We start from the raw sequence: 72,089 nt of genomic DNA, 5'->3' as shown, positions 1-72,089 counted from the left end.
CGCTTCAATGAAGCAATGGGAAATGTGGTCGTTTGTCTGTGGGAAGCTTTGCTTTATAGCAACGGCACCCTGCTGAGGGGGGCAGTTTCTGGTGCCTGTAAAAGTCTGAATTTCCTTTGCTTACTACCCATTGGGATTTTTCTGCATTGCTTGATGGCACAACACCCTCCAACTGTTCAACTGATGAACTTCAAGTAACTGATTATTTCCTCTTTTCATTTAACATCTCCCTCTGAATATTAACGACATAAACATCTATACTGTCTCTTGTCCCCCAACCCCCCCGCCCCCCCAGAATTTTCTTTCCAGATTGTTCTTCCACCCTGGATGAGTTTGCTTGTAAATGTAATGACTGTTTCAAAGACATTCCAAATCATCTTGCTCCAGTGAAATCTCAGTCCGTCACCTCACCCACACTGCCCCCTGGGTTACCCCTGAACTCTGGTCTATGTAGGGCTGGACAATAATTCAATAACGATATATATCGATCGATAGACATACATCGATGATAGAAAAAAAGGTAAATAAAGTTCAATAGAATAAAAGTTTTCCTTCTTTATGCATTTTAGCCATGTAGGTTAATGCTACAGTCATGAATTCTCCAAACCAATCACAAACTTAGACCCAGGAAACACGCCGTCACCAACCTTTGCCCCCTTCAAAGAGTTCAGTGAGCACATGTTCTTTTTTGAAAACTTGTGGTTTTGGTAAAAAGTTGGTTGAATAAAGGGTTGAGTTTGAATTCAGTCTTTGTGAGCTCTATATCTAAAAGAGATTGCTAAGCAACAGCATAAAATGCCCAGGTCTGCGCTTAAAATGTGTTTTGAATTTGTTGATAATTATCGATATCGTTCCAATCGTCCAGCCCTGGGTCTATGAACAGGGCCGGCCTGTGGCTTAGGCAATATAGGCAAACGCTAAGGACGCAGACCACCAGGGGGCGCTGGCCTGTACCTATACCTTAATTAAAAAAAAAAAAGTCTGATTTCTTTTACCTGCAACTTGGTTTTCGGTCTTTGTTGCATTTAAAATCTTATAATGTCAAAGTGTCCTAAACTGTCTGGTGCCCCGGGGAGGAAAAAAAGCAAAGAAGAGGAGGAAAAACGTGACAAAGACAGAAGTAATGTTACAGTAAAGATGATGATAATTATATTATTTTGCTGTTGCAGAACCATGATCGATAATAGCATTAGCCTTTAGCATGACATAGTTGGCTAATCAATACATAGTGAGCGCTATCTGTTAGTTTTACCATAAGTTAATGTTATGGAAGGGCCCAGTTGTTGGGAAAGAGTGATTTAAATGTCCCCCTCCCCCTCCCTCTTGCCATCCTGAGGCAAATGTGTATATATTAGATTTATTCAGCAGATATACTGTTAATTGCATTGACATGGTTATTTTACCTTTTCCCAGGTGGTAATAGTCATTCAAAATACTATTAATTTTCCATAGTTATAAGCCTAGCTATTAGCTGTGTTATAGCTCATATTATCTAAAGTATGTTCATCATGTTAAACTATGTTGGTGTTAAAGTGTACATCATTAATGTTACAGCAAAGTTAGCATTCCCACATGTTATAGTACATTATACTGCAGTTTAAAGATCCATTGCATTCTTCTAATATGCATTTCGTGGTAATAACAATAAATTACAGTAATAATTATTACTAAACCAAAAATTATATTGTATATTATAAACGATAGTGTACATAATGCATGCATCTCTTTTTTGTTTATAATATTTCATTTAATTGTACTTAATTCCTGAAATCATGTGTTTATTATTAGACTGGTGTCACATATTCATCTTATGTTTTCAGATGCGCTGCTGAGGTTTCTCAGTCCTACCCCTGCAAATCCTCCTGCCACTTCCACCTCAGCAGCACAACCCAGCAGTGATGAAACAGCATCAAGCAGTCCTCCTGTTGCTCCAGTAGACCCGGTTGACTGGCCACATCCTTTAACGGATAAGGTACGAACAGAGTTGGTTCACAGAGGTCAATTTCAAATAGAAAACTGCTTCACATTCCCTAAAACAAAAGACGGACGAAGGCATCAGCATGACTATTTTAACAGACTCCTAATCAATGGAGAAAAAGTCAGAAGAAGCTGGCTTATGTACTCTAAAAAAGATGATAGCTTGCACTGCTTCTGTTGCAAACCTTTTTCTAAAAGAGAGTACAAACTTAACAGGGAAGTACTAAAGGACTGGAAAAATGCAAGTCACTTGCCCAAGGTCCATGAGGATAGTCAGGAACATAATGCTCACATGGCAACATGGAAGGACTTGGAGGTCCGGTTTGCAAAGGGTATTACGATAGATAAACAAGAGATGGCACTTGTTGAGGCTGAGAGAAAAAGGTGGTGTGACGTTCTACACCAACTGGTGGCAATAGTTTAGTCCTTAGCTGAAAGAAACATGGGTTTCAGGGGTTCCACAGACACATTAAATAAACCAGACAATGGAACATTTTTGAAAGAGGTGGAGCTCATGGCAAGATTTGATCCAGTGATGAAGCAGCATGTCAGTAGGGTGGAAAGTGGAGCTGGCCGTCATGTACATTATCTTAGCAAAACGATTAAAAATTAACTGATTGACTCCAGGAGTTCTAAGATAATACAGCACATTGTGACAGACATCAAAATTTCCAAATATTTCTCCATCATTTTAGACTGCACCCCTGATCTAAGTCATAGGAACAGCTCTCTGTCATAGTAAGGATAGTGTCACAAGAAGACATTCCTCAAGTAAAAGAGCATTTCTTAGGCTTTCTGGTGGCAGAGCAGTCAACTGGAGAACATTTGTCATCTCTAATCCTAAAAAGACTAGAGGAACTTAATATCCCATTTGAGGACTGCAGAGGCCAGTCCTATGACAACGGCGCCAATATGAAGGGAAAAAATAAAGGTGTTCAAGTTGCTTTAGCTGAACTCAAGAGCTTTTTATGTCCCATGTAGGTGCCCACACTTTAAATCTGGTAGTAGCTGATGCTGCAAGAAGCTCACCAGATGCCCTTAGCTACTTTGGGCATTAGACAAAATTATTCAAGCTCTTCTCAGCCTCCACCCAAAGGTGGGATGTCCTCTTAAAATATGTGAAAATCCCTCTGAAATCATGGACTGAGACCAGATCGGAAAGCAGGATGAAAAGCATTGAGACAGTAAGGTATCAGGCTGGGCAAATCCTGTGGTGAGAGTTGAAGCCTAGTCTTTAACTGAGGAGATTGGATCATTTCACTTTTGCATTTGTACGGCCATATGGTATGACGTTCTCTGCAAAATCCAGCATGTCAGTAAACTGATGCAGTCACCCTCCATGCAGCTTGTAATGCAGTAATTAATAATAGCAATTTCAATGTTAAACAACAATTTCTAACCTCTGCATGTACCCCCCCCCCCCCCCCACACACACCTCATCCCATACAAGAATCAGAATCAGATTCAAGTTTAATCGGCAAGTAGGTTTGCACTTATCAGGAATTTGATTTGGTATTGATGGTGCAGACAAAAAATAAGAATACAGTAAAATAAGAAGTAAAAAGGATATATACAAGCTGTATACACTCAGTAAACTGTGCGTCAATGTAACGCAGAAGCTTGTAGAGGAGAGAGACAGTGTCCAGTGTCACAGGCGGCTCTTGGCCTTGTTCATAAGGCTGGTAGCAGATGGGAAAAAACTGTTCTTGTGGCGTGAGGTTGTGGTCCTGATGGACCGCAGCCTCCTGCCAGAGGGAAGTGACTGAAATAGTCTGTGACGGGGGTGAAGGGATCAGCCACAATCTTCCCCACACACCTCAGAGTCCTGGAGGCGTACAGGTCCAGGAGAGGAAGATTGCAACCAATAACCTTCTCTGCAGACCTGATGACACGCTGCAGTCTGCCCTTGTCCTTAGCGGTGGCACCAGCGTACCAGATGGTGATGGAGGAGGTGAGGATGGACTCAATGATGGAGGAGTAGAACTGCACAATCATTGTCCCTGGCAGGTTGAATTTCTTCAGCTGCCACAGGAAGTACATCCTTTAAGTAAGTCCTTTCTTGGTGAAGGAGTTGATGTTCAGCTCCCACTTTAGGTCCTGGGAAATGATAGTTCCCAGGAAGCGGAAAAACTCCACAGTGTCAATGGTGGAGTCACAGAGGCTGAGTTCTTCCTGAAGTCCACAACCATCTCCACAGTTTTTACAGCGTTGAGCTCCAAGTTGTTCTCCCTGCACCAGGTCACCAGATGGTCAGCCTCCCACCTGTAGGCGGACTCGTCACCATCAAAGATGAGTCCGATGAGAGTGGTGTCGTTGTTATGGGAGTTTTGGGTGGAATATTAAACAATAGTTACTGAGTTCCCATCTTTACTAAATGACGAGACGGCGGTAATGACGTTCCAGCACTTTTATTGAGAAACAGAGCAGAGATCACATAGATGGAAAGTAATCACACCCCACGGTTCCGCTGCAGTCTGCGTCTGCCCTGTCTCTCCCTGCCTCGCTTTTTGGGCTTCCCCTAATACTGCACCGTGGCCTTGGTTTGAGACATAACAAAGACAGTCTATCATAGAGAATAATCATTCTACGCAGCATTCAGCCTTGCACTCAGCAAACAGTGGATCTTATACACAGCCATCATGTCTCCAGGCCTCCTCTGTCCGAGTGGTGTGAGGCCATAGTGACTTCAGAATAATAATTCTTATAACATTCCTCTCTTTTTTTTTGATGATGGCATCGTCAGCATCAAGACAAAACAAGATGACCCATCATATGAAAATGTGAACAAAACACAGAGGAACCAATTCTGTAAACTCATAAAGTGGGACCCAAAGGGTTCCCGTGTTGGAACCGGGCAGTGCTGGAACTTTTAGTACAGATCAACATGAATGCTTCATAGAGCTTTAACTCACACGATCAAAGGTTTAGCTTTTATCTACAATTTAGGATTCATCTAATTAGGTAAGGCCTGTTTTAGGTCCCTATGCGTACATTATTTTGAAATTACATTAGACTAGATAAGCTAAAACCTGTTCAGTAACCAAGGTCAAATCTGTCTACTCTTCCCCACCCTGAATACCTTCCAACTCCTTTCTCCACTCACCCCTACGATGGACAATAATCCACCACTCCAAACTTACAACACCAGAAGCAAAGGCAGGAGAGGTTCAGTGCGGGCAGGGGAACTCCGGAAAAAGCTACCCCCCCAGGGGGTAGTAAAAACCGCAAGGCCCCCCTCCCAGGGAGATCTGCTCTCGGCCAATCTGAGCCTGAAAACCCTGTATTGAATCTAAGTGTTATCATTACCAGCTAATATTAAAGGATCTTTAGAGCCAATCCGATCCTGGTTCTTCCTATATCAAATCAAAAAAGGTGCATAAACAGATTCTTGTGTGTCTGAAGCAAACAGTTTCCATTTTTTACCATAAAACCATATTGATCAACATGATGTAACATTAAAGTGTAGATGTTGTGATTATATTTATTATTGGCCTAATCCTGCTTCGCTACTAAAGGCCCATTTTTACCCCGGTTTAAGATTTGACAATAAAATAAGGAATCATTGATCAGAGGTAGAACGGTTCAAATACATATTTAATTCTTAGAAATTAAATATGGAGACAGAGTACATACCATTACAAGATGTTGTTCTCACCGCGGTGGATAAATCTGTCTGTCTGTCTGTCTGTCTAAAGTAAGTTTTACCAAGACATTCCTTTTTATCAACTTTTAAACTCCTCCTGCATGGCTCAGAGGGAGGATGACTGACCCCCTCTCCTGCTGACCACCCCCTCAGGACAATAAAACTCCATGTTTATCTTACGCTGGAGCAGGAAAGGACAGACCCAACTCTGCTTTCCTCAGTAACCCCAACTAAGATATATTTTTAATTCTCAACAACGTCTTAACACAAAAAAAATCAAACATGTGAGTCAGCGAAACAGAGTAGTTAAACGAACAGCAACACAATATGAGAAGAGTCTGAAACGTCAAGAACGCAAAGTTAAGAAAGCCTTGAGGCCATTCAGGCACAAGGCAGAAAATAATCTAATCGCGCTTAGGGTTCTTCAAGCAACTCCTCCCATTGAAGAATAAGGAATCAGAGTTCTCTGGCTTCTTCATCCCCAGTCCTCTTCTTGGTTCCTCCTCGCAGGCTGGATGATTGAGCTGGATGGTAATGAATGTTCAGTTCTTAATTGGGCAATTAACCTTTTATTTTGCATTTCTCTCTAATAAAACACTTTGTGAAGATGGTCTGCAGACACGAGTCCTTTTTTCCACTAGGGAACAGAAACAAGGTGTAATTAGTGTTCTTATCAAAATCCCCATTCATGTGTCATTTATTAAAACATCCTCCAAGCACTTTCACATTCAAGATATTTCTGTCCACAATAATTTAGCTCCCAGTGCTCTGCAATTTAATTATTAGTTAAAAGAGTAATCTTTAAGTTCAAATGTATCTGCAGTAAATTCATAATAATTCTTAACAGAATGCTTTCAATGTGTGTCTTAAATGTTGTTGTCTGACAGTTGAAGTTCTCTGCAACATAATTTTATCAACATATTCGTTTCATGTCATTTCCCATTTTATTTTGAAAACCCAACTGAGAAAAAGAAAGCCTTTCCATGTGAAAGCCTTTTCCCTCTCTCCCTCTTTTTTTTAAGAAGAAAGTGAGGTGCTGTTCTGCACAGAAAAGACAAAATATTTATACCATGCTGTTACTGTTCAAGGATGCCAAGGTTCTACAAAACAAAGCAGTGAGCAGGAGAGCTTTTTGAAAACGTTCTAACATTGTTGAACAACCAAAGCTACTTAAGCAAATTAGAATTAGTTCCCTTTTAATCCTAAAATAAAGTAAACCTTACATTGTGTACTTTGTGATTATTTATTTTCTTAAACTGAGGATTAAGGACTTTGATTAAGAAGTTCTTGGATGAACGCATCTCTGCGTTCCTATTTGTCTAGGCCTCGGTAATCTGATCTATATTCTTAGTGCCTGGTCAGGAAGGGTTAAGGTTCTCTGAAGCTTTCTGTTTTCAGCAACCCTGAAAACCCAGAACCCCTTACAGTCAGCGTTAGGTATCAGGTGACCTGTGGGACCACCTCGTCGTCTCTCTGGTTCCACCAGCTGTGTCAAGTCCACAGCAGCTCGTCCTGTGTGCCATGCCCCAGGGGTCTCCACACCCCCCTGTGTGGAACGTCTCTCGTTGTAAGGATCTCACCTTATGTCCCATTCAAGATGTTCTTTGCACAACAGGAGATTCAATGTGGTGTGTCTTTGCTGCTTTGATGTTCCTCAGAGAAAACCTTCATTCATTGATATCACCTTCAAGCTGTTACCCTTTTATCATCACAGCCCCCAGCAATCCTGACCAGATCCAAAAATGTCCACATAATTTAATCTAATTAAATTAATCTTACTTATTTTCTGTATGTAAGACGATAACCATTAAATTATCCTGATCTAAAAGCCCTCAGGTTAACAGTTAGCTAAAACTCAGTGTTATGTGTTTTTTCCCTTAGGATGTTTAACTGGTTAAAAAGACTTTTGAGTTATTTGTGTTCCAGTTGAAAGATATTAAATCTCCATAAATATTGTAACCATTGTACCCTGATGCTTTAATCTTAAATTTACCCATGTTAGTTAGTAGGATGTGTCATTATGCTAGTTTTATTGCAACCTTATCCATTTTAGCCGGTAACCTTTTCTTTGCGTTTTATTGATGCCTGCCAGAGTAGCAGAAATCAGCTTACTCTAAGATGTTTATTAAATGAAATGCTATTTAAAAGTTCAGATTACTCTACGTATATAGTGAAAACTAATTTATTTATTTATTTAACTGTTGATATAATACCCACTTTATTAGGTTGCTCTATGATTCCCATCAAGTTACTTCTTTAAAAGTTTTCACCTTTACATAATCCTAATGTGTTTCGTAATGTGTGTTTTGTTTTAATTGTGTACGGAAAAATCTGAAGTGAAATGCATGAAGTCGTGTCTGCCGAACTCATCTGTGTTTGTTGTCGAAGGTTGTCCGATGCCTCAGTCATAGTCCTTCATTGTCCATTTTCAGTCCAATGTCTGAGATCAACAGCCAAACATTCTCCTTCCCTTCAACAGTCCATCCTCCAGTCCTCACGCCTGAAGCTGGGGCAAACAGAATGAATTCTGCCAGCATTTTTTGCCAAAGAAAACGCTCTATAAGTTGAAAAGAAATTACAGCAAAACAGTCACAAACATTTTAACTACAGTGTTCCCTCTAACATGACAAACATAAAAGAAACAAAAGGATAGAAAACAAATCAAACTTTGTCTCTGACAAAATAAAACTCAAAACTGGATCAGGCTGAAGTCAATGACATCACCTTTAGTCCTTGTCCCAAGGATCAGCCCCCATGGCACTGCGGCACTGTTTCTACATTCTCTCGCATCTGAGAATGTCTAAAATGAGACCAAATCTCTATGTTAGCACATTCCTATCATATTGACCAGGTTTCTTTGCAAAGAAAAAGAAGCAGAAAGATAGAGCTGTTAAAAGCAGAAAGCAACAAACATCTTCAAGACACCACCTTTCCCGCTGGAAGATCTCCTGGCATAAATGGTTAAAACTAAGTATAATTTAGTGTCCAGATCTGATTATAACTCCTTACCGCACTGCTAGCACTGTCCTCTCATAGTCTTCTGTTGGCAGAAAGGTGGCGTCTCCTTTAATCTGAAAGCAATAACTCAGAGAAAAACAAGAGTGTTAATAGCATGCAGTTAAAACCCTGGTCCCCTTAGTGTCACTTTAACGTGATGTTGTTCTGCTTTTTCTTGCTGATCCTGGGAAGGTATCTATTCTATTCAAAACACCTCCAAAAGAAAGAAAACAAAAAACGAAAGAAATTAACCAAAAAAAACGAAAACAAAATTGTTTTCCAAGGAGCACAATTATGTCGTTTCCAATATGTCATACATTATTTACTTATTACAACTTTTGATTTCTTTCTGGTCCTTTGACCATGTGTATTTGCTGTTAATAATACTTTTATTCATATATACCTTTTCAATCTAAATTGGTTAAGTGTGAAACTTTAAAGCAATGATTTTTCCCTTTTAGTGTTTTTTTTGCTACCAGTGTTTCTCTATAAATGATAAGAGTTTTCCCGTAATTTAGCACATTAAGAAGACTACCCAAAACAACCCAAGATTAGAATTAGAATTTAACCCTTCAGAAGCTGGCTTTATTTTATTTTTTTCCTTTGACATAGTTTTCGTGCCCCCAGGCCAGAACACACAGACCCAGCCTTGCCATAACATTCAGATGTTTACATCATGGTCAGATTTGTTTATCATATCTATTGTCCTTCTCAGGTTATACTGTCCCTCTGAGGATCGCCTCAGCTCAGCATAACTAATAACATCAGATGATTTTGTAACTGATGACGCGTGTAACGTGGCCTTCTGATATTTTGACGCTTTTCAAAATTTCTCATTAGTTGCATTCAAATCCCAAGTAAAAAATAAATAAAATAAATGAATAGAAAACCCTTAGAAAAGCAACCACATTTAGTTCCATACAGTTCCGTACAGTCAAAGCACAGTTTTTACCATCTATTTAAATCAAAAATCATGTATTTCTAAACTTCTTTCAACTGGACTGGTTTGTGATGAATCATTATTATTATAAGCAATGAGATCTCAGTAATTTTAATTACTTTAGGGCTAAAAAAACAAGTTATAGGATCTAATTTCATACAGTAAACTCAAGAAGCTTTATGTAAAGCTTATTACCAGTTCCAATTTTCTAACAAAGATGAAATATTTTCGTTCTAGCCATGTTAATCTCTCCGTGTATCAATTTAATTTGGTCCAGATATTTAATGTGAAAAAACAAACGTTATTATTGAAGTATCTCTTTTCCTTTACCTTTTTGTTAACATAGTCCATGTTTAAAATGTCATTTGAATTACGGAGCTGCAGTTCTCCCAAAACAAATGAACATTCTGAAACCATGAACATTAATTTTAACCCCGAATTAATTCACACAGATGAACGTTTAGTTACATACGATACATACATACGTACGGTTACATACAAACGATGACATTCAGACAGACAAACACGTGCAGGCCTGCTTTTTCACAATCTTAAATAGTTCTATGTTTTTCATAATTTTTAAACGTCAACGCCGAAAGATGTATTTTCAACGCGTTAAGTTCCCGCTTAGTTTAAAAAGTGGAGAGCGTGCGCTGGTTACGACCCACGAATGTTTCGACTTTTTTTTTTTTATATATATATTTTTAAAAAAAAAATTATTTATTTTTTGTTTTTTTGATAAGTCCTACCTCTCTGTCACCCATTCGCTTGTTTTCTTTTTTCCCCAAAGTATTTCTGACATCTGTGAAATTATTTGTTAATCTAAATCCTCTTACTGCAGTCTTGATCCTATTCCTACAACCTCCTTCAAATCTTGCCTTCAGGCAGTTCTCATTCACTCGTCACTTACCACTGGAATTGTTCCCTCTCTCTTTAAAACTTGTCATGGTTTAAGTTTTGTCTGGCTTCTTTGTTATTTTGTAGTTCACTTAGCTCTCCCTCGCTCAGCTTTAGTCACATCTCTGGACACTAATTAGTTTTCATTCCCGTCACCTGTCAGGCTGCAATTACCCCTGATCTGTTGCCACCTGTGTTCACCTCTTTATAAGACTCACCTCATTCTGTTCTCGTCGCCGGTCCGTAGCGTTCACTCCCGCGCCGTCTCTGCCAGAATCCTTGTCAGCTCAGTTTTTGTTACAGTCAGCCAGAACACTTACTTCAACTTTGTTTTTTGTTCCAGTCAGTCATTAGAGTTTCCGTCAGCTTTATTTTTGTTCCAGTCTCTGCCTAGATCCAGCTCAGCTCTGTTCCCACTCCAGTTCTCAACTCCTGGTGAGCTGTTCCGGTCTCAAGTCCACGGCTCAGATGTTCTGGTCTCAAGTCCACGGCTCAGATGTTCTGGTCTCAAGTCCACGGCTCAGATGTTCTGGTCTCAAGTCCACGGCTCAGATGTTCTGGTCTCAAGTCCTCGGCTCTGATGTTCTGGTCTCCAAGTCCTCAGCTCAGATGCTCCGTCCTGGTCGCTAGTCTTCGGCTCCAGAGTTCCTCCCGGTCAGTCTCTCCACACGCCTCCTGCCGGCCAGCTTCTGCACCCTACACCTCCATCTGTTGAAAGACTCTGGGTTCATCATCATCCATCTTCCACACCCTGTTCAATAAACTCTCTAAGAACTAGCTCTGTGTGTGCGTGCTGTGTCCGGGTTCATCCTAGAAAAATATCATGACAAAACTGCTCTGATCACTCTGTTGCTAAAGAAACCTGCCTTGGATCCAAACAACTTCAATAACGACTACCCCATTTCTAATGTACCTTTTATCGACAAAATACTAGAAAAAATGGTCACCTCTCAACGTCACTCTTATTTAACCCATAATGACCTCAATGAGCTATTCCAATTTTGTTTCTGTCCCCACCACAGTACTGAAACTGCTCTCATGAAAAATCACCACCTGATAGTAGCTGATTCTGGTTTACTTTCTTTACTCATTCTTCTGGATCTGAGTACAGCCGTTGATATAATTTCTCCTACCATCCTTCTCCACAGATTATATTGACCTGGCATCACTGACAACCCCCTTGACTGGTTTCATTCACACCTTACTAGCCACACTCAGTTCATTCAACTAAAATCTTTTAGTTCCCATCCATCCCCCATCACAACTGGTGTATGTCAAGGCTCTGACCCAATACCCCTACTTATTATTTAGCTCCATCCTCATTATTTACCTTCTTCCCCTTGGCAATATCTAATAGTCTTTGTTACTCCCTTTGCCTGTACTCTGCGTGAGTTCTCATCCATAGCCTTGTATCCTCCCGCATCGACTACTGTAACGCTCTTCTCCTTCAAAAATTGCTCCATAAGCTTCAAATGGTTCAGAATTTAGGTGCTCACCTTATTACCAAAACCACCCTCATTTCATCACCCGAGTCCTACAGCAGCTCCACTGGCCCCTGATTAGATTCAGAACATAACTCAAAATCCTTAAACCAGGCGGGCAGCTTCCTGTGAATAATCACCTTCTTTTTCTTGGGGGCTTACATTGCCTAATGCAAAATGCAACGAGGAAGTGACACTGTCAACAAGAACATCAAATAATGAAGGGGAAGAAAATAGATAAAAGGGGAAGATTCTAGTTTCTTTGTTGTTTTGGTTGATTCTCTAAACTACATCATGTAACATAACCATTTATCAAAGTTGTCCAACAGGCTGTGTAGCTTTTATTGTTCTTTTTTTATCAGGTTGTATCGGGTTTCTACTAACTCATTTGAAAAATATGCTGTTCTTCCTCTTGGCTCTGTCTCAGTTTCTCTTGACTGCCCTTTTGAAAAAAAAGCTGCATAACTTTAACTCTAGCTTTCCCTTACAATAACTACTTTCCATTTGAAGTTCAACTACTGTTTATTAACACATTGCATTGAAATATTTATTGCTATACAATAATGTGAACAATTACATTTTTACAAATACTTTCCATTTTGAACTGCATTATATTTTCGCTGTTTTACTTTCTTTCTAAACTTTTTTGGATTCAATTTATCTGAGCATGTCTTTCAATACTTAGTAGCTGTAGTCAGGCAGGGGTATGCAATAAAATCAGTTTTTCACCAAGCCGTGTGATCAGGTCAAACCAAAGTTCTGAAGCCTATTTTGTTTGTTCTACAGCACCTATTATACAATTATTCTCTTCTTCTCTCTCCCAACTCATCAATATTTTACCACAGCCTATCTTTCACATGCTGACAGGCACATTTTACATTAATCAACAGTGTTCCAAACTCTCAAACTCTCTCAGTCCCCTAGCAAATAGCTTAGCTCAGTCTTGGTGCAGTTTGGAGGCGTGCACACTTCGTTCCAGATAGGGTTCTCATTTCTGAGGGGAGTCGGGTGTATTCCCAGTTTTTAAGTGCAATAGTGTTTTAGTCATGCATGTCATCAAGTTTTATGGTGGCCATTTAATGAACCAGTCATCTGATTTGGGTGTGTTGAAGCAAGAAAATATCTAAAATGGGCAGCACACTGGTCCTTGAGTCCTGAACTTGGACACCTCTGGTGTAGTACACCTAAACAAATCTGATCTTTAGCATTATTGTTTGTTTATGTATCCTCAAAATTTTTTGTGGTTAATATGAATGATTGCACAGGCAGATGTTAGACCTAGATGACTTATTAGGAAAGGGGAAGAAGCCATATATGCTTGAACTAAATAGTTTTCTCCTCACATTTTCCACTTAAACAGAAAAAACTTAAAGAAAGGTCTTTAGAACATTTCATGTCACATATTGTCTGTCCTAGGCTGCCCTCTGCTGTACAACTGAAGAAAGTAAGAAGTCCTTTATTCCTTTATTGTCCCACAATGGGGAAATTTGGGTAGTAGTAGTAGTAGAAGATAATAAAATTGACAATAAAAATGGAGACTAATCACAAAATGGTTAAAAGTGAGGTCATCTATAAGTTACTATTGCAGGGCACTAAAGTGAATTAATAATACCAATAGAATATGGGATAAAAGTGTAATATTTGGGTTAATCCCTTTTAGTCTGCAAAGAACAACTGAGAAAGGTTTACCTGTACAGATTTATTGCTCAATTAAGAATGATAGCAGATCTTTTGATGGCAATCTGCAGAAATACAAGGGGGGACAGAGTATTAATGAGGTCATTATCAAGCTGAATTATGATTGGTGGATTATTTCAGGTGGCTACAATGGCTGGAACAAAATAATACTTTGGACTTGTAACAGATAATGCACTCAAATGGCAGCAAATGAGCATTTCTCTAAAATCATTTATACTGATTGCCTGATGAACTGATGAGCAAAGGGTGAACACCAGCGAGTTAAAAATAAATAGAACAGCACCAACCAGCAGAGAACCAGGAAAATAAGAATTTTTTAACCAGAAGAACCCTGGACTGGAGGCCTGGGCTTTTATGGTAGTTCTAGCTCAGTGTAGCCAGGGAATAGACCCCTTGCATCTGACATGACAGTCACGTGATCGGGGGTGCGCGCCTCCATCTTGGTGGGCACGCTAGCCTGACAGCCCGTCTACTACATGACAAAACGGGTGATTTAGAGCGTACTTTTACTTCGTTTATCTTTGGAATCTAAACAATGCCTACGACTTGATGTGCTCCCGGTTGCACACAAAGGCATTCCAAATCATTGGATGTACGTTTCTGTCGTTTACCGAAGGAGGAAGGACGAAGAAAGAAATGGATATTTTCAATGAAAAGAGCACAGGCAGACACTCCCAATGGACTGGGGGAGCCATCATATTACGACAGAATTTGCAGTCTACACTTCATCTCCGGTAAATACAACTTAATTCTGCTCTAGTCATTGTTCTACTTAAATAGCGGCGGAGGGGAGGTGGCGATCGCTACACAGGCTGGAGAAGCGGCCCGTGTAGCGATCGCTACAGCCGCCGCAGCCGCCGCTGTCTAAAGCGGCAGATAGCGGGCGCTGCTCCAGACAGCGGCGGCTACAGCAGCAACAGCGGCTTCTCCGGCCCGTGTAGCGATAGCTACCTCCCCTCCGCCGCTGTCTGAAGCAGCACCCGCTTCCTGCTGCTCCAGACAGCGGCGGCTCTCGGGCCTGTGTAGCGATCGCCACCTCCCCTCCGCCCGTTCACGGGTGCTAGTACTTCTGTGTTTACGCTGCAATGTCGCCGACACCCCCACCCATTTTAACAAGACAAAAACACCAAAATAATCCATAGTGAGTGATGTTTTTTTTAACCTACTGGGCGGGTCTTCCTCTCTGCTTTGTGCTGTTGCACAAACATGTCTGAACATCCATCCATCCATTTTCTGACCGCTTAATCCCTCATGGCGTCGCGGGCGTTTGCTGGAGCTTTTTTCCTGATATAAAATAATTGCAGCCGTCCAGTAGTTTCAGGGGCTTTCGTGCTCTCTTGTCCGTACTGGCCTGCGTGTTTATAAAGCAGCTGTGTCGCGGTATGAAACCCTTGGCCAGCATTTCACAGACTCGCTCCGTCCCTTCAGGCTTTTGCTGTGTGGATCTGGCAATCTGATACCATCAACCATCAACTTACTCTTAAAACGATCTTGTGATACGTTATCTAAAGAAGAAAAATACCTGGAGAACTCGTCATTTCGTCAAATGGCGTGCCAACCAATATGGCCGCCACGCAAGGGGTTCTGGGTAACGGAGTCACGTGGTTGCAAGGGGTCTATTCTGTCCCAGAAGCATAGTGCTGCACACCCTCCCTCCTGCCATATATGGAGGACGCTGGGGTCGCGCGCAGTTGGGGGTTAACGAGAGGCAATCAGCCTTTCCAGTTAAAAGGGGGCAAATGGGTAAGGAAAGCACATTCGAGGCAGAGGATTCCTGTAAAGGTATGGCTATCATTGAGCGTGAGATTGCTGCAGAATGATTTGGTTAAATCCCTCTTTTTGATTATTTTAGGCAACCCATTTGTAGGCAAGCACAAATAACCGTGGACTGTTTTTTCACACTAGAGGTAAATTGACAGTTGCAGGTTATCTGGGTGTTTAAGCAGCTGTTTTTAACATGACTTCTGTAGTGTGCAGGCTGACCTGCTACTGTTTCAGTTGGGATTTTAGTTCTGTTTTGCTACTGTTTCTTTTGTTGTTTGGTTCCATCTTAATTATTGTTCCATGATGGTTCCAGATTGTTTTGTTGTTTTCTTCCTCTTTTAGTGTTAGTAAAAGCAGGGGAGGATTTGTATTCTTCGGCTGCTGTCTGGGTTCGACCCACCTGGCGCCCTATGCTGTCCCTGGATCCTGCGCTGGTTTTATTCAGATTGAGTTAAGGGGACTAGTGGGAGGAGAGTTTGTTTTCTTTTGTATTATATGCACTAGGGTTTTGGAGTGAGTGTGTTTTTGTTGGGGAACACTAAGGTGTATTCAGTTTGCGTTTTGTAGTTGTTCTGCCCCCTTCCCAAGGGATCTAATTAATTCAACTAGGTTTTTAAACTTTTCTTCATAGCTAGCAGGATTCCAGACCAGCATAGGTGCTCACTTTTAAACTAGTTAGTTTTTGTGTACAATAAAATACATTGGTTTCTGTTCCTTCATACCTGTATATTTAATAAATTATATATTTAATTGGAAACCATGCCTCTGTTATTCCTTGCAACCTCCTTGACCTGGTACAAAGAGGATCTAACGTCTAGAAACTGTACCTGAGGTCACATCAGTATAGCAGTGATGGGAATCACACAGCTCTATCTTAATGCAGTGACTTTGATTTTATTGCCCCAACGGTTACAAGGCGCAACCACCAGAGGATGCTGCATGAACACTACTGATGAGGTCACTACCAGAGTATATGGGGGACTGTTTTTAAAATCCTGCTGCTACTGAATATCTGACCATTACTGCCTGCTCTTGCTGTCTGCCAACAGTATTTAATCGATGCACTAAGATTCAATGAATTTTATCTCCTAAATGCTTTATTGCCGTCGATCAAGAACTGAAAAATAAATGTATAGGCTACAACAAAAATCTCTGCTCCCCTATCGCAGATGAACTGTAAACTGCATCCTGTTAGTGGTATTTTCTGACCCCTTACCCTGAGCCTGGGCAGCAGGGCCAGCAGGGGACAAGACACAGTTGAGATTGGGATGCTGAAGGCCCAGTTTCAGCGCCTTTGTAGACCCAGGGTTGGCCCAGAAGGGGAATGTGATATGATACTTACATACAGTATGTGTCTCTACACAGCAAAGTCGCTATTAGAGGAGAAAACTGTCCTGGCTGTTTTTTAACAAGTTGTTCCAGACGACGTGAACCAGACGACAGACAACAACAGATGGCGGAGCAGTTTGAGGTGCAATATGTTATATCAATTTCTGATTTACCAGTCACTTCCCAGCTAAAAACGAGAGTAATTTAATTATATTAAACGTGCTTTAATATTTTATTCAAATAAAATCATGCACCTCTGTGGACACCTGACCCACAGATGCTCTAGCAGTTTAATTTCAAGTTGTGTTTTCAGGTACTCCTTTTTTGATAACATGTTTCTGTGTTTTCTTGTAAGCACACATTGTACTGCTGTTTCAAAAGAAAATTTAAAAAGCTATTTTAGTTTCAGTTGCATGTCAGCTGTTTTTAATGTTAAGTCAGGAGATTTAACCTCTAACAGAGGCAAGAGGTGGACGGACTCTCTTCACATAGATGTCCAGCAGTAAAGAGAAACAGAAATGGAGCCAAGACAAACAATGGTTTTAATAGGTAAGTAACAGTGTAAAATACAAAAAACATAGACAACAAATGTCCCATGGGCTATATGACTTGTTCAGCAAAATGTTCTGTGCTACGTCATATGAAGGGGGGTAATCAACTCACAGGAAACAGAGCCTTAATTACATGACAGAGATGGTAAAATATGTGGGCAGTAATTAGATAAAGAGTTTCTCATGCTTATTTCAACAGACTCTTGACAAAGGAAAAGTTTTAAGATGTTTGTTTTGTAAACAGAGAAATAAGATAATTCTCTTCGGTCTCCTGTGAAGAACTTGTGAAGGAAAGAGGAGGATTAATTGGTTGATCAGGGCTTTTCAGAAGAACAAATAAAATATAAAGGACTGAACTTGTGTAAAATGTGTGGGTAATTGCATTGGAGGCCAGTGTGTTGTGATTCCAGTTTTGGCAGAGGTGTGCAGAGCAAAATGGTGGCATTGTGTGACATTTAATAGTTTCATTTCTAGTTTTTTGTCAGGCAGAGAGAGCAGAGAAGGGTGGTCAGATAAGTATAATCCAGGTAAGCAGTTGTGTTGTGGGGAAAAAAAGAGTAGTAAGCCTCTGTGTTTGGAATACAGTAACTTGCACAGATATTCAACCCACTTGGTTTTTTACATATTTATTACATTCATCAAGCCATACTTAGACTATTTTTAATTCTGTGATCAAAAATAAGAATAAAAGCTACATGTTTATAGTCTGTTGTTTGTCGTGTGTACTCTAAGCCAACTGATGTCCTGAAAGGAATTTCACCACAGTAACACGCAGTGACAATAAAGAATCTTGAAAGGCATAATATTACCACAATTAAAGAGGGGATGAAATGAGAGTAAAGGTGTGATACTACCAGAAAAAAGCCTTTATATTGAGAAGAAAGCTTCGATAGTTATCGAGATCTAACGTGGTGTGGTCAGCTCAAACAAACTGCACCCACAGGCTGAGCCAAGCATTTTAACACAAGGGAAAGACTGCTCATGCTCTTCAGGCAGAGATTTATTTGAGTGCAAAGACGGTTTATTGAAAAAAATATTATATTAACATCCCGCTTTGTAGACCAGGGCAGGATCAGCGGCAGCAGCTTTGCACATATGATTCAATTGAAATGTGGACATTCAACAGTGGGACGATTCTCCTCCGCCTCCTTGTGCCTTCAGCAGGCGGGCTGCAGGCAGCAGCTAGGATGAAGAACTCACTTGAGTGCTTGGAACTACCGGTACTGTCCAAATGCAGTATAGTACTGTTTTAAATGCTGTAGTACTCCGGGAGAAGTTGCTATCAGGAGGACATTCTGGTACCATTCTTTATTCATGGCCGTGTTTTTAGGTAAGACTGTGAGAGAGCCGACACCCTCTTGCTGGTCTTTCTTGGGCACCCTGGAACCTCTCTCCTTGAAGTTCTTGATGATGCGATAGATTGTTGACTGAGGTGCAATCTTTCTAGCTGTAATTCTCTTTCCTGTTAGGCCATTTTTGTGCAGTGCAATGATGACTGCACGTGTTTCTTTAGAGATAACCATGGTTCACAGAAGAGAAACAATGATGCCAAGCGCCAGCCTCTTTTTAAAGTGTCCAGTGGTGTCATTCTTACTTAATCATGACAGATTGATCTCCAGCCCTGTACTCATCACCACCCACACCTTTCTTCTGCGTCAGCTGTGTCTACTGCTTATTGTACTACCTCCCACTGCTGCTGAATGTCACCTTGCCTCATTGCTTCCTTGTGTTGCACCCCAGGTTTATGTTTTGTTTTTGCTCCTGAGTTCCCCAGTGATTTGTACGTTTCTGGATTTTTTTTTTCATTAAACACGGCAATAACTACTCCCTGCCTTGGTCTCCTTGCGTTTGGGTCCTACCACAACCTCCTACCCCAAACATGACAATAGTTAGATTTTTGGAATAGTGTATATATTTTTATACATTTGCACATTTTTATTTATATTTTCTAATGCCTGTTAATATTTATCCATGTATAAACTTGCCAAATTGTCGATGTTGCCTCTTTTATGCAGTTTTTTTTAATGTTTTCTGGTAGCTGGTTGTTTTGGTTTGTAGACCAATTTGAAAAATCTTGATTGTATGAAGAGAGGTTAGTATTTACCAGATAATCAGGCTTGTTAAATATTCTTATTGCTTTTTTTTTTTTTACTGTACTACAGTTTTATAATTGTTTTGTAACATTGAGCACCTTCAAGGGCAACATTACCAATACACAAAGGGGGTCTTTTTTGAATTTTGTTATTTACGATCAACTGTTAGGCCTTTAAGAGGACAAAAGGAAGAGGAAAAAAAATGACATGTCAGCCAACTGACGCCTGTGCCACCCCGGGCATATTTAATACAAACAAACAAACAAACAATCAGTTTTGTGCCCTCTTTACTTCTAATTGCTCTGCACCACTCGATAAATTAAATTATGCATTGTTCAAGCCCTTAATAAAAATGTGTCTCTCAAAAATCGTGTTACTCAATACACAAATGGAAGGAATCAAAAAAACAACTCTTGTTGCTCCTCGTAATCTCTCCATTTCCAGCACAAAACGAAGAAAAGTTCAAATAAAAAAAACATTGGGCCCCTTATTATAAAATCTGCTGTGGCAGTCAAATTAACAAGGCATAGCTCCCACCGGTATCTCTCCTCCTCCAGGCCTAGCGTCGCAATCCGCTCATCCGTCAGAAGTAGATCCTCTAGGAGTCCTTTCGATCGCTCCAGTCAACAAAATTTATACTTCTTGTCTGATAAGCACTGTGTTGAGTAGATCTGGTCGTTCCCTGTTTAACATTTATTTTCCTTTCTCTCATATGGAAGAACGCCTGTCACAACTTGGCCTGATGCTTGCCACCAGTACTTTCTATGCCACACCCCCTGTCAACTCCAACACATCTGACACAGCTCTAGCATAACTTCTGGTTTTATGTTCAAACCGATGACTATAAGATCATTCAATCTTGAATATTGCTCTAAGTCTGCTACTCGTCTCTCTAATGCTAGTATTGTGTTGTCTTTTTCCTCATTCATTATTTTTAATTGCTTCACTTCTTTCACCAGGTCCACAATGGTTTGCTGTTGCTTTGTCATTTTTGTTCAGTAAGATACTGCAGTGAGTTTTTTATCACCTCCAGTTCTTCCTACATGGCCGCATATGTCTGTTTTGGACCCATATGGAAAACAGGTCCAATGAGTCTAGCTGCAGCTTTAGAAGAAGATTAAAGGATTTTAAAACTAATCAAAAAATATACAGGCATCCAGTGCAAAGAGACTAAAATAACAGAAATGTGGAAAAGTTTCATGTTTTAGTGTCTAGCTGACCACTGATCTTGATCCTCACAGTTGTGGGACTAAAAATAATATTTTCTGTCTGCATTGAGCTGTAGCATATTCTGACTGATCCTCTCATTGATATTATGGACAAACTGAGTTAGTGCAGTGAGCAAGGCTCACATACCAACATGGAGATTACAAGTCACGTGTAGTCAGCACGGATGTTAGGAGATGCTGTAGAACTCTATAATCTGAAGGGAGCCAGAGCTGAACTCCTCCAACTAACCTACCAGTCCTGCCTTCATCACAAGTGAAGCTCCACCTCATTCAAGGTAGCAGCTCTACTGTGTCTCAGTCTGTTGTTCAGATCTTGTTCTTCAACACTTTGGACCGTTTGAACAAACTGTAAGTCTGCTTTGTTACCTGCCAGAACTTTGTCTTGAGGAACTTTCATGTTTGTTTCTGCTCTATGATGTCTGGAAAACATGTTCACTTCTGATTTCAGTACAAAGTTTACTTCATCTATGCTTTTTAAAAAATAATATAATGTTTAATTTATCTTAATTTGAATTATTTAAATGCCTTCAAAATTAGTTACTGTGTGTTTGTTTTTAAAAAGGACAGAACCATTTTTAGTTCCTGGTTCTAAACTGACATTGGTGGTTCTGTAACTCATTTTAGTCTTTCCTGTCAAGCTGGAATCACTGCATTCCTTCAACATCATCCTTAAGTTTCTGTTTGTTGTTAAACTTTTTCGTTTTCCAGATTTTGCATTTGATTTAATTTCAGTCTTATTTACATAGTAATAAAATAATTACAAGTAGTTAAATGTTCTTTATTAAACTCCTTCCAGCAGCTAAAATTGAACATGTGTCTGTATTTGTCGTTCCTACTCCAAAGTCCTTTAAAGATTAACCAGTAATAATGAATCTGATGCTTCGAGCTCTGATGATCCTCTGCTGCATAAACCATCAGCTGAAATGGTTTCATGTGTTAAACTGAATCAATGTGTTATGGGAATTCTGGACAGATAACTGACTTCCCTGGGTTACTGAAGAAGGAGACGGTGGAGTGATAAAGTTCAAGCACTTTATTGAGAAACAGAGCAGCGATTACATGGGCGGAGTATTCGCACCCCGCGGCTGCAGCCTAGCGTCTGCCCCTGTCTCTGCCCGACCTCGCTTTCGGCTCTCCCTAATACTGCACCGTGGCCTTGGCAGGAGACAAAACAAAGACAGTCTATCCTAGACAATCGTCAGCCGTACAGTGTTTACGCAGCAGCATTTGGCCTTGCACCACTCAGTAACAGTGGATTACATACACAGACATCTTGTCTCCTGGCCCTGCGTCCGAGAGGCAACAGGTCACTTTGACTGTTGGGCAAAGATTAATACAACATGGACTGAAGCTTCCAGCCACTGAATCAGTGTCAGTGGATGAAATGTTACTCCATGGTTCCATCTACTGGACTGATAGTAGAAGTACAGCAGCTAATGGCAGCTTCCTCTGCCTCTCACTGCTGTCTGACTGCATTCAACTGACACTGATATGAAGCAGAGAAGAAGGGCCAATCAGAGGAGGAGCAGCTAATCTTTTTCCAGCACTACTGATGTAAAGGATGATCAGAGTTGATGTGCAGATGAATGATTTGTGTTTCCTCTTCAGGTGAAGGACCTGAACACACCCTGAACACACTCAACACACCCCTACGAAACTGGCTGCTTGACTTCCTCACCAACAGACCTCAGTCAGTCCGGGTCGGACACAACACCTCTGATGTCGTCACCCTCAGCACGGGCTCCCCTCAGGGCTGCGTCCTGAGCCCCCTGCTGTTCACCCTGATGACACACGACTGCGTCCCCAGGTTCACCACCAATCACATCGTGAAGTTTGCAGACGACACAACGGTGGTGGGCCTGATCAGAGACGACAACGACCAGGACTACAGAGAGGAGGTGGAGCAGCTGGTGGGCTGGTGCAGAGACAACAGCCTGATCCTGAACGTGGAGAAGACGAAGGAGATCATCGTCGACTTCAGGAAGAACCAGCCTCACCATGCTCCACTGCTCATCAACAACTCAGTGGTGGAGGTGGTCAGCAGCACCATGTTCCTGGGGGTGCACATCACGGACAACCTCACCTGGACTGTGAACACCACGTCACTGGTGAAGAGGGCACAGAAGCGACTGTACTTTCTGCGGAGGATGAGGAGAGCCCGCCTGCCCCCGCCCATCCTCACAACCTTCTACAGAAGCACCATAGAGAGTATTCTGACCAGCTGTCTCTCTGTGTGGTGTGGAGGCTGCAGTGCCTCCGACTGGAAGAACGTGAGGAGAGTGGTGAGGACAGCAGAAGGGATCATCGGGGCTCCTCTTCCCTCCATTAAAGACATTTCATCGCAGCGCTGTTTGTCTCGAGCCCGTAACATCATCAGGGACCCCTCACACCCCCACCATAGACTATTCTCCCTGCTGCCCTCTGGAAAGAGGTTCCGCAGCATCCGCTGCAGGTCCACTAGGTTCTGCAAAAGCTTTTTCCCTGCTGCCATCAGACTGTTGAACTGCTGAAGTATAAAAGTGTACCACACTAGAATCGCTGATTTGCACATTTGCACATTGTATCGTATTCTGCAAAATTGATGCTGCACCTTAACCCGAAACGTACTGCAAAACTGTGTACAATGCAACTGTCTACTTTCAAATCACTGCTGCACCCTACTGCATATTTGTCTACATTTGGTTTACATTGTTTACATTTCAACTGGCTACTGTTCACTGCTGCACTTTATCCGGAAGTAAATTGAAATTTATCCTGTAAGTGACTGCGACTGATTACTGCACTTTATCATGTACTGTATTTCACTGCAAGGTATCCTGTAGAGTTACTGCAATATTTCTGAGCTGTGTGAAAAACGAAATTTCGTTCTGTATGCACTCTGGGTATACAAAATGACAATAAAGAAAGTCTAAGTCTAAGTCTAAGTCTAAGAAAGTGTGTGTGAGCTGATGTGGATGTGAATTCAGCAGCATGGATCACGGTGAGGACAGAGAGGAGGGAGTCCCTCCCTCTAAAACCACTCTGTTTCGGGAACCAGAGAGCCAGAGCAACGCTCAGAGGTGAGATCAGCATCTGTAACACTTATTCAATTCAATTTAATTAAATTTTATTTATATAGCACCAATTCATGAAACATGTCATCTCAAGGCACTTTACAAAATCAATCACATTATACAGATTGGGTCAGATTATACAGATTGGTAAAAAAAAAAATCCTATATATGGGAACCAGTTGATTGCACTAAAGTCTTGACAAGCAGCATTCCCTCCTGAAGAAGCGTAGAGCCACAGGGAGAGTCGTCTGCATTGTTGATTGCTTTGCAGCAATCCCTCATACCGAGCAAGCATGAAGCGGCAGTGGAAAGAAAAACTCCCCATTAACGGGAAGGAAAAACCTCCAGCAGAACCGGGCTTAGTATGTACAGTCATCAGCCTCAACCAACTGGGGGTTAAAGAAGACAGAGCAGAGACACAACAGAAGAGACAAACAAGCACAGAAGCACACATTGATCCAGTAATCTGTTCTACATTAGATGGTAATAGCGGGTGAACTGTCTTCCCTGGATGATGTCACAGCTAACAGAACGCCAGACCAGGTGTACCTACTATGAAGAAAAAATAGAGAGAACAAAAAAAGGTAAAAACTGAAATGACGACAAGCAATGCAAAATTGAAGAACAGTATAACTCAGTACAGTGAGAAAAACAGAAAAATAGACCCTAGCTCAGAAAGCTCTACTGCTTCTAAAGAGTTCAAACACTGCACATGTTCTAAAGATTCCTCCAAAGCTGCCTCACTTACTGAGGACCAGGTAATCACTTTTGGGAGGATGCCAATTCTTTTATTTTTAATGGAATCAATTTTATTTATGAAGAATACCATTAAGGCATTACTGGTAAGAGCTAAGGGAATGGATGAATCAACGGAGCTGTGACTCTGAGTAAGTTTGCCTACAATAGACTGAAATCTAGGATTATTTTTATTCTCCTCAATTAATGATGAAAAATATGCTGCTCTAACTCTGGGAATGGTCTTTTTATACAATAGACTTTCCAGATTAGGTAGGATTTGTCACGATATGTCTACAGATGAACTCAGAACCACACACACGGGACTAAAAATTGAGAGTCTTTATGGAAAGATTGATGGATGGTGGATGATGTGATCGGAAAGGCAGGTTTGCACAGGAACCGGAGTGTAGGTGATGGCAGGAGCTGATGGCCCGGTGCGAGAGTAAATGGAGCCAGAGAGAGGCAGCAGTGTCCACAGCTTCACAGAGGCAGGCAGCAGTGTTCACAGCTTCACAGAGATGGGTAGCAGTGTCCACAGCTTTTCAGAGGCGGGTAGCAGTGTCCACAGCTTTTCAGAGACGGGTAGCAGTGTTCACAACTTTTCAAAGGCAGGTAGCAGGACTAACCTTTAACGAGAAACAGAAGAGACAGGGTTCCAAAGGCACACAGGGAGACTGGCATGGAGAGAGTGTAGAATGATGACGGACCAGCGAGGAAATGGGAAGAGGGAGGTTTAAATAGGGGAACTAACAGGTGGAAAGAGTCTGACTGATTAATTAGTAAATAGCTAACAGGTGCGACTGACTGCAGAGGGAGTGAAGTGAAGGCTGAGTGAGAAGGGATGATGAAACTGAAAACTAACAATAAATAAAGTCAAAAACCTAACTAAAAACCAAAATGAGGAAGAAAAGTGAAAGCCAATGGTAAACAGAAGCCAAACCAAAAACTAAACAATGACAGGATTCCTCTTTGTGTGTAGAGCGCCATTTTCTCTCCAATTTCCTAACATTATGCTTCAAGGAATGCAGCTCTGAAATAGACCAGGGAGCCAGCTTCCTGTGAATAATCACCTTCTTTTTTAAGGGAGCTACATCATCTAATGCAGAACCCAATGAGGAAGTCACACCGTTAACAAAGGTGTCTCTTTGTGAATGGGAAGAAACAACATTGCTGCTATCTGCAGGACATTTCTGCAATAATGACGATATTAAAAGGGGGATATACTCTTTAAAGTTTGATATAGCATTATCTGATCTACTACAACGGAACCCTCTTTTGGGGGTGAATAACTCGTTTAGATTAAACTCAAAGGTTATTAAAAATGGTCAGATGGGATAGGGTTGTGAGGAAATACCGTTAATTCTTCACAATCAATCCCATATGTCAGCACAAGGTCTAAAGTATGAAACCAAGAGTGCGTTGGTTTATGCACTTTTGAGCAAAACCAATTGAATCTAGGATAGTTTTAAAGACTACACTAAGGTTATCACATTCATTGTGTCAACATGTATGTTGTCACCAAAACAGATTCCCTCAACACCTTGGCTGCACCTAGAAATACTGTCTAAACATAAAAAACATAACATAAAAAGTTATGAACAGAATCGGTGACAAAGGGCAACCTTGGCGGAGTCCAACTCACACTGGAAATGAGTCCAACTTACTGCCGGCAATGTGGACCAGACTCTGACACCGGTCATACAGAGACCTGACAGCCCTTATTAAAGGGCCCGGTACTCCATACTCCTGGAGTACCCCCCACAGGATCCCTCGAGGGACACGGTCGAATGCCTTCTCCAGATCCACAAAGCACATGTAGACTGGTTGGGCAAACTCCCATGCCCCCTCCAGGATTCTGCTGAGGGTGTAGAGCTAATCCAGTGTTCCACGACCAGGACGAAAACCACACTGATCTTCCTGAATCCGAGATTCAACTATTCGACGGGCCCTCCTTTTCAGAACCCCAGAATAGAACTTACCAGGGAGGCTTAAGAGTGTGATTCCTCTGTAGTTGGAACACACCCTCCGGTCCCCTTTTTTAAATAGGGGGACCACCACCCCAGTCTGCCAATCCAGGGGAACTGCCCCTGATGTCCACGCAATGCTGCAGAGCCGCGTTAACCATCACAGCCCCACAACATCCAGAGCCTTAATTTACTCGGGGGGTATCTCATCCACCCCCGGGGCCTTGCCACCGAGGAGCTTTTTAACAACCTCGGCAACCTCAGCACCAGAGATAGGAGAACCCGACCCAGAGTCCCAAGGCTCTGCTTCCGCAATGGAAGATGGGTAATCTAAGCCTCTAAACAATCTAAACAACAAACAGAAGAGGTTTTATTGCTTTGCAGTTGGGATGAGGGAAACTGAGGGTGAAATGTTCAAAAGAACTGTAGTTATTAATTGGCCTGGGACTAATTAAAGGTCAAATACAAAGGAGTGCGCCTAGAGCAGTTTTATTGTGTATGATGATAGACTATCGTTTTTTTATCTATGTGGCTGGTCGAAATCGCGTTAAAAATGCTACATGTAATAAAAATCGAGAGAGTTTCACAGTATGCTGCGCGCCTCCAGGATCCGAGAATCCGGCGAGAGCAGTCACGTGACGAAAACAGCTGTGATGTCACGGTAGTCAAACGTCCTCAAGCGGCTATCAAAAACCACTACTTCACGCATTGTTAAGTAGTCTAAAAGGATTGTTAAAAAGTCATTACAATGGTGTATTGTACTGCTGCCAATTGTAGAAATGGCTTTGGATCGGGAAAAGCAATGTTTAATTATCCGAAGGACCCAGTTTTGCTTCAAATTTGGATCCGAAAAGTAAATAGATTAGACAGACATCAACCGGACAATCTGTGGCGTCCAAGCCGATACAGCAAACTGTGTGCTGATCACTTCACGGCAGATTCTTTTGTCGTCAATCCTGATCTCGCAGCATCAATCGGATTCAATATATCAAAATTACAGCTTAAACCAGATGCCATTCCTACCCTGAAAATGGGGCACCCCGAGCCCACGGACACGGTGAAAAAACGTCGAACGTCGGCCTATGAAAAACGTCAACGAGCTGAGGTAAACATTAAAATATATAAATTTTAAAATTAAAAATATATATAAAAAAATCAAAATTAAATATATTAACATTAATATAGCTAGCAATTATGTATTTGTTGAAGCTTTACCTTTCCATCAAGTCTCTACACCTGCTTTTCCATGCTAGAGAGAAAGAGGGGGTTGCTAGCAGGTTGCTAGTTCATCCCAGTGACAAATGCACACAAACACAATTAAGAGTAACCCGTTTATTTGGACTATGGGAAGAATCAGGAGTAGCTGATTTATTTTTATTATTTTGTCCTCCAGTTCTCCAGTTTTCTTGAACGTAACATTGCTGGTCAAGGACTGTAGGGCCGCCTTCTGGGGCTCGAGGTCCACGGACAGGTTCTACAGAAACAGAGAGATTAGATGTCAATTCATGTAGGCACTGCCAAATAAAGACAAACTTTTAAAACCAAATCCTTTGCGCATATATATATATATATATATATATATATATATATATATATATATATATATATATATATATATATATATATATGTATATATATATATATAATTTTATCCACTGTAATCTCTTCCATTACATATATTTCAGACAGTTAGCTGTGCTCTACAAGCTTATGAGGCAAGTGTATGTCAAATGGAGTCGTCGGATGATGCAGAGGCTTGCTATGAAACCGACATCTCAACGAATGCCAAGCCTAATGTGTCTTTTGAACTACCTCTGACCACCCATGCATGTGTACAGACAATGTCAACTGGAATGGTATGTAGGACTGGGTCCAATATAAATTTAAAAATTCCTTCCATAAAACTTAACTTTCTCTACAAAAGACTTGAGAATTAGAATTTTATAAATCCCGACCCAAAGATCTTTTGAAAACTTATTTTCAGAATTGTAAACATTTCATTTTTTATTAATTTTCAGAATAAAATGTCACAGACTGAAACAGTTGTGAAATGCACTAAATCATGTCAAACTCCAAAATCCTGGCATGTCACTCCAGTTGCCAAATGTCATTGTGGGACCCAAAGCCTGCTTTCAAGAGCAAAGGATTTTTCCTGCCAGGTTAAGCTCGGCAACTCGGTTGAAAAGAACTGTTCTTCAATGGAAGTGGATTTTTCAGACGACAGTAGTGCTGCTGCTGCTGATGATGATGATGGTGATTTAGACTACATTCCTGAGGAAGATGAAGACTCTGACCGAGATTTTGAAATGGAAATGAGCGATGAGTAAGTAAAAACATCAAATAACACAATGGATTAATTTAAAATTGTGATCATTAAATTTTGTATTTATCTTTTTTTGTTTAGAGAATATACTCACACCCCTATGAGAGAGAGGAAGTTCATAGTCTTCGAATCGTGTCTTCAGTCCCTCCTAGCCTTGTGTTTTTTATGTGGGAATGCCTGCAAAATAATATCTACAAAGGTATCGGGCACCATGGTGACCTTGACATCACAGTGTAGTGTTGACCCCTCTCATGTGAAGACCTGGAAAAGTCAGCCATCACATGGCACCATGCCACTTGGCAACTTACAGCTAGCCGCTTCCATAATGTTTAGTGGATGTAGTACTGTGAAGGCAGTCAATTGTTTTAAATTTATGAGGATTTCAACATTCTGCGTCAGTACTTATTATAACATACAGAAGGCATACCTTATTCCAGCTGTGAATAGTCTCTGGTCAAAAAAGCAAGAGCTGCTCATCTGTGATGTCAAAAAAAAGAGCAAAGTCAGATTAGGTGGAGATGCCAGATGCTGCTCACCAGGGCACACTGCCAAGTACGGTAGCTACTCCCTTATGGACATGGACACCTCCAAAGTGTTGGACATGCAGCTTGTACAGGTAAGGTTGTGCTGTTAAAATACCCAGATTCTTATTTGATACCATGGTTTTTGTGAGTAAACCAACATCTGAGTCCACAAAAGTTAAAGGTATACTATGCAACCGGGGTTGATTTTCCAGCGAGGCTCCCCCCAGAGGGCGAAAGTAAAAGTGCACTGTCGTAAAGATGCTCAGCTGTTCTTGTTTCTCCATCAAGCCAGGCGCGGTTATTTTGAGCTTAGCAGACAGGCGAACGCAACGAAAAGTGGAAAAAACAGCAGTACAAACAATGACTAACACAGTTAAGGTATGAACATCAAGCTTCCCGCAGCGCTATCTTGGTGAGGCGGCTGCCTCGCCAAGCTGCGGCCTCGCCAGTTTTATTTAATTATTATTATTATTGTTATTATTATTATTATTATTATTATTATTATTATTATTATTATTATTATTATTATGTTTTTTTGTTGGCGAGACGCTACTGCCACCGCCTCGCCAAGCCGCAGCCTCGGCCCCCGCGGTAGCGACTCGCCAACATAAAAAAATAAAATAAAATAATAATAATAACAATAATAATAAAACTCGATATGCTTGCATGTTTATTTGACGTTAACACGCGGTTCTTTGTTGTTGCTTTCGCACGTGCATATAGTGAATGGCAGGGCAAAAACACATGGAGTTCTCACCGTAAAGCGAGACTACTGTGTGTGCGGGCCGAGAGCTCCTGCAATTGCAAGTACGGTATTTCCCCTACAGACCACCAGGGCGGCCGAGAAAACCTTTGTTCGACCTGAAATGACTCATTTAATCATCCAGAACGGTATGGAACACATTAATTAACTGAAAAATGTTGCATAGTATGCCTTTAACAAACAATATATATTGGATTTAGTGAACGTCATGTTAGCGTGGTTTTTAATTGAGTACTCTTTCAATTACAGGATTATAGATTAACTAATATTATACTTAACCATTTTTTCAGTGTACAGAAGTGAAAAACTCATACGCAATGGAGTTGGAAGGCCTAAAGAGGTCACTTCAATTCCTAGAAGATGCTGGAGTCACTGTTACTGACTTGACAACAGACCGTCATTCCAGTGTTAAAAAGTTTATGCGCGAGATTTATCCATCAATTAATCACTGGTTTGATGCCTGGCATATAGCAAAAGGTAGGCAGAATGGCTTGAATTATATCAATCATGGCAAAAAAAAGTAGGTAAATGTTTACAAAGATATATATATATATATATATATATATATATATATATATATATATAGTTATAGTTATGTAAGGTTAGAAATATGGATATTATATATGGATAATTATATAATACACATTTACATCTTCCAGGTATTACAAAAAAGCTTGACGCATCATCAAAGAAAAAGTTATGTCACACCATCTCACCGTGGATCCACAGCATCTCCAACCATGTATATTGGTGTGGGGCAAGCAGTGATGGAAATGCTGAGCTGGTTGTGGCCAAGTGGAAGTCGGTGATGAACCACATTGTAGACATCCACGAACACCCATTTGAGAACTTTCCAACCTGTGCACATGATGAGTTGGTAGAGGACAGAGAGTGGATTGCAGAAGGTGAAAAATTATTTTCAGCTTTCTCAAAAGTCAATCTCCTAAGGGCTTTTCATAATACTTCCTTCACAATCACTGCAGGTTCAAGGGCCCATGTTGAGGTGAAATCAATTGTCACTAACCGTACTCTGCTTGCCGACATTGGTAAATTGTCACCTCATGTGCAGACGTCAAGTGTTGAAAGCTACCACAAGGTGGTGTGCTTCTTTGCACCAAAGTTCTTGCACTTCTTCTACCACAGTATGAATGCCAGGTAGGTTGCTTAAATCCTGAATGAATAATAACTTAACTGACATATTGTCATCCTAATTCCAAGTAGTATTTCATCATGAAAATTTCTGTTACAGATTAATGCTTGCCATTCTCCATTTCAATGAGAATTCCAACAGACAGCAGGCTAAGAACAAAACTGGAAAAGAAATGTGGCAGCTCTCATTTCCAAAGGCAAAAAAAGGAGAACCAGTAGCCAAACAAGTTAAAGTCCCTTGTACTTATGGTGTGTACTTGGTATAATGTTCAGTTTCACACTTGGCTTTTCAACTTTCATGCATGAAATGCTTATTGTTTCTATTTCAGCATACATTGATGAGTTGTTGGATGAAGTAATGGCTCGTCGGGAGGCCATACCTTCTTATGAAGTTGCAAGGCAAGATTTAGAAGCCCAAATTGCTCCTGAATACGTGAAAGACCAATATGACAAGGTCGATAAACTCACAGTTGTGGCAACTAGGAAGTCGAGGTTCACACAGTTGGGTATTTAAAACCAGTGTAGTCTGCTGACTCCCAGGTCTCTCTTATTTTATTTACTGCACAGGATGGAAGAACTTTCCTATTTCCTTTTCCAATGCGTCCCCAAATCCATCTGATCATTCTTCTATATGCAATGTACCTGTAAATCCTAAAATAGAAAGAAAATATGATGCAAAAAGTGTTTAGACCTGTAATAAAATTTCAAAATTATTGTAATGCTGTTTTAAACTATAGGCCCTACTTAAGTGATATGTTCTGAATGCAATTGATGTTATATTTGTTTGCTAAGTACATGTAAATGATTGTTTTTGTGTTTTACTAAAGCAATGTAGTTATATTTCAATGTTTTTTGCTGTTTCTAAATAAAATATATAGGCCTATGGTGCAGAAACAACTGCATTTAATTTACAGTAAAATAACTACATCACAGGTGCATACAGTGTAGGACTAGAATTTAGCACTAATACATGTATTTTCAATAAACAATTTTTCAACTACTTACTCGTTTACTGGTTCATCATTTCCAAGAGGACCATGTCCCTCCAAAAATTCAACAAAAGATGCCTTGAGGACATACTGGTTGAGGCAGTTTCCCTGAAAGCCTTCATGTCAGGTTATACATTGCAGCCCAGCTGACTCGACTTCCTGATCAACAAGGTGCGTTTCTGTGCAGCACTTGCATTCATCCACTGTGGGCATAATCACACAGTTGCCACATTTGCACCTGTAAAATATAAACAATCCCGATTCATAATCACCCACCTAAAAATATGAATTAGTAATGGTCAAATGGCTAATGTTAGTTTTTGTCTACTATGCCTACAGTACGAGGTTGCTTAAAAATTCAAATCAAAAACACGAAAGAAGTAGCTTAGCATTAGCATCAATTTGAATTTAATTAGACATAAAAGTAATTAAATCGACATCACTCTCAGAGGGGTCACTACTCGAAAGTAAAAAAAAAAAATCGTAGAATCAAAAAACATACCAGTCAGTATTTGTCAGTCGATGGGAACGGTCGCCAATATCCTCTTCACTGGCAGATTCTGAGTCGGACGACGACGTTGTCGGCCTACTAGCGTGGTCATCATCGCTACTCCTACTTTCTCCACTTTCCTCGGTGTTGTCCCGTAATTCACGCCTAACTAACGGCTCAAACGCATATGGCTGGACACAGCACTCCTCGTTTTTAACATTAAGTTGGCTCGCTTCGTATTCGTCCTCGTTTAAACATACAAACTCCATCGCAAAGGTGAAAAAATACTGACACGCTATGTAAAATGACCGCTTCCCGACTACCTCCTAACTAGTGTGACGTCACGGAATTCTACAGCGGCTCCTCGTGGGTCACGTGACTGAATGAGGAATTTTGCGTTGTCTGCTATTTCAGTGAATTATTTTGTGCTATAAACAAAAAAAAAGTTAGAATTTTTTTTTTTTTTCACTTGTGATGTTTTTAATTTTGTACATACTATAAAATGAGAAACTATAAGTATGTGGTTTTCTATTTGAACTTTAATATATCAGATTGAAAGATTTAAATAATTGGATGGAGTTGACTAATTTATACTAACGTAGTCCTCTTGTAGCCAGGTTTCTGAGAGACAAAATAAATCAATTATCCAAAATCAATTAATTAACTAACAAAGTCTTTGGAGGGAGAGACCTTATATTTAATAGACCACATTTAACTGTTTTATTTTTTGGTTCTAAGTGAGCCGTATTGATTTTATTAGATTTTTATGAGTTGTTCCTTTTAGATCAGTTTGTGATCTATTCAGTTTTGGCCATGGGAAAGACACCGTCTCAATAGGGTAATGTGTGGGTAACAGTACAGAAGCTGCAGAGAGGTGTGTTAAACTACGGCTCTGCTTTCTGGTCTGGACCCTGGGTTGTCAGCGTTTAGAAGAACTAATAAATCCGGACAGATTCCTAGAAAAAATGGCTTTCCCCAGAAAGTTTGCCAGTTATCAATGTAGCCCACAGGACCAGAGAAAATTACGGAGTCAGACATTATTTAAGCAGAGTTACACACTGAAGCAACACCAACTTTAGTGACCTCCGATCGGCGTGACCGGGTGTCATTACCGCCAGCACAAATAACAATCTTACTGTATTTACGCTTATCCTTAGTCAGCAGTTTCAGGTAGGATTAGTGTCGCCTGTTCTGGCCCCTGGCAGGCATTTGACTAAGGTCCCTGGTGTCTCTAGTGTCACGTTTCTGACTATTGAGCTGCCAATAATCAGGATCGGCTTCTCAGCGGGTGTGTCGCTGAGTGGGTAAAATTTGTTAGAAACGCAGACAGGTTGGTGGTGACCTAGGGGCTGGAATCTAGAGCTATGCTTCCTACGAACCGTCACCCAGCCGGCCTGGTTACCTGGCTGCTCGGGTGCTGCTGCTGGAGGACCACTACGTGAAGTTACTTTATGTGGCTCCGCGCTAGCAAAGGGGCGGCTATCAGCTTGTTTTTCGACAGCATGGAGCCGGGTCTCCAATTCTGACACCCTCGCCTCCAAAGCTACAAAAACATTACATTTATTACATGTGTTTATTACTAAAGGAGAGAGGAATAACTAAACATCTGACACAGAGAGCAGGAGATAGGGGGAGACTTAGACAGAGATGGAGAAGCTGAAGGAAAACTAGGAGAAGCCATTACGAGGCTAAAGTTAGGCTAGGCTAAAGCTAGGCTAGCGCCCTCTTACCACGGCAAAAAAGCAAACCATGTGAAACACGAGGAGTTCCCAAACGTGATGTGCAGCAACAGAAAATGTTTTAAAAGGGCGCATGTGTTAGAAACAGATGTTACAGCAAACAGTTTAAAGATAAAAGCGAGAGAGTCTGGAGCAACAGACTACAATTCACACCGTGACAACAGGAAGTGACACAATACGCCTTACCGCAAACAGGAAGAATCTTTACATTTATTTTCTGTCTAAATGCAACCCAGATCAACAGAACCAGATGGGCCCTCTATGTAGGTATTACAACAAGTATTCTTCTTACAGAACGTTTGAGAGGATGAAATGTAAACCTCAACCAGACCCAGAGCTCAGCTGTGTGTCCTTCAATAGCGACTGGTCAAATGGACGCTTCATTGACAAATCTTTTGGACCTCCATCCTCAGAGAGGTGAGCTGTGTCTAACTGCTGTAACTGTGGAAACTGAGTCAGTCTGAAATGTTTTTATTCCAACATGTGTTTAACGTGAGCTCAGCTCTTTTTCCCACATTTCTATGTTCATATGTGAAGCAGTATGTATTGGATGTTCTCCACAACCACAACAGTGAAATTGGAATGAATGGAGGTTGTAGAAGGTGTCCTGGATGCTGCTATATCATGTTTAACAGCACTGATCTGTTTGCTTTTGGGCCTCATTAATTAGTCACCATTGTTAAGATTTAAAGGGCCCGCTCCTGTCCATTCCCCACGGCTCGTCTCACCCCAGTTCAAGATTTGGTAGTAAATGGAGAAACGGTTATCAGAGACAAACATTTAAAATATGCATATTTATTTCATTTGGATTTCCAAAGAGACATATAAAAACTTATTAGCTTAATTTTAATATATTACCGACGTCCTTCTCCCAGCCATTGGCTGGTCTCATAGTCCCAAAAAAACATATTTTTAAGAGACTGACCAGCCCCTCCCGATTAGTTTGGGGGATGTGGGGCCAGACATTTAGGCTCCAAGTCCTATCTTCCCCCCATTTAACAAGGAGACTATTCTCTCTAGAGTCTTAGTGAACTAAGGCTGATTTAGCACCCAGATGTCCTATCAGGGGGTCAACCATGACCTCAAGAACTATAAAATAGCTTTCAGACCTTAAAACAAACACTCTGTGAAGCTGTGCATGTTTTTCCCTCAGAGGGGTAACCCCAGGGATTAGAAGGTAACTATTGTTTTCCATAAAAAAATGCCTGATTTGTCATGATTTGTTTTCTGAACCCGAACACAACTACAACAGAGTAAGTTTTAACAGTTTTTTGTTAGAGTCTCTAACTGTTAGAGTCTCTAGCTGCAGGCTTCAGGAGGCCCTGGGCTGCAGGCTTCAGGAGGCCCCGGGCTACAGAGTTCATGAGACAGCGGACCCTCCTGGTTCTCCGCGTTGATGGCAGGCGGTGGATCCTCCTGGGTTCCCGCGTCAATGGCAGGCGGTGAACCCTCCTGGGTCCCCGCGCCAACGATGGTAGGCGGCAGACCCTCCTGGGTCTCCGCGATGGACATCAGACTGGCGTGCTCATCACCCGCGTTGGACACTGGACTGGGAACTGAAATCTTAGCTGCGGGCTGAGCATGAACTGAGTCCTTGGCTGCGGGCTGAGCATGAACTGAGTCCTTGGCTGCGGGCTGAGCATGAACTGAGTCCTTGGCTGCGGGCTGAGCATGAACTGAGTCCTTGGCTGCGGGCTGAGCATGAACTGAGTCCTTGGCTGCGGGCTGAGCATGAACTGAGTCCTTGGCTGCGGGCTCAGCATGAACTGGGTCCTTGGCTCCGGGCTCAGCATGAACTGGGTCCTTGGCTCCGGGCTCAGCAGGAACTGGGTCCTTGGCTGCGGGCTCAGCAGGAACTGGGTCCTTGGCTGCGGGCTGAGCAGGAACTGGGTCCTTGGCTGCGGGCTGAGCAGGAACTGGGTCCTTGGCTGCGGGCTGAGCAGGAACTGGGTATTCAGATGAAGCCGGTGGTGGGGTTACGGAAACCTCAGCCTCTGACGTTGGTGAAGGCCGATATGGAATCAGGTCATCCCTATCCCCGTAAATGAAGTCCCACAGCTGGGTCTCATGGATATTTCAGCTGGTGTCTGTAGTGCGGCAGCATCACTTACTATAGAGCCCAAACAAGTGACTTCACTTTCAGAAACAAGCCCAAAAAACTGTAACCCACAACTCATGAAATTTACAAGCGACTTTAGAAAAAAGAAGCCCAAAGTCACATAGAATAAGTGGGCATGGCAACAGTGAGCACGGGTCTGTTATGCTAGTCTCTAGCATTCTTGGAATAACTGAAGCTGCCGAGGCAAAAAAAAAAAAAAAAAAACACAGCCCGGAGGATGTTGCGGGAAAAAAAGAGAAGTATTAATGCGGTTAACGCGCGTTAAAAAAAGGTGGTGTTATGGTCTAACAAAGTTAACGCGTTAAAACTGACAGCCCAAATTTATATTGATATTGACTCAGAGATATTTCATCGGCAAGAAGAACAAACTGAGAAAGATAACACAAAAATAAGGAGCAGACTCTGACACCGGTCACACAGAGACCTGACAGCCCTTATTATAGGGCCCGGTACTCCATACTCCTGAAGTACCCCCCACAGGATCCATCGGATCTTGTGGGGGGTACTCGTCAGTATCAATTCAAATTAGTAATTTTTAATAAAAATTCACTAAATGCAGAATATGCCTATTAACTAAAAGTACCTTGGATAAATTGATTACCTGTGCTTAGTTTGAGTGAATTTCATGTATAAAATTTTATGAAGTTACATTGAATTATCACACTGGGGCTTTCAGCTGTTCTGAAGATAATTCATCAGATAGTGACTGAACTTTAGGCGGCCTTATTAAAGCGTAACTTCAGAACTAAAATAACACAAGAACATACTTAAAATCGGTACCGTATAAAGCATTCTCATTCGATATAATTAAACTCTGTTTGTGCTAATTCACTCTGTTTATCTTGTTGTGTACGGAATAGGGTGGCAGTAGGAGTGCATAACATATCACCGATTATGAGTATTACGTCCGTTGGTTTTAGTTGTTTGAAAAAAAATATTTATGACATTCATATTCCCTTTATTCAGTTCATCACTGAATTTTTTTTTATCACTGTCGAATGCTTTTACCATCACCTTTTCCGGTAGATAATTAAAATTTTTCAAGTCTAGAAAATATCTAATGACTATGATTTTGGTGTCAGCTTCAAGAGGTTTTCCTAAATAAATGACATGTAGGTGATAATCCATTGCAATCACAAAGAAAAGCGGTGAAATATAAATTCCTATAAGAAATATGCAAACATATTAAGCTTCACCTTTGATAAAAGGCTGGGAACCAGTACACAACTTAGAAAACTGACAACTAGTTTTTAAATGTTGGAAGACCTCACCTGAAAACATTTGTAAAGGTTTTAAGTGTACAGGACATGGAGGGAACGATGGCTCTATTTTCTAGGAATGGCCACCTGACTAATGATGATAAATCGATGGAACTCCCATCGCTGTCACTAATTAATCCATCACTCTCTGCTTCCTTTCGAGTACTGGTCGTTGCCATCTTAGATAGTCGCTTTGAAGCCACCAGCCGCCATATTGGTACTCCCCATTTTCGCCCAGTAACTAGTGAATATGTGCACTACGGCATTGAATAACAAGGATTTTCTAATGTTCGGGGGGGGGGGGGGGGGTGGCTTAAAACTTTTAAAATGTCAAATACCATATAATTTTATGTTATGTTCTAAAACTATCAAGTACTGAGAAAGTAATGTGCTAAAATATTTATTTAAATATATAACTTTTATAAATATATAAATAACAATATACAAAAACATATATTTACATATATGCATATATACATACTTTATATATGCATATATACATACTTTATATATATATATATATATATATATATATATATATATATATATATATATATATATATATATATATATATATATATATATATTAAATATGAATAACATGTAAAATATTTCAGCACCTAATTTCCTAGAAGTTGATAGTGTTAGTACATCCACTGACTGTAGAATTACCCATTAAACATTTTCACACAACCAGAAAACTGCTTGTTGTTGCAACCAAATTCTATGGGATTCTGTGAGCGTAGGGAGTAGCAAGATGGCGGCCAGTTACTTCAATTTTTTTGGCAAAATCAGCACTCAAGTGTATAATATAGCTCAGTGGTAGTGACACACAACAAATAGAGCCTTGGGACTTGCTCAACAGCTGATCCCGCGGTGTGATGTCATGAACTGGGAGGTTGGATACTGTTTTTCGACAAACATGGATGCCTCCAGTAAAGCCCATTGAAATGACAATTACTCTTAATTAAAAAATACGTATCATTTATTGAGTAGTATGTAATATTTTACATTTAAAGTACTTTCAGAAGTTTGAATTCTGATTATGACCAGACTTTTCCTTTAAAATGTATCCAGAAATGCTCTGGTCTAAATGCTTCTATAGATTTTTCTTGAACAGCTTTATTATAACATTGGAAAACTAATTAAATCGTGATTTCACTGCAAGGAAACATGCTGCGATATTTCAGCCAATCACCACCCCTAGTGTGGACCGGTCTCCTCAGTCAGGGTCTGAGGTTCTGGAAATTACCCGTTACATTTCTTTAACCACTTCTACGCTCAATTGTTTACGTGGCTTTGGAGTACTACGGGAATCCCTGGGGACCGGCGAGACAGCGGACTTGACGAACAGCTTACGCCAGTGGAGAGCGAAGCGGAAGCGGTGCAGCCGGCCCAAGAAGCGCGGGTGCCATGGAGGCTTAGCAGCTAAGCTAAAGGCTAACCCATTCAGACCGCAACTAACATCCATTCTGCTGTCCAACGTTCGCTCACTGGATAACAAAATAGACCATTTACAACTCGAGCTCTCTGCAAAGAGGGAGTTCAGGGACTGCTGTGCTTTGATCCTGACCGAAACATTGCTCAACTCATCAATCCCGGACCACGCCGTTAGCCTGGATGGGTTATCTACGTTCCGCGCCGACAGATAGAAAGATCTCAGCGGTAATACACAAGGAGGCGGACTCTGTGTTTACAACAATTACTCCTGGTGTAAAAATGCTAGATTAGTGACAAGCTTTTGCTCTCCGGACATTGAGCTTATGATTTTATCTGCAGACCTTTTTATCTGCCTAGAGAGATCACTGCCATCATCATCACTGCGGTTTACGTGCCCCCCAGCGCAGACAAGAAAGAGGCCATGAGTGTTCTCTATCGGACAATCTCTGAGATGCAATCTGCACACACAGAGGCGGCTTTCATTATTGCTGGGGACTTTAACCAGGCAAATATGAAAACTGTTCTCCCTCATTTCTACCAACATGTGGATTTTGCACCTTGGGGAGAGAACACCCTAGACTTAGTTTATACAAATATTAAAGGCGCATTCAAGGCAGTCTTCCGCCCCCACTTGGGCTCCTCAGATCATCTCTCTGTTATGCTAATTCCTACATACAAGCCCCTGCTGATCAGAGCTAAACCTGTAGTGAAGCAGACTGAGGGAGCAATGGAGGTGCTGCAGGACTGTTTTGAATGCTCTGACTGGGACATGTTTAAAGATGCAGCAACCTATGACGACAAGATCAACATTGATGAGTACGTCAGGACTGTGTCAACCTACATAAACAAATGCATTGAGGACGTCAGCACCACAAAGACGATCATCACCCGAGCCAAACAACGACCCTGGATCACTGCGGAGGTCCGTCAAGCGCTAAAAGCACGAAACTCAGCCTTCAAGTCTGGCGACAAGGAGGCTCTGAGGACAGTGAGAGCCAACTTGAACCGTGCCATCAAGCTAGCGAAGCGGAACCACACTGAGAAAATCCAGAAGCTTTTCCACAACGCCAGCAACACCAGGAGCATGTGGAAAGGCATATGGGCGATCACTGAATACAACACGTCCCCCGGTGGGTGAAGTTGATGCTGACTTCCTAAACAGACTAAATAACTTCTTTGGGAGGTTTGAGGCACTAAACAGCACTCCAGCAGTGAAAGCTGTTCCCCATCAGGAAGAGGAGGTCCTCTGCCTTGACACTGCCGACGTGTGGAAGACTTTGAGGAGAGTCAACGCGTGGAAGGCCCCAGGTCCTGACAACATACCTGGGCGGGTGCTCAAGGAGTGTGCAGGTCAGCTGGCTGGTGTCCTCACAGACATTTTTAACACCTCGCTGGACCAAGCCACAGTGCCAGCATGCTTCAAGTCTGCCTCCATCATTCCGGTGCCGAAGAAACCTCAAGTCACCTGTTTCAACGGCTACAGGCCTGTTGCACTGACTCCCATCATGATGAAGTGCTTTGAAAGGCTGGTGAAAGAACACATCGTCTCCAGTCTCCCCCCAAGACTCGACCCATTCCAGTTTGCCTACTGGAGGAACCGCTCCACTGAGGACGCCATCTCCTCTGCTCTTCACCTGAGCCTAGCACACCTGGAGGAGAAGAACACACACAAGCGGATGCTGTTCCTGGACTTCAGTTCAGCGTTTAACACCATCATCCCACAGCATCTGGTGGGAAAACTGGAAAATCTGGGCTTCAGCACACCCCTTCGCAACTGGCTGCTAGACTTCCTCACCAACAGACCTCAGTAGGTCTGGATCGGTGAGAACACCTCTGATGTCATCACCCTCAGCACGGGCTCCCCTCAGGGCTGCGTCCTGAGCCCCCTGCTGTTCACTCTGATGACACACGACTGCGCTCCCAGGTTCACCACTAATCACATCGGTAAGTTTGCTGACGACACAACGGTGGTGGGCCTGATCAGAGACGACAACGACCAAGACTACAGAGAGGAGGTGGAGCAGCTGGTGAGCTGGTGCAGAGAAATCTGACATAATCTGTATAATCTGACCCAATCTGTGTGATATGATTGAACTTGACTTTGTAGAGTGCCTTGAGATGACATGTTTCATGATTTGGCGCAATATAAATAAAATTGAATTTAATTGAATTGAATTGAAAACAGCCTGATCCTGAACGTGGAGAAGACGAAGGAGCGCATCGTCGACTTCAGGAAGAACCAGCCACACCACGCTCCTCTGCTCATCAACAACTCAGCTGTGGAGGTGGTCAGCAGCACCAAGTTCCTGGGGGTGCACATCACGGAAGAAGAAGGCACAGAAAAGACTGTACTTCCTGCGGAGGATGAAGAGAGCCCGCCTGCCCCTGCCCATCCTCAAGACCTTCTACAGAAGCACCATAGAGAGCATTCTAACCTGCTGTCTCTCTGTGTGGTGTGGAGGCTGCAGTGCCGCGGACTGGAAGAATGTGAGGAGAGTGGTGAGGACAGCAGAAGGGATCATTGGGGCTCCTCTCCCCTCTATTAAGGACCTTTCATCACAGCGATGTGTGTCCCGAGCCCGTAACATCATCAGAGACCCCACACCCCCCCACCATGGACTGTTCTCCCTGCTATCTTCTGGGAAGAGGTTCCGCAGCATTCGCTGCAGGTCCTCGTCCTCCAGACTCTGTAAAAGTTTTTTCCCGGCTGCCGTCAGACTGCTGAAGCTAAAACTGAACTCTGTATAATGTGTGTCCTGCATTGTTTACATCTCAATTGCTGTACTGTGAAATCACTGTGCACTTTATCCTGCATTGTTTACATCTCAATTGCTGTACTGTGAAATCACTGTACACTTTATCCTGGAACTATCCTGCAAAGTTACTTTATTATCCTGCAAAGTTACTTTATTATCCTGCAAAGTTACTTTATTCTGGAATACACTAAAATTCACTGAAATTCTTAAGCTTTATGCATATGAAATTTCGTTCGGTACGCACTTTGTGCATACAAAATGACAATGAAGTTTGTCTAAGTTTAAGTCTAAGTCTAAGAGCCAAGAACAGAAACCCAGTTCCTCCCAGTGAGCTCTCAGATGTTCCAGTTCTATTTCCAGACAGAGGTTTGATCTGTTCTCTCCAGAAATCAGCTGCCCTATTCTGATAAAAACACCTTTATGTATCCGTGCCTGGAGTGTTGATGCTGATCAGAATGTCCTGCTGCTTCTTGGCTCCGTGTCAGAATAATAGTGGATCACATTTCCACGACCTGCTGGGAAATAGCTAAAAGAGCCAGTCTGACCCATCAAGACTTGGTTCCTGTGTGTGCACACACCCACATATATCAGACCGCCTTCAGGTCCACACCACCTCAAATCTAGTCACCAGAACCTGCTGGATGTCCCACACACTGTTCTGAAGACCTGTGTGGACAGAACCTTCACCTCCACTGCCTCCAAGCTCTGGGTCACTGTTCCCACCAGCATCAGATCTGCTGACAGTGTGGACAGTTTGAAGTCCCAGTTTAAGATGCACTTTTTAAAATGTCTACTGGGTATTTCTGGTGTATATCTTTTTATTTCATCTTCCTCTTTTAAACTTATTTGTATCTGTAATGATTTCACTTTTGTAGAAACCGATATTCAGCCAGACACACAGCAAATGCTTTAGAACAGAGGTTCCCAAATTTTTTTAACCGCGCACCCCCTTCCATGTCCCAGCCGGGTTGACGCGCCCCCAAGATTTATTTATATATATATATATATATATATATATATATATATATATATATATATATATATATATATATATATATAACGGTTGCAGTTACAACTCAAATGTCGTAACAAAGCTTCTAAATCTGAGTACGCCGCAAAATACAAATAGTTTGATTTGTGTCCGATGATGAGCGAGCGAGCGAGCGAGAACTGGTGAAGCAGCACAGAGTAACAATAATTCTAGCGCTCCATAAGGATGTTATTAATCAGAGAAATCTGTCTGATTGTTTCACAGCGGTTACCTTTAGCGGGTAAACACGCCCACGGCAACACACCTCGGCTCCCCCAGCCCGTTTCTGTCTGAACATGCGCTAAAACTGGCTCTTTAAAATGAACTGCACGGTGGAGTCTGTGCTTGTCCGAATCGCAATGAGAAGCATTACAGATCTGTGCGTGAGCATAGTCAAGAAATCCCCTCAGGAGCAGCGTTTTATTTATTTTTTTCCCCCAGGACCAGCAGTAATGATAGCGGTGTGCGTGTCATGCACGTCAGAGCTTGTCACCGGTTCAAAATCATGGCACCATGAGCAGCAGTGCTGTTTGTAGGCGCTGTTTGAATCTCGTAAATAAAACTTTAAATTTTTCCTCTGCTGACGTAAACGGCGTAAAGTCAGGAGCTCGTTTTCTTCTCCCGGATCCGTTGCGATTCTCTCCTCTGTTGCCTCCAATTTCTCTCTCACTCTCTTCCTCTCCTCTTTAATGACTAACTTTCACCTTAGATGTCTCACCTGTTTCCCTGATTTCAGCCTATTGAGCATATTTACGAGAATTATTGAAGCAGAGACCACAAGCCATATGCGCATATACAGCACAATGCAGATTTTTCATCTTAAAATGAAGCGTAGATTATTTCTTCTAAATAAATACATTTTCGTGTTAATAATGTATCGTTCCGTTATGACACCCAAGCACCAGATCAAGGTTTTGCTGCTAACACTTTATTTTAGGACGAACAGGACAGGAAAGCTTTCACGCCAGTGCCCCTGTCACCATAGACATCATATACGTAGACGCCCCATTGGACGCTGCCGGCCGCTAGGCTGACGTGCCTGCAGGGCGGCCATCTTGGGTCAGACCACAGATCAGACATCTGCTGTCAAAATGAATAGGAGGCAGCTCAGATCTCATTTTAATCAGATGTTCACAATGCCCGTGACCTTTCAGACAGATTACACATATTTATTCAGAACCAAAAGTATTTAAACTGAATTCAAACTGGGTGAAAAATGTACAAGCACTTGCATATTTTGCAGTTACATATTAATCTAATATACACACAAATTATACACACATAAATCTCTCTCTCTTTCTTCCAATATATATATATATATATATATATATATATATATATATATACAGACACCGATCTACAGACAACAGCACTTATCTACATAGGAGCAAAACTATATACAGACAAGTGAAAGCAAAGGTGCTCATAACAGCATTTAAAAATTATATAATACAAACTGCGATCTGGGGGGAAAAAATCAACAAAAAACCTAATAACGCATCTTAGAATCAAATACATTACAAAATCATAGCAAAACCGAAAATACTGTATAATATCCCCCCCCCCCCCCCCCCCCCCGAAATAAATCATGTCTATCCAGTAATTTAGGACCATTTTGTTTGTTTTTCGTGTTCAATGTACTTTTCTCTACTTCCATCCCTGCTACCCATTAGCACATACTGTGTTTAAAAAACTGTAAAACTGTAATTGTAAAGCATGAGGATTATCTATCATAAAATCTTCCTTATGGAAGGTAATTGCCCAGGATCTGGTTCCTAGTGTCCTTTTATTTGCGCACCCATAAGGGGAGTAAAAGTCGGGCTTCCTGGGACGGAGCTCTGGAAGTTTGCTTACTTTCAATACAAAATCGAAATAATTTATTAAGTTAGACAATCATTTCATTCAATCAATTGGTCCCATGTAGCCCCTAAAGGGGTGACGTTTTCAGTCAGTTGATTTATTTGGAAATCGGTTGAGAATTCACCGGATCCAGAGTGTCTGAAAACATAAAGTACATTTTCCTGAATTGACATGTATTCTGTCTGAGCGCAGCTTGGTCTGACCTAAGATGGCCGCTCTGTCGGCACGCCTCTCACCCGACGACGCGGTGTCTACGTATACATGTCTGTGCCTGTCACTACCCGATCCGTACCATCAGCTCATTTGCGCAAGCGCGAACAGAATAACTTCCGGGTCGCCAAAAAATAATGTAATTACGTTACTGAAAATACTTATTTCTATATTTAAATCATGAAATAATGCTAAACTATATCGTAAATAAAATAATGAAGAGTTTTCTGGAAGAAATTGATCCGTTTTACATTCTCTCCGTTATATTGCTTAACGTCGTCATCAGATATGCTCAGAAGTCCGGGAAGATATCATTGTGTAACGTTTATCTGTATTGTCTGAATGGACTCTGTTAGTTTTGTTGCTTGTTCAAACAGGACTGGAAAAAAAATTCATCCTTAATTATACGGTGAATTTCGTTATACAAATTGTTCTAAATATTTATTTTATTAAAAAGTTAAAATTATCGATTGAGATTTTAGCGCCCTCTGGTGTACACATCATAAACTAGAGAAGACCTCGTCATTATAGTAGCTCCGAATAACGAAGCATACAAGAGTTAGGCAGGCTCAGTTACTTACAGGCCGGTACAGTTCTTTTATCCAGGCAAGGAGACAGACACAGAGCTGGGTACTGGCAGACTCGGTAACAGGCAAGCAGGTTCAATCAGGTAGGTTGGAAGTCTCTTACCGATGGGTCGAGACGATCTGGCACTGGTAGTTGATCTGAACGGGGTTTATATGCAGGTGGAAATAGATGAAACCAGTGAAGATTGATTGCAGACAGGGTGGAGCTGAGCAGGTGTGCTGAGTAAGTGGTTAGACCAGCACCGGTGCCAAGATCGTTACATTATCGTGTTCATTTGATGCTCAGTTTTTCTGTTATGAGGACTTTTACTGTGAAGCTCCTGGTGATTTCATCTGTGTAACTGCTAAATTAATATTTACTTCCTTCCTAATTGTCCTGGTTACTCCACAGAGTGGACCAGTTGAACTCAGAGGTTCCCACAGGTCTGTCCGCCCGACAGCATCAAACCCAGCTGGACTCCATATTTACGGTCTGTACATGTACAAAAACAACTTTTCCATTGGTTCTGTTTAGTCGTCTCCAGGCTGGACTTTGTGGACCAGTGGACCGTCATTCTGTCCTTAATGGTTCTGATCTTTGTATCTATGATCTCATTCTGATGTGTCCCTCATATATTATTCTGTTCCAGCTGCTGCAGGACAACATTGTCACATATGTAAAGAACGAGCTGAAGAAGATCCAGAAGGTTCTGAGTCCAGATGACCCAGTTTGCTCAGAGATTCAGAGAAATGATGAGGAGGTGTTAGAAGGTGAGGATAAAGAGCAGAGGAGGAGCAGCAGAGAGGCACTCATGAAGATCACTCTGAACTTCCTGAGGAGGATGAAGCAGGAGGAGCTGGCTGACCGTCTGCAGAGCAGTAAGAGAATTTCTGCAAAAATTCAACCTGATGAATAAATCACACATTTACTGTTGTGTGTAGAGATGTAATCACATTTAATTACATCATCTTCAGAAGATCATTTGGTTTTCTTCCTGACTTCACTTTTTGTGTTAATTTAGAACAACTTGCTGCAGTTTGTCAACATAAAGTTAAATCTGGTCTGAAGGAGAAGTTCCAGTGTATGTTTGAGGGGATCGCTAAAGCAGGAAGTCCAACTCTTCTGAACCAGATCTACACAGAGCTCTACATCACAGAGGTAGGGACTGGAGAGGTCAATGATGAACATGAGGTCAGAAAGATTGAAATAGCATCCAGGAAACCACACAGACCAGAAATAACCATCAGACAAGAAGACATCTTTAAAGTCCCACCTGGAAGAGATCAACCAATCAGAACAGTGATGACAAAGGGAGTGGCTGGCATTGGGAAAACAGTCTTAACCCAGAAGTTCACTTTGGACTGGGCTGAAGGCAAAGCCCATCAGAACATCCAGTTGATATTTCCATTCACCTTCAGAGAGCTGAATGTGCTGAAAGAGAAAAAGTTCAGCTTGGTGGACCTTGTTCATCACTTCTTTACTGAAACCAAAAAAATCAGCAGCTTTGAACACTTCCAGGTTCTGTTCATCTTTGATGGTCTGGATGAGAGTCGACTTCCTCTGGACTTCCAGAACCAGGAGATCCTGACTGATGCTACAGAGTCCACCTCAGTGGATGTTCTGCTGACAAACCTAATCAAGGGGAAACTGCTTCCCTCTGCTCACCTCTGGATAACCACACGACCTGCAGCAGCCAATCAGATCCCTCCCGAGTGTGTTGGCATGGTGACAGAGGTCAGAGGGTTCACTGACTCACAGAAGGAGGAGTACTTCAGGAAGAGATTCAGAGTAAATGAGCATGCCAGGAAGATCATCTCCCACATGAAGACATCAAGAAGCCTCCACATCATGTGCCACATCCCAGTCTTCTGCTGGATAACTGCTACGGTTCTGGAGGACGTGTTGGAGACCAGAGAGGGCAGAAAGCTGCCCAGCACCCTGACTGAGATGTACATCCACTTCCTGGTGGTTCAGACTAAGGTAATGAAGGTCAAGTATGATGGAGGAGCTGGAACAGGTCCACATTGGAGTCCAGAGAGCAGGAAGATGATTGAGTCTCTGGGAAAACTGGCTTTCGATCAGCTGCAGAAAGGAAACCTGATCTTCTATGAATCAGACCTGACAGAGTGTGGCATCGATATCAGAGCAGCCTCAGTGTACTCAGGAGTGTTCACACAGATCTTTAAAGAGGAGAGAGGGCTGTACCAGGACAAGGTGTTCTGCTTCATCCATCTGAGTGTTCAGGAGTTTCTGGCTGCTCTTCATGTTCATCGGACCTTCATCACCTCTGGTGTCAACCTGATGGAAGAAACACAAACATCTAAATTGTCTTTATTTTCTAAGAAACCTAAACTAAAGTGTCTTCACCAGAGAGCTGTTGATCAGGCCTTACAGAGTCCAAATGGACACCTAGACTTGTTCCTTCGGTTCCTCCTGGGACTTTCACTGCAAACCAATAAGAGATTCCTACAAGATCTGCTGACACAGACAGGAAGTAGCTCACAAACCAATCAGGAAACAGTTCAGTACATCAAACAGAAGATCAATAAGAATTTGTCTGTAGAGAAAAGCATCAATCTATTCCACTGTCTGAATGAACTGAATGATCGTTCTCTAGTGAGGAAGATCCAACAGTCTCTGAGTTCCAGACGTCTCTCCACCGATAAACTGTCTCCAGCTCAGTGGTCAGCTCTGATCTTCATCTTAGTGTCATCATCAGAAGATCTGGATGTGTTTGACCTAAAGAAATACTCTGCTTCAGAGGAGGTTCTCCAGAGGCTGCTACCAGTGGTAAAAGGCTCCAACAAAGCTCTGTAAGGAAACAGATTGTTGCTGCTTTTATTTCTGATAATGAGAAAACTGCTAGAGAGGTAAAAATTGATTCATGTGGCTTCAGTTTATTTATAATGAAGCAATTCACCATGAAAGGCAACATAAAGACATGTAAAACCAGATAGATCCATCAATCTTTCCAATGAGAACATTGGTGACTGTAAAGGAATAAACAATATTTCTGATGTGTTTAATAGCAGATTTTTCTCCCTGTCTCCTCAGACTGAATGGCTGTAACCTCTCAGAGAGAAGCTGTGAAGCTTTGTTCTCAGTTCTCAGCTCCCAGTCCTCCAGTCTCAAAGAACTGGACCTGAGTAACAACAACCTGCAGGATTCAGGAGTGAAGCTTCTCTCTGCTGGACTGGAGAGTCCAAACTGCAAACTGGAAACTCTCAGGTACAAAGTTCTCCATCCTGTTGAAACCAGATTTCTGTCTATTACCTGATAAACATGTGATGAACATATTATTTCAATTATAGATTTGTCAACTTTTCTTGTCTGACCTTTATTCCCTATGAATAGAAACCAAGTGCAGACTCACCAAAGATGAGGGGCTCTCAAATGTTTTCTTCCCTTCGAAGAATGAAACACTATCAGGATCCCAATTGCAAACAAATAGGTCAGAATTGTAACTTTTATAGAATCCATTAAAATGTTTAAATAAATTATATAAAAATGGATTCTAAAAGCTATAATTATTCAACATTGCCAAACTTTTTAACTATATAATATTAACAATATTAGAAAAAAATATTCATGCCAAAATTCTGCATGAATGCATTAAGCTGAATGAGCAGAGTAGCAGAAGATAGCTGAAAGAATGCAATACAAAAATCATGAGATAAAGGGGAAAATTTGAGGAAAAGCAAAAATTGCCAAAACTTGATTTCAAACAACTTGCTCTAACTCAAAAAGTATAATAGATAGCTTCTTTCACTGTGAGCATCAGCATTTTCTAAATCCAGACAAAAATACCTACTTTTATGGTTTTTAAGTGTTTGGCCCACATGCAGAACACAGTCGTGAAACAATAAGCAGTTAAGATGTTTATTAGGCAATATGCACGAATATTTGCTCACAGAGTGAGCCGCAGACAAGGATCGGATTGTCAGGATCGGAGGCACTGCAAGAGGAAAAGGGGGACAGATTAACGAGAGCTGGTGCGGGAATCTACGCCGTTTTGAAGCTCTGCTTACCGCCAGATATGGAGAACCTATCCGGGGAAGGTGAGTGGAAGAACGGGCTCTGCAGTTCTCTACTCTTGGTGGAACGAGGTGACTGAGCGACAGGAGAGCTGGCAGGTGGAACAAAGGCAGGGAGTCCAAGCAGCACCACTGCAGAGAGCAGGCACGGAGAGCAGCTGCAGGATCCAGGGTGTATCCGGGGAAGGGAACTCTTGTCCGGCTTGGTAACACCAAGAGGGCTCGAGGGGAATGCCAGAGCAGGATCTGAGCAGCGGGGTTTCAGGAACCAGTTTTCAGCGCACAGAGACACGATGGGTGAGTAATCCAAAGCAAAAACAAACTACGAGAAACAGGAGACAAAAGTTAGAACTAGAATCTGGAATATCAGAGTCACAGGAACGAGGAACTGTCGATAGGACAGTGGCCACTAAGCATACCACAACCGTAGTCAGCTATAGGACTCCGGCGTCCTATAGCTGACTACAACCTCCTTTTAAGCTCCAGCCGGAGCTGCCGAGACGAGCTGCAGGTGTGGGCCACGCCCACCTGTCAACTACAGTCACCTGTGGAGAAATAGGAGCGGAGACAGCATGGCCAGCAGAATCCTGACACCTACGGTTTGATGTATAATTTATGATGCATAATTTATGGCAGACATCTGGTGGCCGGGTTTTATCATGGGAAGACGAAACATGGGTCCCCCTTCCAATTGGGCTCACCACCTGTCGGAGGGGCCAAAGGTGTCAGGTGCATTGTTTAATGGGTGGCAGTCGAGGGCGGGGACCTTGGGGTTCTTATGAAGAAGCTGGCTCTTGGGACGTGGAATGTCACCTCTCTGGTGGGGAAGGAGCCTGAGCTAGTGTGCGAGGTTCTGGCTAAAGGTAGTTGGACTTATCTCGACGCATGGCTATGGCTTTGGAACCAGTCTCCTTGAGAGGGGCTGGACATTCTTCCATTCTGGAGTCGGCCCTGGTGAGAGGCACCGAGCAGGAGTGGGTATGTTTGTTGCCCCTCATCTTGGTGCCTGTACACTGGAATTTACCCTGTTGAACAAGAGGGTTGCCTCCCCCCACACGTATGCGGAGGGAGGTCACCCGGGTTCTGACTGTTGATTGTGCTTGTGCACTAAACAGCAGTTCGGATTACCCACCCTTTTTGGAGTTCTTGGAGGGGGTACTGGAGATTGCCCCTTCCTGGGGACTCCCTTGTTCTTCTGGGGGACTTTAACGCTCACGTGGGCATTGACAGTGAGACCAGGAGAGGTGTGGTTGGGAGGAATGGCCCACCTCATCTGAACCTGAGCGGTGTTCTGTTGTATGACGTCTGTGCTTATCAATGTTTGTCCATAACAAACACCATTTTCAAGCATAAGGGTGTCCACATGTGCTCTAGGCACCAGGACACTCTAGCCCCTTTGCAGGGGCCAGATAATCAGAATGGGCTAATTATCAGTTACTGCTCATCATTTATTCAACCAGCAAGACACTAAGTTAAGGTTTCCTCTTATAAGCATCACCACTATGAGGGACACAAAGCAGAGGGACTTTCACAAGAGTTACAGGTAATCCTAAAAGCTCCGGCTAGGATGGGGAACAGCAGGAACACTATCAGGGAGATTCTTGCTGGATTTGTATCATGGTGTGAAAAATATCTGTTTGCTGGTTCAGTGAAAAACAGAACATTTATTCATAAAGCAAATAAACACAATAAAAGCTCCTTCAGATCACTAGCTTGCTTCTCATTCTTGCAGCCGATTCAGTTCTACATGTAGACAGAAAATATAACATCTGCTGGAGCCATAGGAGTCAGTGAGAGTTAAAGTTAGCCTCCCTCTTCTCTGCCATATTTTCTGTGCTGGTTAATCATTAATCTACCATTAATTAGTTAATTGTTATGTTATTTAATATATTATAAGCTAAGGACCGGGCTTAGAATATTAGCTAAAATTACTGTATTGACGTTGTATCATTTTATCAGATTTACCAAGTTGTTGGGTTGCTTTAACCTGCTCATTACACAGCCTTGTGTTCTGAAAGCAGCCCAGCTTACCGCAGGTTCTACTACATGTTGCTGCCACTGAGAGACCTGATGTCGCCGCCACCGCCATCATATGCTCTTGCTACAAACATTTCTTTTAGTTTTTCACAGTTGGCAGCAAGTGCTTGAAAAGCAAGTTGTTGTTTTTATTCACAGTCTCTCTGATTCTCCTCTCTTTTTCTTTGTCTCAGCATCCTAAATTGAACGTAAAGGTAGTTTATTTATAATGAACTAGTTCACAATAAAAGGCAAACTAAAGACGTGTACAATGAGACAGATCCATCAATCTTTCCAAGGAGAACATTGGTGACTGTAAAGAAATAAACAATATTTCTGATAATGGATGGATGGATGGATGTTTAATAGCAGATTTTTCTCCCTGTCTCCTCAGACTGAGTGGCTGTAACCTTTCAGAGAGAAGCTGTGAAGCTCTGTCCTCAGTTCTCAGCTCCCAGTCCTCCAGTCTCAGAGAACTGGACCTGAGTAACAACAACCTGCAGGATTCAGGAGTGAAGCTTCTCTCTGTTGGACTTGAGAGTCCAAACTGCAAACTTGAAACTCTCAGGTACAAAGTTCTCCATCCTGTTGAAACCAGATTTATGTCCATTACTTGATAAAAACATGATGGAAATGTTAGTTCAATGATAGATTTGTCAACTTTTATTGTCTGACCTTAATTCCCTATGAATTCAAACCAAGGAGAATCTCACCATAAAAGAGTGGTTCTCCAATGTTTTCTTTTGTGTCCACTTTTGAAGAATAAAACATTTTCAGGACCCTCAACCCAAAAAATGGGTCAGAATTGTGGCTTTTATAGAATCCATTTAAAATTGTTAACACATTATATAAAAATGTTTTCTAATTGCTGGAATTCTTCAACATTGCCACACTTTTTAAGTATATAATATTAACTACATAATAAAAGGTTTTACGCCCGACTCGTATCTGTAGTCAAACAGGAAATGTCCACTGCCTGCAGACACACCTTCTTCTCTCTCTGGAAAGACGGCACATGTTCATTTTAACATTGCATGAACCTCATTATTAATAAAATTCAGAGACCCCAAATTGACGAGCTGAGAATAAGGCAAAAATAATATCAAGCAATTGATATTAAATACACACTTAAGTTACATTAAGTTTTATATTTTTTAGGAGTTTATTAACATTATTCATCTACAACAACCATGTTACCGCAATGCAGAGAAGCTGTTGCTCTGAGGATCAGAGATAATCCCTTCCTAGTCATTCTACTGACCACAGGTACAGACCAACAGCAGGCGGCTCTCTTGTCACATTTAGAAAGATTTATAAGGCCTGTATTTTCTAAGCCTGAATGCTGACTCAGAATGGGCTAATTGTCAGCTACAGCTACTCACGAAGTGAAGGTTTCCTCTAAAAAGCATCAACACTATGAGAACACAAAACAGAGGGACTTTGACCAGAGCTACAGGTAAACCTAAAAGCTCTGGCTAGGATGAAAAACAGCAGGAACCCTCTCTGACAGCTTCTAGCTGGATTTGCAAGTGTGAAATGATATCGCTCCTATTTCAGTTAAAACTGAATGTTTAATTATAAAGTAGCTAAACACAATACAAGCTCTTTTACATCACTAGATTGCTTCTCATTCCTGCAGCCAGTCCAATTCTACATGTAGACAGAAAATATAACATCAGCTGGAGCCAGTAGGACTCAGTAAGTGTAAAAGTTAGCCTCCCTCTTCTCTGCCATATTTTCTGTGCTGATTCTAAACATTCATCTCTGGGTTGTTAAAAGGTGCACGATCAAAAACAAATTAATCAAAGCTAATGTTCCATTAATTATTTGATTGTTATTTTTCTGAGTGATATGTATATTATTTGATATTTTATAAGCTAAGGTAATTAAACAAGGATACACCGTTAGTGACAGTAAAACATAGATAATTTTTTTATCCTTGACATCAACTATTTTACAATAATTTTACTTGTTTTTAATCTTTTTTAAACTTTCTGTGTTTGACTGACAATAACTGACAGCAAAGTATATATGGCTAAGACAAATTGTAGTATGATGAATATTTTTCTTGTATCAAAATTTTAAAGTTATAGTTCATGTCTTTCTTCAATGGTGGTAGATGGAGGGATAGTTTAACCACTTTTTGCTCCCTTCCTTGAAGCAGCAGAAAGCCACTCCTATCAGAACAGCAGCATTTCTGACTGAGGAGCATCACCCATTTAGTATTGAGCTCAATGGAGCACATGGTTGTTGATTGGCAGCTCCCTCCAGACCAGGATGCTAATCTGTTATTCAGCGCTGTAAGCTCACGTCTCTGATTCTGTAACTGTAGAGGCCAGGGGAAGGACTACAGGAAGATGTTTCTCTACTGTCTAGTTCTCAGTATTGAAGAATGAAACTTGGAGCAGCCCTACAGAACCTTTAACACTCAGGGCAGACCTGGAGGAGGGCCCCTTCACTGAACTCTCACTGGGGCCCCAAAACAGCAAAGTCACCCACTGATACAAACCCCTGCTTTATTCTTTATCTCAGCTTCTATTCTTTACTCTATTAATGAGATTAAAGCTATCTAATCACCAGAACTAGAGTTCTTCCGGGACCACCTGTTCATCTTTGATATTTTAGATCCAGTTTGAAGAAAGCTTAAAGCCAGAACCTTTGACAGAGTTTGTGTAAATTTGCTGAATTTTTGTGGGAGTTGAAGTACTTCCAAAAAGTGTCATTTATTGATTTAAAAAAAATTAGACCCCACCACTCCATAACAGTAATTAATCTACAAGCAGCATTCTTCCTATTGTTTCCCCACTCAGTCAGAAAGAATAGAGCTGAACTCCTGAATGAACATTGAACTCAAAGAGAAAGGATTCTAGTGAAGTTTTGCCCTAAAGAACTTCTGCAGACAAGTGAAGGAATGCCTGTTGACTATTTCCACATCCAGTCAGTGTAAATAACGTCTTAGAAATAGCAGCTGGTGGTAAGGCCCATAGATATAGACTCTGTACCTCTGTTTCTATCTATGTTAAGGACATTAGCTAAATTCATCTGCATTTACAATGCAGACTAACTTGGCCTTAGAACATTAGCTAAGATTACTGTACAGTACATTGTTTCATTTTATCAGATTTACCAAGTTGTTGGGTTGCTTTAACCTGCTCATTACATAGCCTCGCTCCAGAGCAGGCTTATTTCATGTAAACAAGATTAGATCACGACTGTATGCGCGGAGGAGATAGGGAAGTCTGTCGTATCCATGTCCATTTTTACGACAGCAACCTGTTGCGGAAGGTGCAAGAATAATTTGCAGAGTTTTTCGATTTAATCGCGTATTGCGCAATAGACAGGATCCTTTAGCGCAGCGCGACAGTGTAATTGTAGAGAGATTTTTCTTGGTGGCTGTTATAAACAGACAAACACATCATTTAACTGTGGCTTTTAAAGAAGAAAAAGTGGTGTTGGAGCCATAAATCTAAAATATTTAAGTTATTTGTATGATAGTTTGCTTTTTATTTTTATCATATTCAGTAAGAAGATTTGTTCGGGCCATTTTATTGTGAAGTTTAGTTTACTTTGAAAGGCTTGCTTCCTGTCGAGCCGTATGTTGTATTAGAAAAAACTATGGATGGATTATCTAGACACGGAGCAATACAGTTTTACCGTGTAAACTGTGGATGACTTGGAAAAGGAAGGTTTTAATTTTTTATGGATAAAGATTTTTTTTTGTTAAAATTCCCAGTTTGCACGTGTCCTTTACTTCCAGTGTCTAAGGAATTACACTGAAATTTGGATCTCTTGACATAACAAGTGCTTTTTTAAAATACAGTATAATAATTAAAGGCTACCATTTTGTAGAATATTCTTGTATTTCACTTTTACTTGTTCCCATGTTCTAGTGGGTCCCATGGAGGCTCTGATATAAAAGAACAAAGTAAATATGAGATTATTAAAATGCAAAAATTCATACTGTAGAAAGTGATAGAAACATCTACCATGGACAGTATTTACACATTAATTTGTCTGCTGCTTTTTGCCAGTCCTCTCTCCTGGCTTAAGCAGACTTTGGGGTGTTCCCTGTCATTTTAATTAATGACTCAAATTCTGCATAACCTTCCAGAAAAACTGTGGGCGTTCTTTGGCCATGCTGAACAGCCAATAGCAGTGCTGCTGATCATTGTTTCTACTATCGATACATTTCCCCTTTTAAACAAACGCATGAACGCGCAGTTGTCTCAGATAACTTAATCCAGCCATACTAATCGTAAACAACAGGTGTGTTGGAAGAACCCAATTAGCCGGATCAGGATTAGCCGGATGAAATCATCTTGGATGTGTCATTTGATCTCGGATGTTTTAAGCAACGTACGAAGAACGGACACCTGATGTCACCGCCACCGTCATCATCAGCCATGGCAGCTGTTGACGGCCCTGCCACAAACATTTCTGTTATTTTTACACGTTTGGCAGCAAGTGCTTGAAAAGCAAGTTGTGGTTTTTATTTACAAAGTTACTCTGAGCCTCCTTGTTTTTTCTCCATCTCAGCATCCTAAATTGTGTGTGAAGGTAATTTATTTATAACAAACCAGTTCACAATAAAAGGCAACATAAAGATGTGTAAAATCAGACAGATCCATCAATCTTTCCAAGGAGAACAATGATGACTAAAGAAACAATATTTCTGATGAATTGTTTAATAGCAGATTTTTCTCCCTGTCTCCTCAGACTGAATGGCTGTAACCTTTCAGAGAGAAGCTGTGAAGCTCTGTCCTCAGTTCTCAGCTCCCAGTCCTCCAGTCTAAGAGAACTGGACCTGAGTAACAACAACCTGCAGGATTCAGGAGTGAAGCTTCTCTCTGCTGGACTTGAGAGTCCAAACTGCAAACTGGAAACTCTCAGGTACAAAGTTATCCATCCTGTTGTAACCATCCGCTTCTCTGTCTCAGAAGATAGGAGAAGATAGTCTCCCCCTATCTTCTGCTCTCTGTGTCAGATGTTTAGTTATTCCTCTGCCTCCTTTAGTGATAAATGTAGTCTTTTTGTAGATTTGGAGGCAAAGGTGTTTTGTATGTCCACGAAGGCTGTCCAGCAGGCAAGTGTCCTTGATACATTGGAAAGTTTTTATCACTCGCGCCACACCTCATTGTATCTACAGATACCCGCGGGAGAGGAGGGAGTGGGGGGAGTAGTCCTGGGCCATCTCACCATAACATCCAGGGGAGTTTTAGATGATGGGAAAGCCTAATTAAAATACACAATTTGTTATGAGAACAAGCTGTACCAACTTTTTCGTCAGCTTTAAGAGTCTTTTCATTGTTGGCTCCACAGTTCCAATATTCCAAATTTGCTGGGCTTTTTCGTGTTTCACGTCCAGAGTTTATCCCATCTCACCTTTGAGTTCAACCACCGTAGCCTGCCTGCTTTCAAGCACATCCAGCTTATGGGTCTGCTCATTCAACTTACTGTTCTGCTCATTCACTGCCTTAATGATCGCGTTGTAAGCTGAAGGCAGCTTGATCATGGCCATATTTGCCACCAACAGCCTCTGAAGTTGTTGATACATCAGAAATCCTCCAAAGCCAAAAAGAAGAAATCCAAGTATCATGAATCCAAACATGTATACGTCTTTCTCGACTGACAAAATCGAAAGACACACCGTAGACCACTTCCCCCATGGGTCCAAGGTTTATCCCGTGAAATGAGTCCCATCGGGACATGCAGGATCCCCCTTTCTGTGCCTTCCAGTTGCAAGAATTTTATCAATAGCATTGAGAGACCAGCTGACGAGATCCTGAGCTTCGGTTGCTATGAAGAGAGAGCACAAAAGACAAAACCAAGAAGAAGCAGGAGAGGAGGAGGTGGGGAGCAAGGAGCAAGAAGCTGGAGAGAAGGAAAAACAACGTCAAAGTATCCGAAGAGAGAAAGAACAGAAGCCAGAAGCTGTTGCTCTGAGGATCAGAGATAATCCCTTCCTAGATATTCTACTGACCACAGGTACAGACTAACAGCAGGCGGCACTGTTGTCACATTTAAAAAGATTTATAAGGCCTGTATTTTCTAAGCCTGAATGCCGACTCAGAATGGGCTAATTCTGGGCTAATAATTTATTCAACCAGCAAGACCAGAGGTGAAGGTTTCCTTAAAAAAGCATCACCACCACGAGAACAGAGAGCAGAGGGACTTTCACCAGAGCTACAGGTAAACCTAAAAGCTCTGGCTAGGATGGAGAACAGCAGGAACACTCTCTGGGAGCTTCTAGCTGGATTTGCATCATGGTTTGAAAAATATATGTCTCCTATTTCAGTTAAACAGCACATTTAATCATAAAGCAGCTAAACACAATAAAATGGGAGCTCTGACTAGCAGACGTGAGAAGCACGAGGCAGGACAAGGTTTGGATGAAGAATGATGACAATCCGGCAGGGGAGAGCAGACTGAAGGGAGCTTAAGTAGTGCTGGCCTAGTGGTTAGAGCAGTGTGCTTGCACTCAGAGAAGGATGCAAGTACCTGGTTTGATCCCCACTGCCTGCACTCTGGGTCCCTGAGCAAGACCCTTAACCCCAGAATGCTTCCTTGGTGCCGCACAGTGGCAGCCCACTGCTCCCCTAGGGGATGGGTTAAAAGCAGAGACACCGCATTTCGTGGTTGTACTTGTGACAGTGCAATGACAATAAAATTTAATTCTAATCTAGGATGGCAGGTGAACTGAGTTTGGGATAATTAGGAACGGCAGGTGGAACTAACGAGGAGGTGGAGTGAGAGCTGGGCTGCATGAGAGGTGGAAAGTGCTGACAAGTTCATGGGGAGACAGGCAGGCCAACACTATACCATGACATTAAAATATAAAAATTCTAGTTCATGTCTTTCTTCAACTAGGGGAGATACTTAATCCACTTTTTGCTCCCCTCTTTGAAGAAGCAGAAAGCCATGCCTCCTATCAGAGCAGCAGCATTTCTGACTGAGGAGCATCACCCATTTAGTATTGAGCTCAATGGAGCACATGGTCGTTGATTGGCAGCTCCCTCCAGACCAGGATGCTAATCTGTTATTCAGCGCTGTAAGCTCACGTCTCTGATTCTGTAACTGTAGAGGCCAGGGGAAGGACTACAGGAAGATGTTTCTCTACTGTATGGTTCTCAGTATTGCAGAATGAATTAGAGACATTAACTAAATTCATCTGCATTTACAATGTTTCTTTGAGCCTCCTCGCTTTTTCTTCTTCGCAGCATCCTAAATTGAACGTAAATGTAGTTTATTTATAATGAACCAGTTCACAACAAAAGGCAACAACAAGATATGTAAAATCAGACGGATCCATCAATCTTTCCAAGATGAATATTGGTGACTGTAAAGAAAGAAACAATATTTCTGATGAATTGTTTAATAGCACATTTTTCTCCCTGTCTCCTCAGACTGAATGGCTGTAACCTTTCAGAGAGAAGCTGTGAAGCTCTGTCCTCAGTTCTCAGCTCCCAGTCCTCCAGTCTCAGAGAACTGGACCTGAGTAACAACAACCTGCAGGATTCAGGAGTGAAGCTTCTCTCTGCTGGACTGGAGAGTCCACACTGCAAACTGGAAACTCTCAGGTAACAAGTTCTCCATCCTGTTGAAACCAGATTACCAGATGTCCGTTACCTGCTAAAAAGTTGATGGAAATATAAGTTTATTGACATTATTCATAAATTTTGACACTGTACAGTATTAAAAGTCGAACACGTTTAAATATTTACACACATATTTACCAATTTATACAGTAACAATCTATTCATATATTTCACTATCTATACAATTTATAACTTCTCCCTTTCCATTTACTAAAACGGACTATTCTGTCTCAGCACATAAATGATCCCTGAAATGCAGTGTGCTGTTTGAGCGAGCAGCAGAGAGATGAGAACAGAGAAAGATGAAGCAGAGCTATCAAAGCAGAGATGGAAGCTGAAAAAGTGTGAAAAAGAAAAATGTTATTCTACCAAAATAGTCTGAAGCCCTGGGTGTTTTTAAACAGCCCTGGATCTCATGAAAAAAAAAATACATTTAGATTTTTTTTAAAACGATGCATTAAGCCCCAAAATGACATTTAAATTTAGTATTTAATTTAAAAACAATCAGATTAGTTTTTACTGTATTACATATAGTTACATGTTCCACCATAACCTGTCAAAAGAAGACAGAAAAGATTATTCGTGCACAGGCAACAGTTTCAACAGTTTTCCATCCTGTTGAAACCACATTTCTGTCCATGCCTGTTAAAAACGTTAGTTCACTGATAGATTTGTCAACATCCCAAAGATGGGTCAGAATTGTAACTTTTATATACATTTAAATATACATTTTTTATACATTATATGAAAATGGTTTCTAATAGCTGGAATTTTTCAACATTGACACATTTTTTCACTATATAATATTAACAATATAAAGGTTTTTAGCCCAACTTGTACCTGCAGTCAAAACAAATGATGGAACTAAAACCTTCACTGCCTGCAGACACAGCTCCTCTCACTGGAAAGATGACACGTGTTAATTTTAACTATGAACCTCAAATTCAGAAACCCGAAAAATTATGGAAATGTAAGTTTGACATTATTCATCTTTCAAAAATAGAAATGCCTTTCTACTGTGCAGTTGTGACACTGTACAACATTTACAGTTTCCATCCTAAAATTTGAAATATTTACACAAATATATTTAACAATCCATACAGTAATACATTATGTATTACTTAATAATATAAAATTGCTTGAAAAAGTAGCTAATAATATACATTTGTGTGCCATTAAATGTGACAAAATAATAAAAAGATTTCTTTAACAATTTATCAATTATTCTTAAAAGAAATTTCTAAATGAAAACGATTAAAAAAAATACCATCAGAACCAGCGGTATTTCACACATGACCAGGCCGATAGAAGGGGTACTACAGACCGTCTTAACATTAGGCCAGGCTGTGGTTATTTATCCTCAGAGGTCTGTGGGTCACTGGTCTGCTCAACGTTGGTATTTTTTTAAATTACACACCAACTCTGTAAATGGACCATATAGGGAAGCTTAAAAGTATGATGTTCTCACTTCAAATGATCTGAAAATTAGGCCAAAATTTATGTCAGTTTGCACAGTTTCCATCCCATTGAAGCTCTAGTCAGGATTCATCTGTTTAAATGTGTCAGATATTACTTTTCAATTCAATTTTATTTATATATCGCCAATTCATAAAACATGTTATCTCAAGGCAATATACAAATTAAATCAGATTTTCATTATTCACAGAAGAAAATACTGTTTAATTTATATTTTATGTTTACTAAACCCCGCTGAGCAGCAGTTCTTGAACACTACTTTCTCATGGTAACATCATGTGTTGGATTGTGTGTCTGCAGCTTGTCAGGCTGTCTGATCTCAGAGGAAGGCTGTGCTTCTCTGGTCTCAGCTGTGAGCTACAACCCCTCCCATCTGAAAGAGTTGGACCTGATCTATAATCATCCAGGAGACTCAGGAATAAAGCTGCTGTCAGCTGGACTGAAGGAGCCACACTGGAGACTTGAAGCTCTGAGGTATGGAAGAAGCAGTTCATGTGTTATTTCTTGACAGTGTTCATCCTTAAGCCTCTCCCTTTTGAACAGATAGTTCAGTCTGCTCATGAAATATGTAATCTCAAGGCACTTTACAAAGTCAAATTGAAAAATTCCTATATAAGGGAACCAGTTGATTGCATCAAAGTCTGGACAAGCATTCACTCCTCCTGAAGAACCGTAGAGCCACAGGGAGAGTCATCTACATTGTCCATGGCTTTGCAGCAATCCCTCATACTGAGCAAGCATGAAGCGACAGTGGAAAGGAAAACTCCCCATTAACGGGATAGAAAAACCTCCAGCAGAACCAGGCTCAGTATGAACGGTCATCTGCCTCGACCGACCCCCCACTGTAATAACCTTGTCAGTGTTTAGCACCCCCTAATTAATAAATCAGACTAAAAGATGGTTGTTGGGAATGTGGAAATTTAAATAATTGGAGGGAGTTGACTCATTTATACTAATGTAGTCCTCTGGTAGCCAGGTTTCTGTGAGACAAAATAAATCAATCTGATTATCAGAAATCAATTCATTAACTAACAAAGTCTTTGGTGGGAGAGACCTTATATTTATTAGACCACATTTAATTGTTTTATTTTTTGGTTTTAAGGTGAGCTGTATTGATTTTTATTAGATTTTTATGATTTGTTCCTTTTTAGATCAGTTTGTGATCTATTCAGTTTTGGCCGTGGGAAAGACACCGTCTCAATAAGATAATAGGTGGGTAACAGTGCAGAAGCTGCTGAGAGGTGTATTAAACTATGGCTCTGCTTCCTGGTCTGGACCCTGGGTTGTCAGCATTTAGGAGAACTAATAAATCTGGCCAGATTCCTACAAAGTAGAGCTGCACCATCCAAAGTGGGATGGATGCCGTCTCTCTGGATCAGACCAGGTTTTCCCCAGAAAGTTCTCCAGTTATTAATGTAGCCCACGTCGTTTTCAGGACACCACCTAGACAACCAGCGGTTGAATAATGGCATGCGGCTAAACATGTTGTCACTGGTCAGATCAGGTAGGGGACCGACATTGTTTTAGCAAAGTTACACACCGAAGCAACACCAACTTTAGTGACCTGCGATTGGCATAACCTGGTGTCATTACCGCCAGCGTGAATAACAACCTTATTGTATTTGCGCTTATCCTTAGCCAGCAGTTTCAGGTAGGATTTGATTTTGCTTGTTCTCGTCCCTGCCAGGCATTTGACTATGGTCCCAGGTGTCTCTGGGACCATAAGGAATGGGGAAAATTTGTTATTCACGTGTGGTACAGAGTCCATTTGTGGCTTCAGCAGTTCAACAGTCTGAAGCATATGTGCAAATGTGTAAACGTGCAGTTATGCGAGTGTGGTAAATTAGGTTAATTAATTATAGTTAATTATTATAATCCTTTGAAAATCTTAGATCTGAATCAGTTAATGCAGATTAAAGGTGGAAATAATCAGTAATATGTGGTGACTTTAGTGCACATGGAATATTATGGGGAGGAAACAGAACAGGTGAAAATTGAAAAATGGTAGAACATTTAGAGGGTAATAATTTATTCTGTTGAATGATGGAAGATGGAGCAAAACAGATGTTCATCCAGGAAATCGATCAGTCCTTGATTTAACACTAGTGTCCAGGAATATTTCAGCTGGTTGTAAAATAGGATTTATTAGACTCGTCTGCAGGCAGAGATCATTACCCAGTTTATGTAATATTCTCCTCACTAAGAACGGCTCACAAGGAAAATTAAAGGGCTGTTTTATGTTCCTACGTACACATTATTTTAATTTTACATTAGACTAGGTTAGCTAAACCTGTTCAGTAACCAAGGTCGGATCCGTCTACTCTAACCCCACCCCGAAAACCTCCTACTTGGTCCTCCACTCTCCATTTCATGGACAATCATCCATCACTTCCATACCTTAAAAACCCAGGAGTACCAGTAGGAGGCATCACAGGGCAGGCAGGGCCTATCCAATGAGAAAAATCCATCCCCTCTAAGAAAATGGTAAAAACTGATGACACCCTCAGGTGAAATCTCACTCTCGGCCAATCTGAGCTTGGAGAACCTGTATTGAAACTAGGAGTTACCATCACCAGCTAATATTAAAGGATCTTTAGAGCCAGTCCGATCCTGGTTCTTCCTATATCAAATCAAAAGATTGCATAAACCGTAGGTCTTAATGTGTGTCTGAAGCAGTTCCCATTCTTTACCATAAAACCATATTAGTCAACATATTGCAACATTACAGTGTAGATGTCAAAACACAGAAAATCAAACATTTAAGTCAGTTGAACAGAGCAGTTAAACAAACAGTAACAAAACATGAGAAGAGTCTGAATGTCAAGAACGCAAAGTTAAGAAAGCCTTCAGGCCATTCAGTGCATAAGGCAGAAATTAATCTAATCACGCTTAGGGTTCTCAGGCAACTCCTCCCGTTGAGGAATAAGAAATCAGAATTCTCTAGCTTCTTCATCCTCAGTCCTCTTCTTGGTTTCCACTTGCAGGCTGGACTACTGAGCTGGATGGTAATGAATGTTCAGTTCTGGCTTAAGCAATGAGCATAAAATACTTTATGAAGATGGTTGACAGACACAAGTCTTTGTCTTCTTTCCAGGAACAGAAACAAGGTGTAATTAGTGTTCCTGTCAAAGTCGCACTTTCACTTTCAAGATATTCCTGTGCACAAGTATTTAGCTCCCAGAATTCTGCAATTTAATTATTAATTAAAGGAGTAATATTAAGTTCAAATGTATTTGCAGTAGTTTTCCAGTAATTCTTAACAGAATGCATCCAATATATGTCTTAACTTTTAATGTCTGACAGTGGAAAGTTCTCTGCATCAACATATTTGTTTCAGGTCATTTTCCGTCTTATTTTGAAAACCCGGCTGAGAAGAAGGAAACCTCTGCATGTGGTTGATATTCAGAAGTAGGCGTAGGAGACAGGAAGCAGTTCTGTGGAACAACTTCAGCTTGACTTGCATCAAACATTTCTCTCTCTCTCTCTCTCTCTCTCTTAAGGGAAGTGCTGTTGCCTCAAGAAATGATGTGCAAATCTGCACAGAGAAGACAAAATATTTATACTATGCTGGTATCTGTTTAGGAATGCCAAGGTTCTTCACAACAAGGCAGCGAGCAGGAGAGGTAGAGAACAGGAGCTCTTTTGAAAACATTGAAGCGTTGTTGAACAAACAAAGCTACTTAAACAAAACAGAATTAGTTCCATATTTTAATCCTAATTAAAAGCAAACCTTACATGTGATTATTTGTGTTTTTTTCCTCGGCCTCGGTTATTGGTTTTATGTGTTTTGAGCGCCGACCTGGTCAGGACAGAGCAGGTTTTCTCTGATGCTTTGTCTTTTTGGCAACCCTAAAAAACCAAAACCCTATACAGTCAGTGTTAGGTGTCAGGTAACCTGTGACAAGTTTACAACAGTTTAAAAGCAGTAGAGCCTTCTGAGCTATCTAAAATTTTAGCTTCATCTAAACCTTCTACCTGTATGTTAGACCCAATCCCAACCAAGTTGTTTAAGGAGGTATTCCCTCTGATCAGTGGTCCTATTTTAGACATGATTAATCTATCCTTGGTAAATGGATATGTACCACAGGCTTTTAAAGTAGCTGTTATTAAACCTTTACTTAAGAAACCATCTCTTGATCAAGATGAGTTAGTAAATTACAGACCTATATCTAATCTTCTTTTCTTATCTAAAATTCTTGAGAAAGTAGTTGCTAATCAACTATGTGAACATTTACAAAGTAATGACCTACTTGAGGAGTTTCAGTCAGGCTTTAGAGCTCATCATAGCACTGAAACAGCTCTGATGAAGGTCACCAATAATATTCTCATGGCCTCAGATAATGGACTTGTGTCTATACTTGTCCTGTTAGATCTCAGTGCTGCATTTGATACAGTTGATCACAATATTCTCCTACAAAGACTAATGTAGGGATTAAGGGAAAAGCATTAGGCTGGTTTAAATCTTATCTGTCGGACAGATTCCAGTTTGTCCATGTTAATAATAAATCCTCCTCAAACTCTAGGGTCACTTGCGGAGTACCACAGGGTTCAGTCCTTGGACCAATTCTATTTACTATATATATGCTTCCGATTGGCAAAATTATCAGACAGCATGGGATTAATTTCCACTGTTATGCTGATGACACTCAGCTATATGTATCCATAAATCCTGATGAATCCAATCAGTTACTTCGACTGCAGTCATGTCTTGATGACATCAAAAGCTGGATGACTTTAAATTTCCTGCATTTAAATTCTGACAAGACAGAAGTTGTGATCTTTGGGCCAGAGTCTTCAAAAAATAAAGTTCTTAATCAATCACTTAATCTGGATGGCATTAACTTTGCTTCTGGTAATAAAGTTAAAAATCTTGGTGTTGTTTTCGACCAAGACATGTCATTTAAATCCCATATTAAACAGGTTTCCAGAGTTTCCTTTTTTCACCTCCGGAATATCGCCAAAATTAGAAACATTCTGTCCAGGGGTGATGCTGAAAAACTAGTCCATGCATTTGTTACTTCAAGGCTGGACTATTGTAATTCTTTACTATCAGGAAGTCCACAAAATGCAGTTCGAAGTCTTCAGCTGATCCAAAATGCTGCGGCAAGAGTTCTGATGAAAATCAACAAGAGGGATCATATTTCTCCAATTTTAGCTTCCCTTCATTGGCTTCCTGTTAAATCAAGAATAGAATTTAAAATTCTCCTTCTAACGTATAAAGCCCTTAATAATCAAGCTCCATCATATATCAGAGCTCTGATTACCCCGTATGTTCCTAACAGAGCACTTCGCTCTCAGACTGCAGGTCTGCTGGTGGTTCCTAGAGTCTCTAAAAGTAGAATGGGAGGCAGATCCTTTAGCTATCAGGCTCCTCTCCTGTGGAACCAACTCCCAGTTTTGGTCCGTGAGGCAGACACCCTATCTATTTTTTAAGACTAATCTTAAAACTTTCCTTTTTGACAAAGCTTATAGTTAGAGTGGCTCATGTTACCCTGAGCTATCTCTATAGTTGTGCTGTGATAGGCCTAGGCTGCTGGAGGACATCAGGGTCTAATTTTCTCACTCTACTGACTCTACCGTTCTTCAGTCTACTGTTCTCCAGTTTTGCATTGTATTACATTGAAATGACTGTCGTCATTTCAGCTTTTAACTTTTTGCTCTCTCTCTTTTTCTTCATAGTAGGTACACCTGGTCTGGCGTTCTGTTAACTGTGACATCATCCAGAGAAGACGGCTCACCCGCTACTACCATCTAATGTAGAACAGATTACTAGATCAATGTGTGCTTCTGTGCTTTTTTGTCTCTCTTGTTGTGTCTCTGCTCTGTCTTCTGTAACCCCAGTCGGTCGAGGCAGATGGCCGTTCATACTGAGCCCGGTTCTGCCGGAGGTTTTCCTTCCCGTTAATGGGGAGTTTTTCTTCCCACTGTCGCTTCATGCTTGCTCAGTATGAGGCATTGCAGCAAAGCCATGTACAATGCAGACAACTCTCCCTGTGGCTCTACGGTTCCCCAGGAGTGAATGCTGCTTGTCGGGACTTTGATGCAATCAACTGGTTTCCTTATATAGGACATTTTTGACCAATCTGTATAATCTGACCCAATCTGTATAATATGATTGAACTTGATTTTGTAAAGTGCCTTGCGATGACATGTTTCATGATTTGGCGCTATATAAATAAAATTGAATTGAAAATTGAATTGAAAACCACAGCAGCTTGTCCTGGGTGTCTCCACACCCCCCTGTGTGTGAAATGTCTCTCATTGTAAGCCAAGGATATCACCTTATGTCCCATCCAAGATGTTGCACAACAAGAGTTCCAATGTTAGTTGCCATTGCAGCTTGATGTTACTCAGAGTAAACCTTCATTCACTGATATCACCTTCAAGCTGTTATCCTTTTATTATTACAGGCCCTCTGCAATCCCGACCAGATCCAAAATATCCCCATCATTTAATCTAATTACATTAATCTTATTTCTTTTCTGTATGTAAGAGGATAACTATTAAATTATCCTGATCTAAAAGCTCTCTAGGTTAATAGTTAGCTAAACTCAGTTTTGTGTTTTTCCCCTCAGGATGTTGTCATGATTTGGGTTTGGTTATGTTTTTTGTTTATTTGATCAATTACTTCACTCTCCTGCCTTAAGTTCAGTTTCTATTTTAGGTTCTGTCTTAGTGTTTGATTTTGTTTTAGGTTATAAGTTTATCCGGCCTGCTCAGACTATTTCTGTCACCAGTCTAAGTTCAGTTCACCTGCCAGCAGGGGTGGACTGGGACAAAAAATCGGCCCTGGCATTTTGGATTAGACTGGCCCACCACATTGTCATGGTTCCTAAACAGGCGCGCTTGGCCTCCCCTGGGATTGGGCAATCCCATTCCCATTGCGCTGGCTTCCATTCTATGAATGCATCCTCCTGTCTCTAGATCATAAATTCAATTGTTTAAACAGTTATGAGCTGATTTTCCACAATTTAATATATGTGGATTACGAATTGTGTTTTGGTCATCAAACTGTGTGCAGGTAACATGTTTTTGTGCTGCTGCGCGAACATAAAAGGCAAAGAGCTGATTGTAGGTGAGGCCGGCAGTTCCTTGGCCTCTAGGCAGGGGGCGCTCAAGGAGCACCGCTCCTGATCCAAAACTGTAGAGTGACAGCAAGTTATGGATGTATTATTAGCGAGTTTTGCTAAACAAGTAAAGCACTTAAAAAGACTCAAAATGTACAGCTGGAACCGGACTGATCAGGGAAGGCTTTCCTCCCTGGCAGTGATCTCCATTGAGACTGAGAGACTTTTAAAACTGAAGAAGATAAAGAGAACTTTTACTGGAAAATGAAGATATTTTTGTGCAGAAAGAGCTGCGCATGGACTTAATTTATAAGTAGAGGTAAGACAGCGATAATTATTCATGTTTTGTTTCTGTAATGAAATGTGCTTAATGTGGGTTATAGTTTTAGAATGTGTTACAAATGCAGAAATCCATCATAACTTAAACTGTTACAGTCAAATGACAAATAATTTATTTTTATTTTTTCATCAAATCAATATTTGTCCATGTCTCTTGGTGAATTAATTTGGCTCAATCAGTCGCCTTCAGCACTTTGCAATGAGTCTATTCTGTAGAGTGTATATATTAGTAAATCTGACTGATGACATCAGTGCCTCACCAGCTATGAACTCTACCGCACGTACGTCACTGACTACAACCACCACCACCATATTTTACATCAGACACCGGAGCAGATGATGGGCCTGCTGTTGGGAACATGTCAGTCAGTTTGACACATTTCGCAGCGTCCGTTTAAAGAACTTGTTTATTTTTTTCGCGCAGTTTCTCTGCGCCTCCCTTGCGTTTCTTATGCATTACTACTGTGAACACCGCTGCACAAAGTTCCACATGGAGCGTGAAGGTGTTTTTCTACTTTATGATTGGCCTAGCCCTTTAGACTGTCAGGGATGATAACCAATGGGCTGCAGTAGCCTGTGGTAAGGGCCGGATGATCGGAACAGACTCTTGCGCTGCTGATTTTATTTTTCTTCATGCATTATGCAAATATAATGAGGCCGATATATAAAATAATAATAATAATAATAATAATAATAATAATAATAATACATATTATTATTATACATGTCGGGTCTGCCGGCCCAAACAGCATGTCGGCCCACCGGGAAAATGCCCGGTACGCCCGATTACCAGTCCATGCCTGCCTGCCAGCATTCTTTTGTCTTCCTGTCACTCCCCTTCACCAGTCACCATCCAATCGGCATCAGTTTACTCCCAAGCACTGCCCTGTTCCCGATTAGCTCCACCCATGTCAGTAATTAGTTTCACTCCATTCACCTGATCACTCCCTTACTTATACCTGCCTCTGCCCCTGCAATCTGCCACATCATTGTTTGTTTTTTCTGTGCCCAGTTGGTGAGTCAAGTTCAGCTTTCAATGCTTTCTGTTTGCCTGTTCTTCTGACCATGTTTGCCTCTGGATATTTGAGTTAGCCTGTCCCCTGTTTTTGCGTATAGTTTTGTCTGTGACTGCCTTTTTTGTTATTTTTGGTTATTGGATGCAGTCTTCCCATTTTTGTCTTGATCCCCGTTTTGGCTTTTGCATTTTGTTAATAAATTTTCTTTAACCTAACCTCTGCTTGTCTGGTTGAATACTGGGTCCCCCTGTCTCTGGTTCATGACAAACATCTGGTTAAAAAAAAAAGAGTTATTTGTGTCCGTGTTGAGAGATATTAAATCTTCATAAATATTGTAGGTAAACTGTTGTACACTGGTGCTTTAATCACCAATTTACCTATGTTAGTTAGTAGGAGTCATTATGCTAATTTTGCAGTCTTATCCATTATTTTTAAGATGCTCATTAAATGCGGTGTTCGCATTTTCCTTTGCATGAGCTGGTAGTTTAAAGGTTCAGGTTACTCTGCTAATATAATGAAATGTAATTAATTAATTTATTCAATGTAACTGTTGATATGATGCCCACTTAATTTATTAGGTTGCAAATTTATTTTGGTGCAAAATAATTTTCTTAACGGTCTTCCCTATTTTGTCATGCATGATGCGTTTACAAAGCTTGTTAAATCTTAAAGTTGCTTCTTAAAAGTTTTTTACCCTTACATAATCATCAATGTATTTCGTAATGTGCATTTTATGTTTTGAGTACAAGAAAATCTGAAGTGAAATGCAGGAAGTTGTGCCAAAACTAATCTTTGAGATCACAAGTCCGTTGTTTTTGCCCCCTCGCCAGTTGTCCTTTCATGGCCCCAAGCCTGAATTTCAATCAATTGAACACCGTCCCTACAGTGAGAGCACTCATCCACGAAGCCCAGCCTTCATCTCTGAAAGTAGAAACGGACTCCGCCAGCATTTTTTCCAAAGAAAGCTCCTTAGGTTGAAAATAAATTACGGTAAAGCAGTCACAAACTTTTTAACCACAGTGTTACCTCTAAAATGACAAACATAAAAGAAATAAAAGAAAAAGAAAACTAAAAGAAATAATAATGAAATTTAAAAAAGAAAAGAAAAAAAACATTTTTTTCCTCTGCCAAAATCAAAACTCAAAACAGTCTCCACCTTCCTTTGATCATTTCCACCTGTCACTTGTAATTGGCACTCTGCTCTGTTCACCTCCTTAAAGTAACCCTCCATCATCCTGCTAGAATCTGCTAGATCATTAACGAGCCTTAGGTGAGTTTTGTCCAGTGTTCTCTTTTGATTGACCTGTTGATATTACCCGATTGCCTCCGGATTCTGTTGACATGATCATCGGAGGCCAGGTGTCTGTCTGCTTTCAGCTCTTCTGTCTTTCTCTGGATTTTTACAACATTGTTGGATGTGTTCAAATATTAGAAATTTTTTCTCAGTGTAGGACAATGTGTGTCTGACAGACATGTAATGTCCATGTTTGCTGCTGAAAGAGACTGACGGTCTGCCCCCCCTCCTTCTTTCAGGGTGGAGCCTACTGGAGTCCAATATTTGACACAGGGTCCATGGAAGTGTAAGTATAGTTTTTATTTGACTCATGACAACAAAGCAGCTCACATGCAACTAACTTCAATCCATCCCATCACTCATTCAGGAGTCAAAAATGATCAATAACTGCAGCTGGATTGTCTTTGTTCTCTCCATCAGATTCCTGCCAACTCACAATCGACACAAATACAGTGAACAGAAACCTCAAACTGTCTGAAGACAACAGGAAGGTGACATATGTGGAGGAACTTCAGTCATATCCTGATCATCCAGACAGATTTGATCATCCTCAGCTGCTGTGTAGAACTGGTCTGACTGGTCGCTGTTACTGGGAGGTCAAGTGGAGAGGAGGAGTTGATATATCAGTGAGTTACAGAAAAATCAGGAGGAAAGGAGACAGTAGAAACTGTTGGTTTGGACTGAATGATCAGTCCTGGAGGCTGAGATGCTCTGATCATCATGGTTACTCTGTCTGGCACAATAACAGACAAACCTCCATCCCCTCTTCCTCCATCTCTAACAGAGCGGCAGTGTATGTGGACTGTCCTGCTGGTATTCTGTCCTTCTACAGAGTCTCCTCTGACTCACTGATCCACCTCCACACCTTCAACACCACATTCACTGAACCTCTGCATCCTGGGATTGGGTTTTTGTGGCTCAGTTCTGGTTCCTCAGTTTGTTTGTGCTAAGTTGAGTCTAAAGAGTCTCCTCCTGACAGAGAAAGCCTCTTCCTTTTGAACAGATAGTTCAGTCTGTCTCTTTCACTCAGAAACGCGTTTTCAGATTCATGGATTCATTTCAATTTTATTTATATACAATTGGGGGAGTGGTGGCCTAGTGGTTAGAGCAGTGCGCTTGCGCTCTGAGAAGGATGCAAGTACCTGGTTAAATCCCCACAGCCTGCACTCTGGGTCCCTGAGCAAGACCCTTATTCCAGATTGCTCCCTAGGCGCCACACATGGCAGCCCACTGCTCCCCAAGGGAATGGGTGGAATGCAGAAGTGAATTTCTCCATTGTGATAATAAAGTATCTATTATATAGTGCCAATTCAAGAAACATGTTATCTCAAGGCACTTTACAAAGTCAAATTCAATCAGATTACACAGATTGGGTCAGATGATACAGATTGGAGAAAAAATGTCCTGTCTAAGGAAACCCAGTCATTTGCATCGAAGTCATAACAATCAGCATTCACTCCTCCTGAAGAAGCGTAAGGCCACGGGGAGAGTCGTGGCTTTGCAGCAATCCCTTTTACCAATCAAGCATAAAGCAACAGTGTAAAACAAAAAGACCCTATTAACGGGAAGGAAAAACCTCCAGCAGAACCGGGCTCAGTATGAACGGTATTCTGCCTCGACCGACTGGGGGTCACAGAAGACAGAGCAGAGACACAACAAAACAGACAAAAAAGCACAGAA

General features: G+C 41.2%; 2 protein-coding genes and 2 long non-coding RNA genes across 9 annotated transcripts; 3 read left to right on the top strand and 1 right to left on the bottom strand.

The window, feature by feature from the left end:
- Positions 1–27,671: 27,671 nt before the first annotated feature.
- On the bottom strand, positions 27,672–33,022 carry LOC118562077. 5 transcript variants are annotated; one of them, XR_004930452.1, is made up of 6 exons: positions 32,605–33,022; positions 32,119–32,340; positions 31,582–31,764; positions 30,681–30,822; positions 28,772–29,154; positions 27,672–27,828 (listed from the first exon to the last, which is right to left on the bottom strand). It is a non-coding gene; the product is annotated as an uncharacterized LOC118562077 (long non-coding RNA). The 5 variants fall into 5 exon arrangements; XR_004930453.1 differs by lacking the exon at positions 27,672–27,828 and having other exon boundaries at positions 28,001–29,021; positions 29,105–29,154; positions 30,673–30,822; XR_004930451.1 differs by lacking the exon at positions 27,672–27,828 and having other exon boundaries at positions 28,001–29,021; positions 29,105–29,154; positions 32,605–33,021.
- On the top strand, positions 28,758–31,176 carry LOC118562059. 2 transcript variants are annotated; one of them, XM_036134357.1, is made up of 4 exons: positions 28,758–29,293; positions 30,255–30,441; positions 30,624–30,869; positions 30,948–31,176. In XM_036134357.1, the coding sequence occupies exons 1-4, from the start codon at positions 28,778–28,780 to the stop codon at positions 31,121–31,123; spliced, it is 1,125 nt and encodes a 374-aa protein (XP_035990250.1). In that variant the 5' UTR covers positions 28,758–28,777; the 3' UTR covers positions 31,124–31,176. The 2 variants fall into 2 exon arrangements, with proteins under 2 accessions (XP_035990250.1, XP_035990249.1); XM_036134356.1 differs by having other exon boundaries at positions 30,624–31,176.
- LOC118562080 lies at positions 31,276–32,113 on the top strand. Its single transcript, XR_004930456.1, has 2 exons — positions 31,276–31,362; positions 31,443–32,113. It is a non-coding gene; the product is annotated as an uncharacterized LOC118562080 (long non-coding RNA).
- A 6,896-nt stretch (positions 33,023–39,918) lies between the features above and the next one.
- On the top strand, positions 39,919–71,359 carry LOC118562052 (NACHT, LRR and PYD domains-containing protein 12-like). The gene is made up of 10 exons (XM_036134344.1): positions 39,919–39,965; positions 45,984–46,062; positions 46,222–46,450; positions 46,594–48,385; positions 52,017–52,190; positions 56,339–56,512; positions 59,026–59,199; positions 60,994–61,167; positions 70,649–70,695; positions 70,830–71,359. The coding sequence occupies exons 1-10, from the start codon at positions 39,919–39,921 to the stop codon at positions 71,357–71,359; spliced, it is 3,420 nt and encodes a 1,139-aa protein (XP_035990237.1).
- The last annotated feature ends 730 nt before the right edge of the window (positions 71,360–72,089 follow it).

This window comes from Fundulus heteroclitus, unplaced genomic scaffold (genome assembly GCF_011125445.2).
Source record: "Fundulus heteroclitus isolate FHET01 unplaced genomic scaffold, MU-UCD_Fhet_4.1 scaffold_80, whole genome shotgun sequence".
NCBI classification, from domain to species: domain Eukaryota; kingdom Metazoa; phylum Chordata; class Actinopteri; order Cyprinodontiformes; family Fundulidae; genus Fundulus; species Fundulus heteroclitus.
Note: the sequence above shows the minus strand (reverse complement) of the source record. Positions and strands in the feature narration are given on the sequence as shown.

What these genes read in the sequence shown, in the direction of transcription:
- LOC118562059 (XM_036134356.1), top strand. Translation starts at nt 28,778, where the DNA reads ATGAGAGAGAGGAAGTTCATAGTCTTCGAATCGTGTCTTCAGTCCCTC. An exon ending in TGGACATGCAGCTTGTACAG is followed by an intron (nt 29,294 to 30,254) that starts GTAAGGTTGTGC and finishes CCATTTTTTCAG; the next exon opens with TGTACAGAAGTGAAAAACTC. An exon ending in TGCCTGGCATATAGCAAAAG is followed by an intron (nt 30,442 to 30,623) that starts GTAGGCAGAATG and finishes TACATCTTCCAG; the next exon opens with GTATTACAAAAAAGCTTGAC.
- LOC118562052 (XM_036134344.1), top strand. Translation starts at nt 39,919, where the DNA reads ATGTTTAAAGATGCAGCAACCTATGACGACAAGATCAACATTGATGA. An exon ending in AAAGGCTCCAACAAAGCTCT is followed by an intron (nt 48,386 to 52,016) that starts GTAAGGAAACAG and finishes CTGTCTCCTCAG; the next exon opens with ACTGAGTGGCTGTAACCTTT. An exon ending in TGCAAACTGGAAACTCTCAG is followed by an intron (nt 59,200 to 60,993) that starts GTAACAAGTTCT and finishes GTGTGTCTGCAG; the next exon opens with CTTGTCAGGCTGTCTGATCT.